Raw genomic sequence first — 68,645 nt, 5'->3', positions numbered from 1 at the left:
TACAACAAGATCCATCCAGTGGACAAGCTGACCATTCAAGGCCTGAAGGACTTTGCCCCTGGCAAGGTCAGGGGGCTAGGAAGGAGGGCAGGCAGACTGGGGATCTCTTAGGCAGTTGGGGTTGGATAGTCCCTTGCTTCTTGTCCTACTCAGCCATGCCATATTTACGGCTCTTAGAAATCCATGTTCCACCCAGCTGAGACCCATTACCCCTGGCCTGGCACTCAGTGCCCAAATAGATGGCCTGATGCAATGCCTTGGGCCCTCCCAGTGCCCAGTGAGGACTGTGTTCCTAGGAGCACCCTCCACTCCCCACCCACATGCGTCTTTCCTTTGCAGCCTCTGAAATGCATCATCAAGCACCCTAATGGGACCCAGGAAACCATCCTTCTGAACCACACCTTCAACGAGACTCAGATCGAGTGGTTCCGCGCAGGCAGTGCCCTAAACAGGATGAAGGAGCTGCAGCAATAAGGAAGGTCCAGGCGGGCTGTCGTGTCCCTCTAGACCCTGCTGGGTGTCAAAAGTACAGGTCCATGTGCATCATCAGTCAGAGCTGGTCTGTCCAGCATGGCCTCCAGCTCTAAGATGGTGACCGGACCTGCTTCCTGCTCTCCTCATCCTCAGCCCACTGAGCGAGCCACCATGGAGGGCACTAAAGATTCTGTCCCAGCCCCGGCCTTCCTTTTCAGTTTGATTCGTCCTTCAACAGCCCATGCACCTGTATTTATTTTTAATGACAGCACTCCTAGAGAAGTTTATCCTGCCTGATCATTTCACTGGTGGCTGAAGGATTTTAGAGAACCTTCTGTTCTTACAAAAAAAAAAAAAAAATCCAAATCCATTGACTGTTCTGTGTGAGAGTGGTTGGTATCTGTGACTATCAGCTTGTGCTCAGGGAGACTTAAGCCAAGGTCAGCAGAGGCCTCACCAGGCCTGGGTTATTAAAGCAAAGTTGGGATAACTGTAGTCAGCTAGAGCTTCAGGGACCCAGAGCTGCCTCCTCCGGTCCCTGGGGACTGATGCACTAGATCTGGTCTTTAACTACCCTGAGAGGAGTTGCAGCACCTATTTTAAATCTCAGTGCCCAGTACTTGAACTTGGAGAGCCACCTGCCTCTGCCTCCCAAGTCCAGCCTGAACTAGATAAAGCAGCCTGAAAACTAACACCGTTTGCCAACCCTCGCCTCTGCAGAAGGGTGGGGCCTCTTCCTTAGGCAGCATCAGATGGGAAGACCCAGGCAGGCCAAGGAGGTCTGTCACAAAATAGTACTTATTACACAAGTGTCTCAGTGCCATTGGAGAAAAGGACAGCAGGGCTTGGCAGTCATTTGCCGAGGCATGGGGCATCACAAACCCCATACTTGTCCCAGCTGAGGCGGCAGCAGCACCAGGCTTCTTATAAGGTTGCCCTAGGACAGTAATCCCACAGCCTCCATTTCCTAGGCAAGGAGTTGGTTTGGCTCATTGGGGGGTGGGGGGGTGGCGCTACTCGTTCCAAATGCTGGGGGAGGATGGCTGTAGCCTGGTGCCTCTACTTCTACTACAGAGCACCAAACTCAGCAGAGGCAGTCTGCCCTCATAAATGCCCAAGTCCTACAACTGTCGAGCTTGGGAATGCTGTCCCAGGTCGTCAATTTGGTGACCTTACATCATGCCAGCTATTGAAAGGAGGGTTGCTGCTGCTGTCATTATTTATTAAATTTCCTTCTGTCACTGAAAACCAGAAGTTCACAAGAAAGGATAGGACGGGCCTAGCTCATCCTATTGTATCCTAGTAGTACAATAACCTGCCTCACATGGAAGAGGTCCTGGGTTCCATCCTCAGCACTGAAGAAGTAAACGAGTCCTTGTGCTGGGGAAGTTGGTAGAGTGCCTGCCTGGTGTCCACACAGCCCTGGCTCCATCCTACCACATAAACTCAACGTGGGGGTGCACGTGCACTCAAGAGGTAGAGGCTGGAGGATCAGAAACTCAAGGCTACTCTGCTGCACGGCAAGTGAGAAGCCAGCCTGGACCAATGAGACTGTCAGGAAAACAAAAGCAATCCAGTGCAGAGGACCAGAGCTCGGGAAGACAAGTGGGTGGTACTCCTGATTCCACCCAGCCTAGCTCTGGGCAGCACTCCTCAGAATCTGCATCTGCTCCACTTTGTCAGGTCTGGGCAGGGTCTTCAGGCTGGCCAGTCACTGTTAAGCTCCAGGGCTAATTGCTGGTCCACCAGGAGAGAAGGCCCAGGCCTGGCTCACTGATAGATCCCTGTTAGCGAAAAACAGGCACACTTGTCACCATTCAGCTGCACTGCCCAGGACAGGAGGCCCAGTGGGCCCGCCCTGTAGCACCCAGCAGGCCCAGCACAGGCAAAAGGAAGGTCGGGAGTCCTAACAGTCAGGAGGCTGTGGAGAGACTGGGAACCACAGTGTCACTCCTGCCCCAGCTCTCCAGGTTCTTAGGAAAAAGCTAACTTATTGGCCCCATGGCCTCAAGTGGGATCAGGTAATCCTTCCTCTGCCCTAGACCTGTCTTTCTGAGCCCCCCAAAGTCACACCGAGGGAGGAACCCAAGACTCCCCTTTCCCTGGAACCCTGCTCTAGTCTCCACTTTAACCTCTCTAACCGCTCCGTGGTTTTCTTTCCTTCCCTTAAAAGATCTCCATGACATAATCCAGTCTGAGCTGCCCCTCTGGGGGCAAAGGACATACTCCCATCTAGCCTGCCCAACACCCACAGCAACACTGTCACCTCAGCTCCAGTCCAAAAGCAGGCTAAGAAGTAACAGGTGACACTCATAAGACATCTGACCTGCTAAGGAGGGGGTTCTAGAAGTGGAACTCCAAGAAAGCAGCCTCCTTGCCAGGTGTGGTGGTGTGCATCTTTAATCCCAGCACTTGGAGGCAGGCAGATCTGAGTTTGAGGCCAGCCTGGTCTACAAGAGCTAGTTCCAGACATACACCCTGTCCCAACCCCCCCCCCCCAAAAAAAAGAAAGCAACCCCCCATCAGCTTACCACAAGCGTGTACGGCGCTTCCTTCTTTGGCACCTCCTCGCTGGAAGAGGCAGCCTCAGCTGAGCTGGGTCCTGTGGGGGACGTGTCCACAAAGCTCTCATCCACTACCCTGAAGCGGATCTCCTCACCAGTGTCCATGTACAGGTCATGAGCTCCTTCCTCAGTCTCATACTCCCACACCCAGACTTGTTCCGCCTCATCACTGGAGACCAAGGTCAAGGCCACAACCACACTCTGCAGGTTCAGGAGGCAGAGGGTCCTCGGAAGTACTTACCCGAGTTAGAGCCAACTCCAGGCTGGGAATCCCAGGAAAAGCTGCTGCTGTTCCTTGGAGAGGAGCTAGTTGTACCAGGACCCAAGTCTGGAGATGAGAATGACCCAGGGCCCCACACGCTTCATTCAAGCCTTAACTAGTTTGACAGGAAGGTCATGGCTCCCCTGGTCTCCAGAAAATGAGGTAGGTTTAAAAGGTACCTGCCTGAGGAAAACCAGGCTAGGCTAGATTTGCTGACAATTCAGTCCCTACCCCTGCCCTGCAGAGGCCTGGGAGTGAGCAGAGGCTGATCTGTGCTTCCCCCACAGCCTACAGAGCCACACTGCCCTCTAGTGGCACACTGCAACCTCCATGTCAGGCGACTGCTGGGAGCTCTGAATACAGTTGTGACAAGCCAGCTGAGCCTCTCCCAAGACCACTGACTGTCCCATTAAAAACAGCCCAGATGTAGGAAGAGCACAGGGGCTCTGCACTCCAGCTCCTAGGGGGAGGATCTCTGAAATGACTCCTGCAGGTCAGAGTGGAGCAGGGGACCCGGTGCTTCACACCAGCAGTGGCAGATCACAGAGCCCGGGGCCACCACAGGAGCAGGGATGTCAGCTGCCCCATTAACCTTGAGAGGATACAATTTGGCAGGCTGCTGCAGTGACTCGGGGGGGATGAGAATGTCATCGAAGAACCCCAAAGAGACTGAAAGAAATAAACATGATGGCACGGGATGAGAACTTCAAAGGGACTGCAAGTCCCTTTCCTAGTGCAGCCCAGGTGTCCCCAGGGCAATCCATCCCTCCTTCCTCAAAGCCCCAGATCTGTAACCAGACCGCCAACAAGTGCTGAGCAGCCCTGGGCAAAGCTCCAAGGATCTAGTTCTCCACCCTGAGTGCTCACTGAGAGCTATATCGACTGTGCGCCCGTCACCTCTGCCTGCTCAGTAGCCACCCTAAGATCCTAAGCTGTAGCCTTAGAGTGAAACCTGACAGTTGGATGAGGGGGCAGGGCACCCTCGCTTGGTCCGCAGACACACCCACCCCGCTGTGCCCCACTCCAGCAGTCACCCTCCCTTACCGTGCACACCCTCTGGGCTGCAGCCTTTGATCTTTCCAATGAGGATTTCGTCCAGGAACGGGTGGAACACCACATATCGGAAATGGACTGGAAAAGAAGGGGTACTGTTGTCAGTTACACTAGACCCTCCATGGTGGCCATGGAGCCTGGGGCTGATCACGTTCGCCTATGTCCACCTCTCTGCCCAATGGTCCATGCCAAGTCCTCCTGCAGGTCTACACCTGTCTGCTAAGCCAGAGAACCGACCCTCCCTCTCTTCTGCAAGGTAACAGCTTGGTCTCCAAAGGGACCAGCAGCTCCTGCTGCCCTGGACTAAGGCTGGTTTCCAAGTCCATCTCAAGTCACACCTGAACCTTGATTCTGGACCACTAGAGACTCCAAAGTCAATTCCAAACTCCCCGTCCCCCAGCAAGCTCACCTTCAGCACAGCCAATCTGCGACAGGATGCTAAAAACGCCAGACACAGCTGGGGAGTCTTCAGGGGTCCTCAGGCCTTGTCCTGTGTGCTCCCCACTCACCTGAATCCAAGGGAAAGGCTGGCTGCTGGCCTCAGCAGAAGCCACACCTCTCAAACAGGAAGATGCTCTCTGCCATTAGCCAAGCGCAGCTATGAACTGCCTGGGCCAGCCACGTTTCCAACACATGAGGAAGAGGCAGCTCAGAGGCTGGGGTGCCACTCTAACTACACAGCTCCCCTGCCTATTCGGTCACGGGAAGCCTCTAGGTCAGCGCTTCTCAACCTTCCTAATACTGCAACCTTTTCATACACGGACCCCAACTATAAAATTATTTTTGCGGCTACTTCCTAACTGTAATTTTACAACTTATGAATCGTAATTAACTATCAGATGTACAGGATATCTGCTATGCAACCCAAAGGGGTCACGACCCACAGGTTAACAGCCACCCTAGATGTCTCTCCCCCGACAAGGCCACCAGGTTGAAGGCGCCTTCCTCAGACTCGCTCCTAGCACAGGCTTCTTCTACCAGGGCTCCTTCAGTGGCCTACCTTGCCCAGCTCTGTCCACCTGCCTTCCTGCACACTACCCCGTGAGGTGACAAGCATCCTAAAGGTGACTGAGCCTTCTACTAACTTTCCAGAATGCAGCCAGGAGCAGACATGGGCCGCTTACCCACAGGACGAAAACACATTGCCCCCCCACAGCACCTAGCATTCAGCTCAAAGCCTCCGCCAGGTTAGTTTGGCGCAGGCCTACGAGGAGAGGACAGCATGTAAAGCAGGGCCGGGGCCTAAGCAGTGAGCAGCCCATGATGTGCGCTGACAATGAACACACACCTTTACTGTACGGTGTACACATATATACACACACACACACACACACGGCACAGTAATCAGCCTCCAAAAGGAAGGCTGAGCCGGGCGATGGTGGCGCACGACTTTAATCCCAGCACTCAGAAGGCAGAGGCAGGCGGATCTCTGTGAGTTCGAGACCAGCCTGGTTTAGAAGAGCTAGTTCCGGGACAGGAACCAAAAAGCTACGGAGAAACCCTGTCTCGAAAATCCAAAAAAAAAAGAAAAAAGAAAAAAGAAAAAGAAAAGGAAGGCTGAAGCTGGGCATGGTGGCACACACCTTTAACCCAGCACCCTGGAAGCAGATCTCTGTGAGTTTGAGGCTAGCCTGGTCTACATGATGAATCGTTACAGGACAGCCAGGGCTACAGAGAGAGACCCCGTCTTAAAAGACAACAGCCAAGGGCTAGAAGATGTGGCCCAGTTGTGGAACACTCAATGACATGAGGCCCTGGGTTTCCACCCCAGGACTGTACTCCATTCCCACCCAGCAGTGGGCAGCGGAGGGAGGGCAGAACTACTTGAATCATTTGCTCTTAGCAGGCATAAGCAGATGTATTCTATTATACGAACTCTACATCCTGGGGACGTGTACTCCACTCTTGGGAGTTTCTGGGAAAAGAACAAATTCCTGAATTCACTCACACGAGGCACTGAAGCGGCCACGACTCCAAAGAAGGGCCAGCAAAATGGTTCAGTGGAAAAAGAGGCTGTGACCAAGTCTGACCACCGGAGTTTGATCACCAGGACCCAAATGGTGAAAGGAGAGGAAAGACTCTTAACAAGCTGACCTTCTGAGGAGGAAGCGGGGCTTGGCCCGATGCTCTCGCAGTGCTCATGGCCCTCAAGAGCTTCCCACTGTGTGACAGGTAAATGTAGCTGCCCAGCCCTCATCCCAGGAACCAGAGCCAGAAGCACAGGTCTGTGGGACGTACTTACTCCAAGGGTCAAACTTTACACAGCTCCCTCGGTGAAACAAGAGACCCAGGGTGAGCAGGGTCTAGGGGACAATACAAACCAATACTGGAGACTAAGTGTCAGATATCACCAAGGGAAAACAGGCAGCATTTCCTTAAAGCTAATTTGTTTCTGGTATTCCTCAAGTTATTAGCACTTGCCTCTTGGACAACAGGCTCTTGTCCAAGAACAGAGCCTGCCCAGCTCAGCAGTGTTCCCTGAGAACAGAGGCCTTGCCCTTGTCCAAGCGCAGAGCCAAGCTCAGCTTGGCACTCCTCTCTGGGAAGAGGGCTACTCATAGCTGTTTCCATGCTCTGGGCTTGCTCATGAAAATTTCTAGGCCAAACAAAGACAGCCTGCTTGCTGGGGCTCTCTGCAGAGCTCAACGCCATGTCAACTAACTAGTCTCAGGATGCCCGCACAGACCCCGGGCTGCCTCTGCCCACTCCAGAATGCTCAACCACCCGTCCCTGGGCTGAGAGGCTGACCAACATGGACAAAGATAAGGTTCCCCACTGTGCCTTGTGTGTCTGTCACAGGACTCTTTGCCTCTTCCGCATTTCCGGGCTGACACTGCAAGCCCTGGGCAAGCTGAGGATACACATTCTACCCAGGGCCTGAAGACAGGGTGCAGAGTTCCTCCAGTCCTGCTGATGGCACCATGCAAGCAGGACTAGGAGTCCCTACATCCTAAGCTGACCAGCCCCTCCCACCACCCTTTCACCCCCACATGCACATCCCTTTCAGTTTTACTACACTTTCCCTCACAAGGGGAAAGTCTGTCTCTCCATTCCTCAGTCTTAGCCATGTGACAGCTCTTGGTCAGTTGCCTCTAGGCAAGGCTGAAGACATACTTAGGCACTGAACTTCAGACCTTTGAAACCACCACACCAGACACTCCAGCCCTGGCCAAGACCTGCCCAGAATAGCACCACCCAAGGAACCCCCAGAACCAACAGAAACAAGCAATGTCAAACTTCCTCGGTGCCCAGGCCCCATCTTGAGCTCTATTATATATATATATATTTTATTTTTTTATTTTTTTTTTTATTTTTTTATTTTTTTTCAAGACAGGGTTTCTCCGTAGCTTTTGGTTCCTGTCCTGGAACTAGCTCTTCTAGACCAGGCTGGCCTCGAACTCACAGAGATCCGCCTACCTCTGCCTCCCGAATGCTGGGATTAAAGGCATGCGCCACCACCGCCCGGCGAGCTCTACTATATTAATGTCTTAGTCCTCCTGGCAGTCCTAAGGTATAGAAGCTACTATCGCTGTTAGCCCAGGCTGGCCTGCAACTCCTGGTCCTACTGCTTCCACCTCCCAAGTGTTGGGATTACAGGTACGTATCACATCCCTGCTCAGAGGACGGATACACACACACACCCCATGTGGAGATCAGAGGAAAACTGTGTGCAGTCAGGTCTCTCCTTCCATCTTCTAGTGAGTTCTGGGTATCAAACTCAGGTCTCTAGATTTGTACAGCAAACACTTTACCCCTGAGCCACTCGCTGAGCCCAGTTTTAATTGCTGTGGCCTACCTGCCCCTCCAGGTCCCCAGACCTCACTAGGCCACTCTACCCTCACCTTCTGCTCTCCGCTCAGGGTCCTTGCCTAGCATGCCTTCTCACCACACTCATGAAGCAATGAGTGGCCTGAGGGCTGGGCAAGGATTGGGGGCACTGGATGGAACCCAAGGGACCCGAAGGTTGAACCACAATCCCAATCTCAAAACCATAGCAGCCACTCCCCATCCACACTGCTATCTGACAGGAAAGGAAACTGAGGCCCAGAGGGGACAAGAGTACCCATGGTCACAGAAGTAAATTCCTAGCAGAATTAGGCTGGGGTCCAGGTCTCCTGCCACCCCAAGAGGCATGACAACTTGATCTTTTGCTACAGAAAAATGAGCCCCAAGAAATATGGCACCCTAGGAAGAGAAGGCACCCACCTTTGGTGTGTGAGGCTCCGTCCCCTGGGAATACATAGGCATCTTCCAGCTTGGTGATATCAAACAGACAGATGCAGAGTCCCACGTTGTACACGACCTGTGCACACACGTGCATACATACAGTGACCCCGGGGTCCAGCGTCTCCAAAACCCTCCTCCTTATAAGCGAGCTTCGAGTTCCCCTTGTTCTAGAGGGGTGTGAGCTAAGACTCTGCAGGAGCTGACTGTTAGGGACCTCACGACGCAGAACTCTGGAAAGAGCAGGGCTGGAACGACCAGCCACTCCACCTCACTGTGGGACCACCAAGGACACTGCTTTGCCTTTCTGAGCCTCAGTTTTCCCATGTTCAAAAATGAGTCACCAGAAGCCGGGCGGTAGTGGCGCACGCCTTTAATCCCAGCACTCGGGAGGCAGAGGCAGGCAGATCTCTGTGAGTTCGAGACCAGCCTGGTCTACAAGAGCTAGTTCCAGGACAGGCTCCAAAACCACAGAGAAACCCTGTCTCGAAAAACCAAAAAAAAAAAAAGACGAGTCACCAGACTGGGCATCGTGGCATGTCACGCCCACCTCGACCAGCAAGGAAGATGCAACACGAGAGCTCTCCTTGCTAGGCAGTTTATTCAGGACCTTGTTCTCTTTCTCTCTCTCTCTGGACAAACCTCTCCCAGCCCTTAAAAAGGCACGGGCCGCCAACCCCGGATTGCCAGGTGGGCACTGCCCATAGGTCCACGCATATGCAAGCAGCTGACAACCATTGCATGATCAGGCCTTAGCCATAACAGGAGTCAGGTGCGGCTCCACGCAGCTCTCTACAGTGGCACATGCCTTAATTCCAGCACTCTCGAGGTGGAGGCAGGCAGTCTGAGGCCAGTCTGGTCTACAGAGCGAGTTTCAGGACAGCCAGGGCTAGAGAGAAACCCTGTCTCAAACCGACCCCTCCCTAAAGAAAAGAGACCCCAGCTGAAGCGTTATTAAGTGAGTAGGGTGGACATGAAGTCTCCCGGTGGTTCAGAGACCACAAATGACCAAATTGTCACCACTGTGAGGACTGGCAGTGGGAAGCCTTGCTCAAGTCTCTATTTTCCAGTACCTTAAAGGCTATGCTTCAAATCAGACAATAAACAAGAACCCTGCCACACTCAGACCACCTCACACACACAGAGTCTGGGCTCTCACAGGGGTATGTGGTCAAGCCCTTCAAGAGAGAGAGCCCCACACCCCCCAAACCCACACTCTGGTATTCTGGTCTCGGTGTGTGCACATCCGCCACCCTCTAAATCACACACCTCACCAGAGCTGGCAGGACTCAGAGGCAGCAGAGCACTTCAGAGCTGGGGCAGAGCTCCCCAGTGAGCTCTTCTGTGGGGGCGCCTCTCACAGGGGTCAGTGACCTGGCCTCAGCCAGGTATAGCGACTTGAGAGGTGGGGGCAGAGCCATCCTGGTTCAGGTCCCATGAGACCCTGCCTCAAAAATAAGTGGGGAGGTGGAATTGGCCAAAGGGTCCAGCAATCAAGGTGCTTGCCACCAATCCGGACGACTTAAGCTGCAGCCCAGGACCACATAGGAGACTCACCATCTCCTCACAGCTGTCCTCACCTACACATACGTGCTGTGATATGTACACCCACATGCAAAATACATGGAATTAAAAAAAATCAATGAAGACTACACTTTCAGGGATTTCTTTTCCTTTTTTAGTTCTTCGAGACAGGGTTTCTCTGTGTAACAGCCCTAGCTGTCCTGGAACTCACTCTGTAGAACAGGTTGGCCTCAAACTCACAGAGATCCTCTTGCCTCTGCCTCCTGAGTGCTGGGATTAAAGGCGGGCACCATCAGGGAACATCTCTATAGTCTGTTACTGGAGAGGCTTCTCTGTGTGGGGCACCCGCGACCACGACGACGAGATGTGGTTCCCTCCTGAGGGTGAGGCAGCTCGGGCTGCCGCCTTTCTGCAGCTGCCTCTCACGGCTGATGATCTGCTCTCTCCCTCTGGAGAGGGAGAGGGAGGGAGGGCAGTCTGCATGGATTTCAGGAAAAAAAAATTAACAAAAGAATCCCTGGGGGCTGGAGAGATGGCTCAGCGGTTAAGAACATTGCCTGCTCTTCCAAAGGTCCTGAGTTCAATTCCCAGCAACCACATGGTGGCTCACAACCATCTGTAATGAGGTCTGGTGCCCTCTTCTGGCCTGTAGGAATACACGCAGACAGAATATTGTATACATAATAAATAAATAAATATTAAAAAAAAAAGAATCCCTGGATGTGGTGGCTGTGGGGGGTTGGATAAGAATGGCCTCCACAGGCCCATGGATTTGAATGCTGAGGCATCAGGGAGAGGCACTATTTCAGAAGGATCAGAAGGATCAGGAGGTGTGGCCTTGCTGAAGGAAGTGGGCCACTGGGGTGGGCTTTGAAACTGCTGTTCTCTTGGTCTGTGGATCTAAAGGTAGGCTCAGCTGATGCTCCAGCACCTTGTGTGCCCCGCCTTGATAACAGACTAAACCTCCAGAAGCTGCCTTAGTCATGGCAACTGAACTGTGACTGAGACAACGGCACACACCTTTAATACCAGCACCTGCGCAGCAGAGGCAGGCAGGCCTCTCTGATTGCAAGGCCAAACCAAAATAAGTCAGAGTCCGTGAATTTGCTCCCCCAGCGGCCAGGCCTCAGGTTTGTATGTGTGCCTCCTCCCCACCTCAGACCCCGTAGAGGGATCACCTGTTTCCTATAGAAAGCCAGCCAGTCTTGCTCTTTCTGCCCCCACCTCTCCAAATACTGTCTCCTACAGTGTCCTCCCTCACTGTTGCAGCCACGCCAGCTTCCTTGGTGCCCCGTGAGAGGCCACCAACCCCTCCTTCCTCAGGGCCTCTGCACGTGCTCATGACTCTGCCTGCACAGATCCTCATACCCAGCCTGCTCCAACCCTCACCACAGAGCCTCCACTTGGCTTCTCCTGTTCCCCAGGTGTGTAAATGCCTGCCCTTCCTGGCATTTACCCTCAACTGTGAGACCCTGCCGGTCAAGACTTTTCTTCCCTTCACTGTACACCACAGGGCCAGAGCCTCTGTATCTCCCGCCACACCCTGGCTAAGTGTTGGAGATAGTTAAAGGAATAAGTCTGAGAAGAACCCTGTATCCATGGAAAGAGAAACACAGTAACCAAATAAATCCGAGGGCCAGTGAGAAGACTCAGCTGGGAAAGCCACCGACCTCCAAACCTGACAGCTGATTTCAATCCCAGTGACCCACATGGTGGAAGGATCCATAAACTGTCCTCTGACCTTCTGTGGGCTGTGGCACACACAGGTATACACAAAGATAAAAAATGTAAAATCTGGCTGGGTGGTGGTGGCGCACGCCTTTAATCCCAGACTTGGGTGGCAGAGGCAGGAGGATCTCTGTGAGTTCCAGGCCAGCCTCCAAAGCTACAGAGAAACCCCGTCTCAAAAAAAAAAAAATTCAAATAAACAAGAAAATAACTGTGGTAAGTGTGAAGAGAGACGACATGAAGAAGAGTGGCTAAGCAGTCACCACAGGAGAGCAGAAAGGCCTCTCCACTGGCAGGCCCACAGCAGGTGTGAAAAACACCGATTTGAGAATGAATAGACAAACCTCAGACAACGTTGGACTACTACAGCCACCCAATGCACGGTTGAGAGAAAAGCAATTATCCCCGTTTTAATAAAAACTGAGGCCCAGAGACGGTGACTTGGTCGAGGCAGCACAGTAACTGGATGTGGAATCTCGCTTTTACAAACTTATTTTGAGCGTGGTATCTCCGTTGTTTCTTTTCTGGCCATACTAAGGCTGGAACCAACAGTCCCGCAAAGGCCAAGCAAATTTAATCACTGTTCGACATTCCGACGCTTTTTAATTTGTTTGGGACAGGGGCTTACAGAGTTGCTCACGTTGGCCCTGAACTCACGATCTCGCAAGCCTCAACGACCCAAGAAGCTGGGACCACGGGTGTGCACTACCTCGCCCGGTCCATTTACTACTTGGGGTACCTCTAACATCCAAGCCTGGCTCAGAGGAAAGAAGAGGAAAAGAGACCCCGACATGAAGTTACTTAAGTGTCCAAGGCTAGGCTAAAGCTGAACCAGGCGTCAGCCAGGCTAGCAGGGGGCGGGCTCTGACCCCGCATGCCAGCCCGAGGGCCCAGTACCTTATTAGCCAATTTCTTGTTCAGCTCCTCGGCAACGGAGTCGTTGAGCTTCCGCTCAAACTGCCACGGCGGTATGCGCACGGTGTCCACCATCTCCACCAGGACGAACATCCTGCGCCGGGGCTCTGGGAACCCGAGAGCCTGTCAAGCACCGGGGCCTGCGAGCGGTGGAGGTCCCCCAAGCCGCCTCGGTCCCCTCTTAGCCTGACAAACCAAGCCGGCAGCCGGGCCGCGCGGAAGAGCCTGCGGTGCCTCTTGCGGATGCTACTCTCCGGCCCCGGAGGAAGCTGAAGCCCGCCACCCACCACCAAATCCTGAGCCTCCCCGCACTGCTCCGCGTACCCCACGCGCGGCAGCGGCAACCATGCACTATTCACGCACAACTAGCTTTCCGAAGTCCCTCAGCTTCCGGAGAACTGACCAATAAGAAGCCTGTGCCCGCCCCGGAGGGGTATGGAGCTACACGAGGCTCCGGAGAGGGGCGTGGTCATGAGGTGGGCGGGGCCTCCTGCTGTCTCCAGCCAGTGAGGGGAGAGGAGCGGAGTAGAGCTTTGAGGGGGCGGAACCTCCTTCTTAAGCAAGCCAACCGCAGGCCCCTCAGGGAGTTCTGGTTGCTAGGAGACGTCTGCACTTCAGGCCTGGTTATCTTTTTCTCAAACGGAGAGATGCTTTAAAAATAGCCGGGCGGTGGTGGCGCACGCCTGTAATCCCAGCACTCGGGAGGCAGAGGCAGGCGGATCTCTGTGAGTTCGAGACCAGCCTGGTCTACAGAGCTAGTTCCAGGACAGGCTCCAAAACCACAGAGAAACCTTGTCTCGAAAAAACCAAAAAAAAAAAAAAAAAAAAAAAATACAAATCTAATAAAACCAATCCGTATAGCCGCGCTTGTTGGCGCACACCCTGAACCCCAGCACTCGAGAGGCAGAGGCAGGTGGAGTTCTGAGTTTGAGGCCAGTCTAGTCTACATGGAGAAACCCTGCCTCAAACAACAAAAACCAGTCCTTGCTCCAGACCAGTACCCAAGACGCTGGGCAGGAAAGGGTCACCAGAACCTTTCTGGATGACAGAAAGTGGTGCCACATTGACATACTCAACAAAAAGCACGCGAGTACATACTAATGTTCTCAGGTGTATGATACCAGCAGCCCTAGAAAAGATCATTACTGAAGGTTCAAGGCCAGCCTGAGTTACAAAATGAGATCCTGTGTTTTAGCATCGAACCCCCCGCCAATAAATAAAAATAACTTTGGAGAGCCGGTCACAATGGCAAACACACCTATAACCCCAGAATGTGAGAAGTAAAGATCGGAGAATTGGGAGTTCAGTTCAGCTCTACAGTGAATTCAAGGCCAGCCTGGGCACAAGAAACCCTTCCTTGGAAAAGAAGAAGTGGGGCAGGGGGAAGAAGGCAGGGGAGGAGGAAGAAGGAAAAGGAAACAGGGAAAAGAAAATAAGGTATTTGGGGGCTGGAGCTGAGGAGTGGAAGTTTAGCTCAGTGATAGAAGGGTCCTTGCCCCCTGTAAGACACTAGTGTCCCTCCCCACCGCTTAGAAACAAAGTATTTCAGATAACTGACATGGGAGGTAAGAACTGGTTAGCTATGACCTTTATGATATCCATAGGTAACTTCCTTTTTGTTTTGCTTTTGTTTGTTTGTTTTGGGGTTGGTTGGTTTTTTGTTTTGTTTTGGTTTGGTTTTTCTTTCTTTTTTTTTTTTTTTTGGTTTTTTGAGACAGGGTTTCTCTGTGGTTTTGGAGCCTGTCCTGGAACTAGCTCTTGTAGACCAGGCTGGCCTCGAACTCACAGAGATCCGCCTGCCTCTGCCTCCCGAGTGCTGGGATTAAAGTTGTGCGCCACCACCGCCTGGCGTGGGTAGCTTGTTTTAATTGTGTCTGTGTATGAGGTGTTTTTTTTTTGTTTTTTTTATTTTAATTTATTTATTTATTAAAGATTTCTGTCTCTTCCCCGCCACCGCCTCCCATTTCCCTCCCCCTCCCCCAATCAAGTCCCCCTCCCTCATCAGCACAAAGAGCAATCAGGGTTCCCTGCCCTGTGGGAAGCCCAAGGACCACCCACCTCCATCCAGGTCTAGTAAGGTGAGCATCTAAACTGCCTAGGCTCCCCCAAAGCCAGTACGTGCAGTAGGATCAAAAACCCATTGCCATTGTTCTTGAGTTCTCGGTAGTCCTCATTGTCCGCTATGTTCAGCAAGTCCGGTTTTATCCCAGCTGGCCTTGGTGAGTTCCCAGTAGAACATCCCCATTGTCTCAGTGTGTGGGTGCACCCCTCGCGGTCCTGAGTTCCTTGCTCGTGCTCTATCTTCTTCTGCTCCTGATTTGGACCTTGAGATTTCTGTCCAGTGCTCCAATGTGGGTCTCTGTCTCTGTCTCCTTTCATCACCTGATGAAGGTTAATATTCAGGAGGATGCCTATATGTTTTTCTTTGGGTTCTCCTTATTTAGCTTCCTAGGATCACTAATTATAGGCTCAATGTCCTTTATTTATGGCTAGAAACCAAATATGAGTGAGTACATCCCATGTTCCTCTTTTTGGGTCTGGCTTACCTCACTCAGGATAGTGTTTTCTATTTCCATCCATTCGCATGCAAAATTCAAGAAGTCCTTGTTTTTTTTACTACTGAGTAGTACTCTAATATGTATATATTCCATACTTTCTTCATCCATTCTTCCATTGAAGGGCATCTAGGTTGTTTCCAGGTTCTGGCTATTACAAACAATGCTGCTATGAACATCGTAGAACATATACTTTTGTTGTATGATAAGGCCTCTCTTGGGTATATTCCCAAGAGTAGTATTGCTGGGTCCAGGGGTAGGTTGATCCCGAATTTCCTGAGAAACCACCACACTGCTTTCCAAAGTGGTTGCACAAGTTTGCATTCCCACCAGCAATGGATGAGTGTACCCCTTCCTCCACAGCCTCTCCAGCAAAGGCTATCCTTGGTGTTTTTTATTTTAGCCATTCTGACAGGTGTAAGTTGTCTTGATTTGCATTTCCTGTATGAGGTGTTTTGCCTGCATATATGTAAGTGTGTAAGTGCAGAAGAGGACCTCGAATGACCTGGAACTGGAGTGACAGCTAATTGGGAGCCGCCGTGTGGGTGTTGGGAAGTAAACCCTGGTTCTCTGCTAGAGCAGCCAGGGCTCTTCACTGCTGAGTCATCTCTCCAGCCAAAAGAAAACTTTTCAGGCTCTTGCTGTATGTCAGCCCTTGACTCCGTGCTTTGCAGGTGCAGATGCTCCTAGTCCAGCAGTTCCTGACCTTCCTAGTGCTGGGATCCTTTAGTACAGTTCCTTATATTATGGGGCCCCCAACCATAAAATTATTTTGTTGCTACTTCATAAATGTAATTTTGTTACTGTTATGCGTCGTGTTGTAAATATCAGATATGCAGGATATCCAATGTGATGATTTGAAAGAAAATAGCCCCCAAAAGGAGTGGCACTATTAGGAGGTGTGGTTTTGTTGGAGTAGGTATGTCCTTGTTGGAGGAAGAGTGTCACTATGGGGATGAGCTTTGATATCTCCTATACTCAGGCTACCCTAGTGCATTAGACCACTCACTGTTGTCTACGCAAAGTGTAGAACTCAGCTCCCTGTCCAGCACCATGTCTGCCTGCACGCCGCGATGTCCCACCATGATGCTAATGGACTTAACCTCTGAAAATGCAAGCCACCGCAATGAAATGTTTTTCCTTCATAAGAGTGCCCTGCTTATGGGGTCTCTTCACAGCAATAGAAACCCTAACTAAGGCATCTGATATGGGACCCTCAAAGAGGTCAAGACCCAGAGATTGAGAATCGTCGTCCTAGGGTGTGATGGGTTATGCCCTGCCACACTCACCCCACATCTAGACATTTAAACCAGCTAATACTACAGGTTAGTTAGTCCAGACTTCCTTACGTGTGCTCAAAGAGCACACCAGCCGCAGCTGGGAAATGATCCAACATAAAGCCTGTTTTATTCATTTTCTTTCTTTTATGTTTAAGATTTGCATATAAAGTTTCATCATGGCCTCTTTATAACTGTCTTAGTCTGGGTTTCTATTGCTGAAATGAATCACGACCAAAAGCAGCTTACGGAAGAAAGGGTTTATTTCGCCCACATATTCTAGGTCACAGTCCCCTGAGGGAAACCAAGGCAAGAACTCAAATATGGGGGGCTGGAGAGATGGCTCAGAGGTTAAGAGCATTGCCTGTTCTTCCAAAGGTCCTGAGTTCAATTCCCAGCAATCACATGGTGGCTCACAACCATCTGTAATGAGATCTGGTGCCCTCTTCTGGCCTGCAGGCATACACGCAGACAGAATATTGTATACATAATAAATAAATTTTTAAAAAAAAAAAAACTCAAATATGGCAGGAATCTGGGGGCAGGAGTGGATGCAGAGATCATGGTGAAATGCTGCTGGCCGGCTTGTTCTCCACGGCTTGCTCGGCCTGCTTTCTTCTAGAACCCAGGACCCACAATGGGCTGGGCCTCCCGTATCAGTTACTAATCAAGATGTCCTCACATACAGCCAAATCTTATGGAGGCTTTTTCTCAATCTGGGCTGTCTCCTCTCAGATGACTCTAGCTTGTGTCAAGGTGACGTACAGCCAGCAAGTGTGACAGCTGTACGCCCTTAGTCTACTTTCTCGTTCCTTCTCCTCCCCGCTGTCCTTCCAGTGTCCCCTCCCCCTCTTCCTCTCTCTGATTCCCAGTTGTGCAGGCTCCCTTGTCCTCTCTAGTCCCTTACCATCAGCTGGGCATGGTGGCACACACCTTTAACCCATCACTCAGGAAGCAGAGATAGGCAGAGCTCTGTGAGTTCAAAAGCAGCTTGTTCTAGTCTACATATTGAGTTCCAGAAGAGCCAGAGGTATAGTGAGTCTCAATAAATAATATTAATAATAAATTTGTTTATAATGCAAGGATCCACCCTGAGGCCTCGAGCACACCAGGAAGTGCTCCACCATCTACGCTGCATCCTCAACATTGTTTTTGGAAGGTCTTAAATGTTGCCCATGCTGGTCTCCAACTTTGGATTCAAACGACCCTCTAACCCAGCCTTCTGAGTAGCTGGGATCACACACACACATATAACAACACGCTCAAACACTTTTGTAGTATCTCTTTCCTTAACTTTAAAATTGCATTTGTGTGTAATGTGTGTATGCATGCTATGGTACGGACACTGAGGTCAAAGGACAGCTTGCAGGGTAGGTCCTCTCCTTCTATCATGCGAGTCTTGGGTATTGAACTCAGATAGATCCTCAGGCTTGGTGACAAGTTCTTTTTTACCTTCTGAGCCATCTAGCTGACCCCGTATACTTTTTTTTTTTTTTTTTTTTTTTTTTTTTTTTGGTTTTTCGAGACAGGGTTTCTCTGTAGCTTTGGGCCCGTCTACTTTTTAAAGTATTTTAAAGTCGCACTTTTATTTGCCCATTTTGTGTGTGCCCATGTGCCTTTGGTCCAAACAGGAAAACAACACAGTCACACATCAGCTGGGTGGACGGTGGTGGTGAAGGCCTGAAGGGGGTGGGGCAGGAAGACAAGAGAGAAGGGTCATTGCGTGGCCTTGGGAGAGGTGGCCTTGGGAGAGGACGAGAGCAGGCTGGCAGCAGGAGGCAGCAAAGTTGGTCAGAGTGATGTGGTCTTAGGCACTAGGAGAGGAATAGCTCAGTCTCAGGGGCAGAAATGGGCAAAACCAACGCCTGAGGGCTTCAGCTATGGATGGGAAACTAACACGGGTGGGGGAGGGGGCAGGAAAGTGTGGAGGACAGGCTGATCAGCTTCAGAGCCCAGGGTTTCAGAGTCCAGTCCTCTTTTGTGGTATTCAGTTCAAAACTTTTGTTGGCACAAAGTTTTGATTTACGCTTCGGTTAAAAAAAAAAAAGAAAAGAAAAGAAAAAAGGAAAAAGAAAGATCCGGCCATTTGCCATATACTAACTCTCTGCCTCGCTCCACGGATGATTAAGGTGGTTTACCAAATACAAACAACTAGGCTACAAGCTCCCCGACAGCAGAGGACCATTGTAGGACTTCTCTCCACAACATCCGGGCCCAGATGAGGGACTGGCGTCCGGCCAGGGCTTAAAAATGTGGCTCATTTGAATGAACAAAAGGGCAACAGAATGGTGATTGCCAAGAGGGAAAGAGCTGGGAACGCGCCTGTGTGTGAGAGAGTCTAGTGGGGAGGCGCAGGGCATGACGCTCCCACGCCACAGCACAGGAATCAGGCACTTGTGCCAGGAGAGAGTGAAGTCCCTGGACCCCACCCTGCACCAATGACAGCGCTGGTTTCAAAGGAGTCTGTAGCAGAACAAGCTGGAGCACACTTATAATCATGGCCCTGGAGAGAAGGACGGAGGAGGAGGATCAAAAGCTCAAGGCCAACCTGGGTTACGTGAAACTCTATTTTCAAAAAGAAGGACAGACTGTCCTTTGGTAAAAGCAGTACCGGGGAAAAGAAAAGACACGTAGTATTATCTTTTAAGAGAAAAATGTAAAGTCACAGAAAGAATGATGGTATAGGGGGATGGAGAGATGGCTCAGCGGTTAAGAGCATTGCCTGCTCTTCCAAAGGTCCAGAGTTCAATTCCCAGCAACCACATGGTGGCTCACAACCATCTGTAATGAGGTCTGGTGCCCTCTTCTGGCCTTCAGTCATACATGCAGGAAGAATATTGTATACATAATAAATAAATATTAAAAAAAAGAATGATGGTATATTGCTGTGGAATCACATTCGAGATTTATTGTTAAATCTGACAACACAGGACTCATAGTGAGGCATGCCTGCAATCTCTGTCACTCTGGGGCCTGATTCAGGAGGATCACTTCTGACTAGGAGTTCAAGGCCAGCTGAGGCAATATAGCCAGGCATGACTGTACCCAAAGAAAAGAAAAAGCACTGGGCAGTGATGCACACCTTTAATCCCAGCAATCAGGAGGCAGAGACAGGTGGATCTATGAGTGTGGGACCAGCTTGGTCTACATAGTGAGTTCCAGGAGAAGTAGGACTACATAGAAAGATCCTGCCTTGCCCGGCGGTGGTGGTGCACACCTTTAATCCCAGCACTTGGGAGGCAGAGGCAGGCGGATCTCTGTGAGTTCGAGGTCAACCTGGTCTCCAAGAGCTAGTTCCAGTTCAGGCTCTAAAACGACAGCGAAACCCTGTCTCGAAAAACCAAAAAAAAGAAAGAAAGATCCTGCCTCAAAAAACCAAAAGAGCCAGGGCTGGAGAGCTGGCTCAGCAGTTAAAAGCTCTGGCTGCTCTCCCAGAGGTCCTGAGTTCAATTCCCAGCAACCACAAGATGGCTCACGACCATCTGTATTGGGATTTGATGCCATCTTCTGACATAAAATCTTATGTGCAGATAGAGCACTCATACCCAAAATAAATAAATAAATCTTAAAAAAAGAAAAAAAAGGAGCCGGGCGGTGGTGGCGCATGCCTTTAATCCCAGCACTCGGGAGGCAGAGGCAGGAGTTCGAGGCCAGCCTGGTCTACAAGAGCTAGTTCCAGGTCAGGAACCAAAAGCTACGGAGAAACCCTGTCTCGAAAATCAAAAATAAATAAATAAATAAATAAATAAATACAATTTCCACTCTTGTGCTGGAATGAGGCTCTCGGTTAGGCCCATACTGGATGTGTTTGAGGTCCTGGGTCTGATCCCAGCGTTAATCTCAAAGAGGCAAGGAGAAAGACTGACCCAACTTGTAGTAATAAGGGTGGCGGGGCTACATTCCCAGCACCCCGGCCGCCTGCACGGCTAGCTTATGCCCCGAAATAACAACACACAAACTGTATTCATTTAATCACTGCTTGGCCCATTCTCTTCTAGGCTAATTCTCACATATTAATTTAGCCCATTTCTAATCATCTGTGTGTAGCACCCCAAGGTGCGCTTACCGGGGAGATTCTAGCCTAGTCCATCCTGGGTTGGAGCTTCATCCCGGGAGCTGGGCATGACGTCTCTCTCTGAGGCGTCTGCTCCTGAGAGAGCTGTGGAGTCTCTGAGCTCACTTCCTCTTCCTCCCAGCATTCTGTTCTGTTTACTCCACCTACCTATGTCCTAACCAATAAAATGGGCCAAGGCAGTTAGTTCCTTTATTAGCCAATGACCTTCCTCCATCACCCAACTCATCATGGTCAGTTTAATTAAAACAAGCAATAAATTAAAGTAAGCTTAGCCGGGTGGTGTTGGCACGTGTCGTTAGTCCCAGCACCTGGGATGCAGAGGCAGGTGAATCTCTGTAAGTTTGGGTTCAGCCCAGTCTACAGAGCGAGTTCCAGGACAGCCAGGGCTACACAGAGGAACCTCGTCTCAAGAAACTAAATAAATAAATAAATAAATAAATAAATAAATAAAATAAACATTTTAAATTCAGGTACATGGGCTGCCTTCCCTAAGATGGGGTTCAAGAGATCAGCATTTGTTATGGGGAAGATGAGGCTTTTATAGCCCAGAGATGGGGGTTTCCAAATGGGGAATTTAGCAGGCAAATGGGGGGGCTAAAGGAGCAGAACAAAACAAGGTGGTCATAACAAGGTGGTTAGAACAACAGGTGGTCATAACAACCTTTAGAAACTACGGCATGAGCCGGGCGGTGGTGGCACACGCCTTTAATCCCAGCACTCGGGAGGCAGAGGCAGGCGGATCTCTGTGAGTTCGAGACCAGCCTGGTCTACAAGAGCTAGTTCCAGGACAGGCTCCAAAACTACAGAGAAACCCTGTCTCGAAAAACCAAAAAAAAAAAAGAAACTACGGCATGACTACTGTTTCCTGCAGCAGGCAGTACAGACCCATTTGTAGTTGAGGTTACAGTTGGGGCGCAGCCCAGTCCTTGAGAAACAGATTTAATCACAAACAGGAACGAGCCTAGTTTGTCTGTACATTAAGATGGCTTTCAAGCCTAAAACGAAGGCAGGCTGGTGATGACCAGCACAAGCAATAAAATAAACTCTGTCTTCTTGTCTGGACCCCATAGTGCTTTGTCACCCTTGGGGAGGAGCCGGGCTGGGGTTTACCTGACCTCCCATTTTCAGTCACAAGCCATCCACTACCAGCCACTCCCTATCCTACTTCCTGCTTCTAGTCCTCAGGAACATTTATTGCCTTCTAACATGACTGCACGTGGTTATTAAGTGGTTTTATTGCCTTCTCCCTACTCGACTGTCAGCTCCATGAAGACAGAGTTCCTGCTTCATTGGCTGGATTCCCCAGCACCTAGAAAAGAGCCCGGCTGGGGTTGTTTGCCACTTCCTGAGGACCTACATTTGATCCCAAGGCCCACATCTGAGAGTAGGGAACCAACTCTCCCAGACTGTCCTCTGACCTCCTCGAACGTGCCACGGTGAGCACGCATGCACATACATGTAAATACATGCAGAACTTGTTCTTTAAGTGCTGAAAGATGAGCCCCATGGCAGAGGAGATGGGTGCCTGGGGGATAAGAAGCCCCTTCAAATGTACTGTGGCATAGCAGAAAGAACAAGAACGTAAAGGAGCCAGAGCCTGGGCTTTTTCCCCTCCAAGACAAAGTATGGCAAGGTCGTTGGGGCTGTGCTGAAGCTCCCAGACCTCCTACTATTTCCCAGGTGCTGGGAAGGCAGGCATGCACCATCATGCCTTTATGTTTTGTTTTGTTTTGTTTGTTTTTCGAGACAAGGTTTCTCTGTAGCTTTGGAGCCTGTCCTGGAACTCACTTTGTAGACCAGGCTGGCCTCGAACTCACAGGATCCACCTGCCTCTGCCTCCCGAGTGCTGGGATTAAAGGCGTGCGCCACCACCACTTGGCTCATCATGCCTTTTTGAACCTTGTCATTTTTTTAAAATGTATGTTTCCTTTTTGTTTATGATTTATTTAACTTTGTTTTATGTGCATTGGTGTGAAGGTGTCAGATCCCCCGGAACTGGATTTACAGACAGTTGTGAGCTGTCATGTGGGTGCTGGGAATTGAACCCAGGTCCTCTGGAAAAATAGTCAGTGCTCTTAACCACCAAGCCATCTTTCCAGCCCCAAACCTTGCATTTTTTAAAAAGATTGTTTATTTTATGTATATGGGTATTTTGTTTTCAAGTACATATATACACCAGAAGAGGGCATTGGATCTTTTTGTTTGTTTTGTTTCTTGAGAAAGGATTTCTTTGTTCAGTCTTGGTTGTCCTGGAACTAGCTCTGTAGACCAGGCTGTCCTTGAACTCAGAGCTCCATCTGCCTACATCTGCCTCCCCAGGACTGGGATTAAAGGCAAGTGCCACCATCGCCCAGCTGGCATTGGATCTTATAGAACTACAGTTACACAGACAGTTGTGAGCCACCATGCAGAATTGAACTCAGGTCCTCTGGAAGAGCAGCCAGTGCTCTTAACCACTGAACCATCTCTCCAGTCCCGGAATCCTACATTTTAATACCAGCTATGTGATACTGGACAAGTTTCTTGTTTTGTTTTCATTTGAGGCAGAGTCTCCCTTCGTAGTCCAGACAGGCCTGGAACTCACTGTGTGGACCATTCTGACCCCAACCTCTAGGCGATTCTCCTGCCTCACCCTCCTGAGTGCTGGGATTACAGGTATGAGCCACTATACCTGGGTGGATAAGGTTCTTAACCTCTCATCGCCTGAACTTCCTATCATCTGCCCTGTGTATGGACACCATAAGGGGGTCTGTGTGCATTGAAGGGTTAAGTCAGTGGATGCCATGCAGGTACAGGGCTGGCCCCATCGGTCTTAGAGCTCCAGTGAGGTGTAATTGAGATGACTGAGACCTGAGAGGCTGTTTGGCTCCGCCCACCTCCCCCTTGGCTCCTCCACGTTGAGGAAGGCTTTCGAGGAGAAGAGCTTTTAAATGCTCAGCTGTTCACAAAAATAGCCTTCCCGTAGAGCCCCTGGAAGCAAGCAGACGATTTCTTTGTTACTCAGCGGCTTGTGGGTGGGTGGGTGTGTCTCTGCTGCTCACTTCCTGAATGAACAGCTGTGCCCTCTCCGTGCGCGGGGGAGATAATCACCACACTACTTCGAACCAGGGCCAGCCTCCTTCATTCACTGTGCCCTGCTGCCTGGCAGCCCCAGCCTGTGTTTACCAGTGGCAGGGAGAGAAAGGAAACTGGATGCAAAGGGAGGGATCAAGACCTTGGCCCTACCTTCACCCTGGCCTTAGCCTGGTCCACAAGGGACCAAATCCCAGAGACACTTGGACTGGTCTTTGACTTGGGGCTCCCACCTTGCGTGTCAGCTCCTCACACTGCCTCCCTTCGCTTTTTCTGCCATATCAGCCCCTTCCCATTGCCCACCTGAGCAGAGAGCCTTTTACCCACCCCCCCCACCACCCCACCCCCCACCACCCCCGTCCTCCCTCGTTCTGACCCGTCCTCCAGTCAGTCCGTCCCCCCCCCCACGTCTGCCCACGTATCTAGTGATCTCTTCTGGCCTGCAGGCATATGTGCAATGAAGAAAATAATCCGGGGGTGGTGATGGTGCACGCCTTTAATCCCAGTACTTGGGAGGCAGAGACAGGCAGATCTCTGTGAGTTTAAGATCGTTTAAGGCCAGCCTGGTCTACAAGAGCTAGTCTCAGGACAGCCAGGGCTGTTGCACAGAGAAACCCTGTCTTTAAAAACCAACCAAACAAACAAACCAGAAATTCATTTAAGATTTAATTACTTAGATATTTTATGTAAGTGTTCTATTTTCACATTTGCATAGAGATGGTTGTGAGCCACCATGTGTTTATCTGCTTGATCTTTTTTAAAAATTAATTTTATTTGTGCGTATGTAGATAAGTGGGTCTGTGTGACTATATGCCGTATGTGTGCAGGTGAGTTGGATCCCTCTCCAGAGCTGGAGTTGCAGGCAGCTGTGACCTGCCCTGCACGGGTACTGGGAATCACACAGGTCCCCTGGAAAAGCGGCTTACCTACCAAGCCCTGGTTTGTTTGTTTTTGCTTTGTTTTTATGGTTCTTATCATAGAATCTTGGCTGGCCTTAAACTAATGACAGTCCTCAGCCTCTTAGTGCAGGGATCACAGGTAAGCACCAGCACCACCATGTCTATTTTGATTTGGTTTTTGTTTTGTTTTTCATTTGTTTGTTTGTGACAGGATCTCTCTAGGTAGCCCAGAGTAGACTCAAACTTATAATCTTTCAGCCTTACCCTCCCGAGTGCTGGGACTTATCAGTTTGTGCCAGCTCACAGGGCCCCTTTGTCATCCCTGTGTGACTCAGTAGTTCTAAATTGATACCAGAGAAGACTTTTTTAAAGGATTTATTCATTTATTAAGTATATAGTAGTCTGTCTGTATGTATGCCTACAGGCCAGAAGAGGGCACCAGCTCTTACTACAGATGGTTGTGAGCCACTGTGTGGTTGCTGGGAATTGAACTCAGAACCTCTGGAAGAGCAGGCAGTGCTCTTAACAGCTGAGCCATCTCTCCAGCCTGAAAAGACTTCTTTGTAAGCTGAAGGTGAGGAGAAGCGACAGGAAGGAGGCAGAGAAGCCCCTTTATGGCGGCCTTCTGAGCTCACAGACAGTGGAACCTTAGTCGTCCCCTTGGGGAGGACTAGAATCCTGAAGGATTTGCCTATGGTCTTGAGAGTCAAATACAGGACTGTCTGACCAGAGACCCCAGACCTAAACTGCTTGGACTGAATCTGCTGAGCCTGGCCTCTCTTCTAGAAGCCTACCTGATCGTGTGTGTACGTACGTGGGGGGGGGGGGGGGTGCGCGCATGTGCGCGTGTGTACGCATATGTGTGGGTGTGTCTGTGTGCACACTCATTACTCTTTTAGACTTCTCTTCCACTGGATTCAGTAGCCCCTCCCAAGAACCTAATGTACACCAAAAAGATTTGAGCACATTCGTCCGGAGATCTCAGATCCTCTGAGGGGGCAGAGCTCAGCACCAGCTGCTGGGTTCCATATGAGACTGGGAGGTGGGGGAGGAAGATGGAATGCCTGGGAGTCCCTAGGAACCTGGCTTATTCCCAGAGGATCTCTCATTCCTCTGGGCTCCTCCCTTCTCCAGGACACGTCCTCCAGTCCTGTTGGACCTCCCAGTATGAACGTATGCACACAAACACTCCTCTGCACCCCATTTGTTCCCAGTCCCCAGGAGTGCCTGCCATCTCCAGCTCTTCCTCCCCTGCATTCATTCCCCAGGAGCTACCCTGACCTGATAGGGAAAATTATACCTTGGTCCAGCAATAAAAGCCACTTTCCAAAACAGGAAGCATTAAAGCCCGGAGCGACGCAGCTTAGCCACTCACCCAGCACTCAGGAGGTGGCTGGCTCAGGAGGTGGCGTCTGGGCCAGAGAGGACAGAGCCTAGTTAGTGTCCCTTTAAGCTGGGAGTACAAATTCCCAGCCCAGTCCCTCCCTCCTGCACATCCTGACGTCAGCAGGAAGGCGTGTGTGAGTGAGGGGCCGAGGTGCCTCCTGCACGCACACACACACACACACACACACACACACACACACACACACACACGCCACGGAGTACATCATCCAGACGTGACCCCTGCCAGCCAGTGCCGCGGTTCAGAGATAAGGTGCTGCCCACTACAGGAGGCAGTGCCTGGCCCCAGCTGCCAGGGCGAGGTAAGGGGCAGCATGGGGGACCTGGAGGAAGCTTGGGATGGAAACTGTGGCAGAGGCAGGGGCAAGGGCGGTTGGTATCAAGAAACGATGTGTGGAGTGAGGCTGGAAAGGTTGGAGCTGGACCATCCTCAGCTCCGCTTAGAGGATGCTCGGGATGCTGAGGAGCCCACAGCCCTTCCCTTCTCTCCCCTTGACCCTCGAGCCGAGGTGGAGTGTGGCTCCCGCGTCTGAATGCATGTGAATGTCTGTGTCTGGGACTCATGTCTGGGTTGAGAGACAGATAACAACAGCTTCCTGCCAAGCCGCAGCCTCCAGTCTGGGAACTGGGTGAGAGAAAGCCGTGGCTCCTTCCAGACCCTAAAAGGCCAGTCAGGAGCACTGCTGAATCTTGCCCCTGAAATCTGCATTGAGGCCAGGGCGGAGGAGAGGGACCGCCTGAGGCAGGCAGGGGTCCCAGAGCAGCTGTCTTCTCCTCACTCTGTTTTCCCCTGGTGTGGCAGAGATAATTGTGTCAACTGGCTGGAGAGATGGCCTATGTTATTTTTGCCTTTATGCCACCCCACTGAGTTCCTGCATTCTCCTGCATGCTTGCTGGGCTAGCTGTGACCTCCCCCCTTGCCTGGGTGCAGTCCACTGTAGGGCAGGGGTGACGGGCCTGCTGGGCCACCCATGCTGTGGGATGCAAGGACTCAGGGTGGCCTTGGCTGGCATCAAGCCCCTGAGTGGTCTGACCCTGGCACAAGGAGACTGAGTGGAGATAAGGGGCGATGTTGGCACCCACAAGGAGACAGCAGGTTCCTGCCAGGCTGCCAGGCTGCAGGCTCTTCCCAGGAGGGAGGGGGACAGGAGCGAGAACAATAATAAATCCAGAGTGTGAACTGCTGCATCCGCTGGGGCTGGGGGAGGGGAGAAGGAAGTGTGCCTGGGGGGGGGTACCCTCTCTGACAGCCTGGCACTGGGTTGTCTGGATGCCATCCAGTCAGGGCCTTTCCCTGGAAGGGAAGATTTCCAGGCCTCGTTGGTGGGGAAGAAGGGGAGTTCTTTCCCAAACCTGACTGCATCCTAGAGGTCTCTGGGTGTGTGTGTTCGGATTCAGAGTGTCTCCTCCCATTCTTGCCCCACATTGCGTTGAAGTCTTTCCCCAAAACATCTCTTGTCCATCCTTGTCTGGCCCCGCCTTCAAAAAGCACAACTAGTGCAAACAGAAGCTAGAGGCAGAGGGTCCCAGGAGGACACACCAGTTTTTCCCGGGCCTGGGGACCGATGGCTGCTGAGCAAGCTTTGAAGATGCTTATCAGCTAGGGAGGGGGCTCCCCAGTGGCCCTCAGGATCCAGAGGGATGGAAAGAGGGTTTGCCAACCCACCCAAAGGCAGAGTATCCCTCCACCCTGAGCTCACCCACCCTTTACAGGTGGTACCCAGCAGAGGGTGCTCTGGACCCAACAGCTGCTCCCAAGCTTAGTGTCCAGGACCCAGAGCTCTGGAAGCAGGCAGTTTAAGGGAGATAGATCTATAGCAAGGTGAGGGAGTAAATTCAGGGGTGAGGCCCACACACATCCCTCCCCCGGAAATGATAAAATGATAGTCACCTGGAAGGGGGTGACTTAACACCCTGGGATGCCCAGGGACTTTGAGGCCTCTCTGCCACTATATGTGACTTTGGCCAGTATGCCAGGGGACCCAGAATGGGAAGGTGACTCCCTTGGTTCACACGGGTAGAGGTGGAGCTTGTCTGTGAACTTGGCTCTGGATGATATTGTGGTTTTCCCTTCTCCCACTAAAGCCGGAGAAGCCCAAAACCTTAGGAACAACAGCCCAGAGCTGCCTGGACATGTGACCAGACGAAGAGTAAAGGGTCACCTAAATAATTAATCTTTAGTATTGGCTGGGACAGCCCCTTACACACACGCACGCACACACACACACGCATACACACACACACACGCACGCGCACACACGCACGCACACACACACGCACGCACACACACACGCACGCACACACACACGCACGCACACATGCACGCGCGCACACACACACACACACACACGCACACACACACACACACACACGCACGCACCATGGAGGGAACGGAATCAGGTTTAATTAGGTCACCTCCAGATGCAAGGGCAGCTTTTGGCACTGGTGGGCTTTAAGGAGTGTCTGAGCAGCTGGGGGAGGGCGGAGCCAGGCAGGTGGTCCCCAGGTTGTTCTTTCACCTCCCCAGGACCCAGCACGGACAAGCCTAAGACACTGAGCCAGCTCTCCCCCCCACCGTCCTTGTGTTCCCTGCCTTTCTATTTTTAAACAGATGTACCCAGTCCTCCCTAGTGGCACCCCCATAATGGGGACTTGGGGCTGGAACACTTTTATTGGGGGAGTTGTTTTTAAGCTTAGCAGAGTTGGTGAATGATTCACCCAAGGTCATGGGCTGACTCAGCAAACACCAGAAATAGAACCCCAAATCCTGGCTCCCTACTTCTTCTTTGGCCCTGAACATCCTTCTCGGGGGAGACTGGAGGTGGGAGGTTTTGTCCAGGGAATGGAGGGTTTTCTCGCCTTGCCTTGGCTGCACACCCCCCTTCCACACCTCTCCAGGGCTCAAGAGAGCTACTGGGTTAGCTGGGTGACTTCAGTGAGTCTCTTCGCCCCTCTGGGCCTCGGTGTTCTCTTCTGAAGAATGGGTACATTGGTGGTAATTACTATTTAGGCTTCTTATGAGACACAAACGGAACAAGAGTCTGACAGGTGTCTAAACTGAGAGAGGGTGGCAGAGACTTGCCAGATGAAGGCCAGCCAGCCAGTCTCATCTTCCACAGTAGATGGATACCCTCTGCGGTCAAGGCTTCCAGCCAGCCAGTCTCATCTTCCACAGTAGATGGATACCCTCTGCGGTCAAGGCTTCCTCCCTATGTGTATTGCCCTAGTGTTTCTCGCTGAGTTTTAGTGTGTGTGTGTGTGTAAATATTGTAGGACATGGGTTGGGAACTCTCTCCTTGGGTAGGCCCAAATGGGCATTTAACCTGAGAAGAGAGATAGACTGGCCTTCGTTAGTCACCTGGATGAGCAACGATTCATGTGTCTAGGGATAAAGGTGAAGCCTGGAGAATGACTGACAGCTGCTTGTTCCAGGTCACCCAGTGCCAGTGGTGGGGGCCTCTTGCTTTCACTGGGGTCCCCACACTGAAAGGCGAGTCTCATTGTCAAGAGAGCCGCTTGTATTTGATGGTGGTGGCACACAACTTTAATCCCAGCACTCGGGAGGCAGAGGCAGGTGAATCTCTGTGAGTTTGAGGCGAGCTGAGAATTGGAGCAAAGTTCCCGCTGGCTCTGGTCACCTGTTGTCAGGGCTGCCTTGCTGTCCTGGGTGCTCTGGTCCCACGACACCTTAGGTCATCTCCCCAAGCAGTCCTGATGTTTTGGCTTTGCCGCTCCTGGTCCTACCCCTGCAGAGGTGGTCCGTTGGTTGGATTTTCAGGCAGGAAATGAAGAGCAAGCTGGTGGGCCAGAGCCACTGGGCATGGTCAAGGACACGCCTGTTCATGGTGGATCACATTCTGGGTCTCACATTGTCCTGCCTGTATGAGGGCCTGGGTTTTAGCCCCTGGACCACACAGGCTAGGTGTGATGGTGATACCTATAATAACTCAGGGGCTAGGCGGTGGAGACAGGAGGGTTAGGAGTTCAAGGCTCCGCTTGACTACTTGAGACCTACCTCAGTCTCCTGTACCCCAAGAAACAAACAAATGTAAACCAAAACCAAAACAAACAAACAAAAAACCCAACCCAATAGGCTGGAGAGATGGCTCAGTGGTTAAGAGCACTGGCTGTTCTTCCTAAGCTGAGTTCAATTCCCTGCAAGCACATGGTGGTTCACAACCATCTGTAATGAGGTCTGGTGCCCTCTTCTGGTCTGCAGGTGTACATGCAGGTGGAACATTGTATCCATAGTAAAGAAGTCTTTTGTTTGTTTGTTTTTTTCGAGACAGGGTTTCTCTGTAGCTTTAGAGCCTGTCCTGAAACTAGCTCTTGTAGACCAGGCTGGCCTCAAACTCACAGAGATCCACCTGCCTCTGCCTCCCGAGTGCTGGGATTAAAGGCGCCCGGCCCAAATAAACACATCTTTGAAAAAGCAAAAACAGAAAACCAACCCGAAAGGCTTTCTGCCCAGCGTACTGGCATCCAAACAATGAAAGCCTTGATGCCACTTGCCCTTCCCTGCATCAATATTCTGAAGACAGAGTCAGAGCTGGGGGCTCTGTGCTTTCCTATTCTTGTCTCCCTAGGTGTCACATTGCTTTTTTTCTTTTCTTTTTTCTCTCTTTTTTTTTTTTTTTTTTTTTTTTTTTTTGAGACAGGGTTTCTCTGTGTAGCTATGGAGTCTGTCCTGGAACTAGCTCTTGTAGACCAGGCTGGCCTTGAGCTCACGGAGACCCACCTGCCTCTGCCTCCTGAGTTTTTCCTTTTCTTCCTTCCTCCTCCCTCTCTCCCTCCCTCACTCCTTTCCTTCCTTCCTTTCTAGTTTTTGAGATGGTTTCTCTGTGTAGCTATGGAGCCTGTCCTGGAACTAGCTCTGTAGACCAGGCTGGCCTCGAACTCAGAGATCCGCCTGTCTCTGCCTCCCAAGTGGCCTGTGCCACCACTGCCTAGCCTAGCTCAAAGAAAAAATAAATAAAGATCTTTAAATACATATATACATACATACATACATGACTACAAACCTAGTTCAAGGCCAGCATGGACTACATAAAAAGGGGGGTGGGGCACTGGAGAGAGAATGTTCAGCAGTTGAGAATGGTTTCCTGCTCTTCCAGAGGAAGATTTAACCTGAGCCTCAGTTTCCTTGTCTGTAAAGTGGGGTAATAACACTAACCCTTAAGGGATGCTGTGGGAACTGAACCAAGAAAGGGAGCTGTGGGGCAATGAAGCCAGACAGGAGCAGAGGAACAGTCCTTGAGGGAGGGAGGGAGGGGAGCAGAGGGGACCCAGTCAGGAACCAGCCCCATCTACAGAACTGATACCCCATGGTTCAGCACCTGCCTGACACTCCCACATGTACCTCAGAGCCCCTGAGGAGGGAGGGCTGGTTCTCATTCAGCTCCCTAGTCCATGAGGCCAGGCCTGGGAGAAGTAAGTTTCCTGAAGTAGGAACTGCCTCTAGCCAGCTCCAGCCCTCTTAGCTAGGGCGAAGAGCCCTGGGAAGGAAGGCCTGCTCTTTTTGTTGCTCGTGAGGCCTGCCCTGCCCCCAGCTGCTGCCTCTGAGTCATTTCCAGAGCTCACCCAGGTGGCAGTGTGACCTTTCCTTCTCCCTGGCAGCTCAGTCTGTTGCCCATGCCACCGAGGCACCACCACCTGGCTGGTGGAGCAGCCCCTCTCAATCCCTTCCTCTCCTTGGTAACCACCGTGTCTCCTTCAGTCTCTTCCCATATGGACCTCCTGGTGCTAGCTGCCACCGCCCAGCACACCACCAGGTCTTGGGAAACTATAGTGGGGAAGCCCAGTGGCCCTGGTTCCCACCAAGAAAGCAAGGCTGTCTCCATGGCTGTCTCCCTCACCAAGAGGGGACTAAGGGCCTGGGACCAGGGCTTCTCCAGCAGGGTGATCCTGGGGACTTTGGTGCCTGCCTTATCTTTGGCAACAGCTTTATTGAGATGCAATTCACACTTGAGATGCAGTTTATTTGTTTGGAAGCGGGGTGGAGCTCAGGGAGAGAGCTTGCCTAGGTGGCAACCATGCCCAGCTCCAGATCAAAACATCACAAAGCCCAGTGGATTCACCACCTGTCAGCACAGTGCTTACTAAATAAACATTTTTAGTCGCCAGCACCCTAAAAGAGATGACCTACCACTAATCACCCCACTCCTGACCCCGTGACAGCAGATCCAGCCCTTCCTGTGCTATTGGAACGGCTTTTTCTGAGGAGCTCTCAAGGCTCATTTGTGTTGGGACAGGAAGCAGTACTTCACCCCTGCTTAGGGCCCACTTCTGCTCCACGGCTGGTAGATTGCAGGCTGTTAGCTCCCCCTTTCTTTATCTGCCCTTGGGTTATTGGTGGTAGAACTTTGTGGCTATTTGTATGTGAGTTCCATTTTTTGTGTGTATTTACATCTGTGTGTGTGTGTGTGTGTGTGTGTGTGTGTGTATGTGTGTGGTGTGTGCAGGTGCATGAAGTACCTTTGAAAACCAGAAGAGGGCTGAGTGGTGGTGGTACATGCCTTTAATCCCCGTACTCGGGAGGCAGAGGCAGGCGGATCTCTGTGAGTTTGAGGCCATCCTGGTCTAGTTCCAGGACAGGCTCCAAAGCCACAGAGAAACCCTGTCTTGAAAAACCAAAAAAAAGAAAAGAAACCAGAAGAGGGCATCAGATCCCCTGGAACTGGAGAAACAGGTTTGAGCCACCCTATAAGTGCTGAGTATGCAATCTGGGGTCCTCTGCAAGAGCCCTTAAGTGCCTGACTTTTGAGTCTGTTATCTCCATGCCCCTCCCTTCTTCTTTTCTTTCCTTTTCTTTTTTTAAGTTTTGTTTGAGACAGGGATCCTCCTCTGTATCCTTTGTAGCCCAGACCGTCCTTGAACTTGCAGCCTCTCGGAACTCCTGTCTCGGTCTCGGGCGTGCTAGGATTATAGGTGTGAGTCTCTACGCTCACCTGAAGCTTCTGGTTTGGGGTGGGGCAGTTGTTCCTTTGTGTTTGCTTTCCTCTAAAGCACACTCGATAGTTGAGGAGCAGGGAGTACTCAGTATTCACGAGCAGCCATGAGGACTTGGTTTGATGAGAGCATTGAGAAGAGGGTGATGAGGTCCTTGGAGACTTAAATCGGTGGTTGAGCCCTTGCCTTGCATGGGTGAGGCCCTAAACTCAATGTCAAGTACTCGGGAGGCAGAGGGGGAAAGTAAAATTTTAGTGGGGCAGGGGTGGCACACACCTTTAATCCCAGCAGTCAGGAGTCAGAGTCTGTGCTCAAGGCCAGCCTGGGCTACAAAGCAATTCCAGGACAGCCAGGGCTACACACTACATACCGAGCCCTTCAACCTCATTTTGAGAGGCAGAAACTGGGTTAATGAAAAATAGATCACATTCCCAAGAGCTCACCATGTGCTCACCGCTCCTGTTTGGGGGCATATTGGATGGCGTTTGGGCCTCGGGGTAACCTCCCTAAAAAATACTAGCCATAGTGTGCAGCAGGAAATGCTATCAAACATCAAGAGTATTGACTGGGGGCAGTCAGCCAGTGGAGCCCATATGACTTGTCAAGTGGGCACTGTTGGGAGGTCACCAAATCATAGGTAAGAAATCTGAACCTAGAGCTGTGTGTGAATTTGAGGCCACTAACATTTGTGCCAAATCTTGGCCACCACATGTCCTCCCTCCCTAGCCCTGAGTTGTAGAATTAGGAATTAAACTGCAAATTGTAAGAATTTAGGAATTCTTTTCTATTGCTGTAGACCAGGTGGCCTCGAACTCAGAGATCCACTTGCCTCTGCCTCTGCCCTCCAAAAGCAAGGATTAAAGGTGTGTGCCACAACCGTGTCCATCTGAATTTAGGGATTCTATTTTGTTTTGTGACACAGGGTCCCTTATAGACCAGGCTGGGTTCAAGCTTACTTTGGAATCCAGGACAGTCTTGGACTTTCGGGTCCTTCTGCTTCTACCTCTGGTGTGTCAGGATTATTGCACAGATACAACATCATACCTGTCGTGTGTGTGTGTGTGTGTGTGTGTGTGTGTGTGTGTGTGTGTGAAACAGGATCTCTCTTCGTAGCCCTAGCTGTTCTGCAACTAGTTATGTGGAATAGGCTGGCCTAAAACTCTCAGAGAGAGATCCACCTGTCTCTGCCTCCAGAGTGGTGGGATTAAAGGCGTGCACCACCATGCCAGGTCCACACCTGGTTTTATGTGGTATTGGCCATGCAAACACTCAACCAGCCGAGCTACCTCCCCAACCCCTTGTTTTGTTTTAGTGTTGGACTTAAGGCCAAAGCCTCACTCGTGCTGAGCTATGTGACTGTTTTGTCTTCCTGGTGAGGATGCTCCTGCAGGGTGGGGCTGTGAGTGCCTTCGGGAGTGGCTGACCTCAACAGCCCTCTCAGCTTGTGTCCAGTTTCCAGAGCTGTTCCCTGGCTGCATCTACCTGTGTTTCTCTCTTCTCTTGTAGACGGAGTCCATAGCTGGTGAGGCCACTGAGCAGGGCAAGGCCGGGCCCTGCCTGAAAGGACACCAGAGTCCTTCACCGGCCCCCGTGCCTCAGAGCCCACCGGGCTCTCCTGCTGGCCCCACCATGACATCAGAGCCTACATCACCTCCAGTGGTGCCACCTCTCCACTCCCCCAAGTCCCCTGTCTGGCCCACTTTCCCCTTCCACAGGGAGGGCAGTAGGATCTGGGAACGTGGTGGTGGTATCGCTCCTCGGGACCTGCCCAGCCCTCTGCCTACCAAACGGACCAGGACATACTCAGCGTGAGTACATTGCCCTCCCCCAGGTCCCATGAACTTTCTCTAGGCCGGGGCCAAGCCTGCCTGTCCTCCCAGGAAGCTGTGCAACCTTCCAGTGACCTCTGTGTCACCTCCCTCATGCCTTCATCCCAGTTACCAGTTACGGTGACTGGAGTGTAGGGGTGAATGAGCCATGTCCGCAATCCGGAGAGGTTCTGAAGACTGGGTAAGGACTTAGCCTGGGGTGCAGTGAATTAGGACACCTAGATGAGTCCGAAGATGTGTCAGATGAAGAAGGAAGGGACTTGAGTAACATAGCTTAGGGATACATAGTGAGACCGGCTCAAAAATAAAATAAAACAAAAGGGCTTGAGTGTTATAGGTGGGAACTTTAGAGTGAATCTATAGGGGAGGGTCGTGGACTGCCAGGGACTAGCCTTGGGCCTCTGGGGGGGTGCTGGGTGAGGCCAGATGGGGAGGGTCTGTGGGAACCAAGGAGTTTTCCACTTATTGGTGGTGGTGGTATGTGTGTGCGCGCGTACCACAGCCTGTGTATGTGTGTGTTTACCTACCACAGCCTGTTTACATGTATTTTTGATTATGATTGTGTGTGGTTGTGTATGCACGTGTGTGTGTGTAGGTGTGTGTGTGTGTGTGGAGGCCGGAGGACAACTTCTCAGGAGTGGGTTCTCTCCTTCTACCATGTGGGTTCTGGGGCTCAAACTCAGGTGGTCAATCTTAACAAGGGCATTGTTACCCACTGAGCCATCTCCTTGTCTGTTTTCTGTTTTGGTTTTTTGAGCTAGGGCTTTGGTTGGTTGTCTTATTCCAGATTTCTGAGTGCACTTGTGTGCCTGGCTGCGAGGCGTTTATTATCATTACTACTCTGGATAGCAAGCGTGCATTGTCCTGTGTCTGACCCAGGGACAGAGCAGATGCTCAATCTCTAGCACATGAAAATTAGTGGCCAGCAGTGGCTCAGCTGCCATGAGAGATGGCAAGGTGCCTCTTAGCTTCAGTTCTTCTTTTTTTCTTTTTTTAGTTAATTTAATTATTGGTTCTGAGATGGAGCCTGAGCCTTACATGTGGCAGGCAAACCACCTACTACTTAGCTCCACTCCGACATCTCCCAAGCGGAAGCCATTAAAGTCTAAACTCGGGATGGAAGGTGCTATCCAGAGAGGCACTGATAAGGAGCCAGGAGGTGCCCTTGTACAAAACCGAGACACACTGGGCAGGCCATTGCCCCACTCTGGACCCCACTCTTTGTTACCTGCTGAATGGCAGTATTGTTGGGGGTCCAAGAACAGGCTCTCCAGGTCAAGCTCCAATCCCTTACCCTCTCCCCAGGACAGCTCGCGCCTCGGCTGGCCCCGTGTTCAAGGGCGTCTGTAAACAGTTCTCCCGCTCACAAGGCCATGGCTTCATCACCCCTGAGAATGGCTCCGAGGATATCTTCGTGCATGTTTCTGAGTGAGTCCCCTCTATTTCTGTTTCTGATTGGGCCTTGTCTAAGTGTCCAGTGTCACCTGATCCTCCCCTAGCTGCTGAGGTGGGGGTTCCTGCTGGCTATCCCTGCTCTGAGGAGTCCTGGGATGGGGTGGGCTGGGGCCATTTAGGGATCAGTAGGCAGTCCCCAGAACCATGGTAATCACTGCTGAGACCCTGGGGTCCTATGCTAAGATTACGGGAGTCCTGAGAGGAGACCTTCTTCTCTGTCCCCAGAGAGGGAGGGACTTTCCAGATTGCCCTTTCACAGCCCAGAACACTTGGGCTCTGAGAAGTTGGCAGAGGGTCCCTGGTCTAGCAAGGCTAGGGGCAAGGCCAGGGGCCACAATGCTGTCTGTGGACGGGTTTGTTCTTGTGTTGATCCTTCCCCTTCTGTCCACCAGCATCGAGGGGGAGTATGTCCCCGTGGAAGGCGATGAGGTGACCTACAAGATGTGTCCCATCCCACCCAAGAACCAGAAGTTTCAGGCCGTAGAGGTGGTGCTCACCCAGTTGGCCCCCCACACTCCCCACGAGACATGGTCTGGCCAGGTTGTGGGATCCTAGGCAGGTGGGGGGGCATGCCCACGAGGAGGCAGGCAGCAGCCCATTCTGTACTCCCACTGTGCTGCTGACCAGCCCTTGGGTGTGCTCGTTTGTCCGTCTGTCTGTGCTTTGTGGCTGTGAATGTGTGCTTCTGCCCACCTGTGACCCATGACTTGTGTGATCTGGCCTAGGGTTGGATGGAGTGCAGCCATCAGCCCGGCCTTGGCCCGTCTCTCCTTCCTCCAACCCTGCCACGGAAACACACGACCTTCTTGCCCTCTTACCTATATACCGTGGGCCTGCGTCGTGTTCTTGAGAACCTAGGGAGACCCCTCTCCCATGAGCCTGTTCCTCACTGCTGTCCTCAGACCCACTCAGTCTGGTTCCTAGCCCTGTCTGCTTGTGTTCCTGTCTCCTATGCTGGACCTGGGTGCTTCCTCTCAGAAGCCAGGCCTCTGAGTACTTTGTAGGGGCCTCCCACTTTAGGGAGGAAGCAGACAAAACATGGTTCATGGCCAGCCCGTGCCATAACTTAGCTCATCTTCCTGACGCCATCCTTACGGTGCCCTGGAGGGAACATGGCATAGCCAGTCCTCTCTCCTCAGCCGGCAGAGGCCACTTTGAACCCCAAAAAGCTAGGTTCCTTCCTGAGCTGGGAGAGCCAAGCTTATTCTGTCCCCAAGGTGAGGAGGGGACATAGTTTCCTCCAGTTTGGACAGAACCATCTCTTCTGCGTGATGCACAAGCTCTGTGGATGCCCTGCCCAGTGCTGGCCATGACAGCGGCTGAGGATGCAGCAATGGACTGACGCACCACCTCAGGCAAGGCCAGATCCAGGCACCCAAAGGAATGGTCCTCAGTCAGGGAGACCACTGGCCTTGCCCACCCCCACCCCTCAAATTAGACCCTCTTCCCAAAGCTATACAGTGGTTCCTATAGATCCCTGACAGGTCGGTGGCTGAAATGGCACTTATCTCGTCCATCCCTCAAGTGTGACTGTCCCTCTTATCTGGAGTCCGTCTGGGCTAAGATGTATCCCTTCTAGAGAGCCCATCACCTAACAGGAGGATAAGTGGGATCACAGGCTCAGGAAGGACCTGCCTCAACAGTGACCCTTATGAGACCTAGTCTGCAAGTAAAGCATGGGCCCAGGTGCCCAGATGAAGGGGTCAGTGATTATCTAGGTGGCCTTTTAGGTGTCCACAGGGTAGAGTCATTTGGGGTGTTTGTACCTCACCTTGTCCTAGAATAGAACCCTTTGCACAGAGGCTGGCAGTCTAGGACTGTTAAGTGTTGGCTCATCCCTCTTATTGGAAAAGACCTACCTATCTGACATCCCACTGTGAACTAGGCTTTTCCAGCAAGGTCTGTCCCTGAAGCACTGTCCTCTGTAACCATTAGGACCCGAGTTCAAATCCCCAACATGCCTGTCACCCACCACTGCGTGACAGAGACAGGCAGATCCTTGACAGGGAACATGTTGGTACTGGTGGACCCCAGGGCCACCCAGGCCTCCCTCCTCCGAGCGTGTCCTCTTCGGGCATCAGTTCGAGGCTGCCTGAGTGGCGGGGGGCATCAGGCCTCCTCTCTCCTCTCGGGTTCTGCGATGCTGAGTCAGAAACCTCCCCACCCAGACCCCAGCCACGGACTACCCATCCCCCCTAACACTGGCAATAAACTCAACTGTGACCCAGCCTGCTCCTGAGCTGCCTGTCTGTGAGGGTCCTTGGGGAAGGGGCTGAGGAAGTACAAAGCATGTTGGCCATGTCTGGGGCTTCAGTGGATCAAAGACATCCTGGGACAAGCTTCTGTCCCTGTATTTTCTCATCGGCAGAGTGTGGCCCTACGCGCATGTGACAGGAACCATCATATCTTCAGACACACCTAACACACCTTGTCTTAGGAACTTTAATATCGCAACAGTCTTTTTAGTAGTGCCCCTTCCCTGCCTCTCTGCCCCTTGTCAGTCTGTGGCCAGCAGGCTCCACAGAACTCGCATGCCTCCCTTCGGAGTGAATCCTAGTCTGTCCCGAAGACCAGCAGCATCAGAAGCCAGGGCCATCAGTGGAGTGCAGGAATAAGCCTTATCAGGAGGCACCTGGCTGGAGACAGTTGCCACACAGATCTTGGTTCTATGTGGGTGGACCTTGTGCCCATGTGATGCTGCATGCCGGACCAAAGTGGGAACCTTGGCACCCCATGGTTCTCTCTTCAGGCCCGGACAGAGTTCTTTGAAGGTCCCAGTGCTCAGCGGTGGTCACCGTCAGGCCTCGTGGGCTGTCTCTGGGAAGAAAAGTTCTCGGCATCGTTGGACAGTATCCTGAGGAGAGACCACGCTATGGCCGACAGTCCGGGGGTCTGCATAGATCTCAAAGTCATTGCCACCCTGCAATCAGAAGGAGGACATGGAAGATGTGATCTTAGGTGATGCCCACAGGGTAGGAGGAGCCCAGGACTGAGGTCCAAGAGACACCTTTCCCATCCAGGCTCCTGCTGACCTGCCTCTCCTTGGAACTGCCAGGAATCCCACCATCCTGGCTTCTCAGATCTACCCCAACCTGCTGTGTACCATGGAACAAGTGTCCAGCCCTCTTTGGCTCCTCGTCTTCTGAACTGCGGAGTGGGAGCACTGATTATCTCCTGGGAGGCCCTGACAGGTCTCTGTTCTATCGCCCGTGTCCCTAGCCTTGACCTCAGGTGCTTTGGGTTGAGGGGACCTGGGCAGGGCCACACTCACAGGACTGGTCTCATTCCCAAAGAAGTGGATGATGTCGAAGCTGTCCTCATCCAGGCTGTCGAGGCAGTAGCGCTTATCCCAGCCCTCGGGGAAGACATCGAAGCTTATCATGCCTCCTGTGGATGATGTGGGGGTCATGACAAAAGCCTGAGAGGGACAGGCAAGGCTGGCAGCTTGTCAGGGAAGCTCACGAGGCTAAGTTGGGCAAAACATGCTTTGTTTTTGAGACAGAATCGTGTACCCAGTTTGGCTTTGTACTATGCAGCCAAGAAAGGCCTTGAAGCCCCATCTTCCTGCTTCTACTTAAGTGCCAGGATTAGAGACACGTGGCAACGCGCCTGGCTCTAAGGCGCTTTGTTCATTCAACAACCCTGAAAGCCACCAAGAGCAGACTTGGGATCTGTAGGGTCTCATCCAGGCCAGCAGCAAGCAGGAGCAAAGGTGGGCTCACTCAGTCAGCATGGCCAGGGAGAGCCAAGGCGACACTAAGCTGGGACACAAACCACAGTGGGAGTACCCAGGGGGCTCCAGGCAGCAGACACATGGTAGGTTCTAAGTGACCATGGCATCTGCTCTCCCCTCTGGCTACTGGGGAACAAGCCGAGATGGCGATGGCGGACGACCCAGGAGTCTCGGGGAGCAGCTAGTGGCAGGAGTTGAGTTGCCAGCTTCGGAAAGATCTGTGGAGCCCTCGACTACTAGCCAGTTGGACTGGGCACGGGAAGGGTGAGGACCAACGTCAGGCGGTCATTGGACAAGGCGGGCAAAACTGGCATAGGTAAATAGCGTCCCCTGCTGGGCCCGAGCCCACCGCAGGAAAGGCATACCTCGGGAGAACCTCAGCCCCTTGCCAGCAAACTCCGTCTTCAGGGCTTCCACGAATTTCTCTCGGATCTTCTCCTTCTGTATAGGGAAGGGTATGAATTGGCTCAGAGGGCCTTCTGTAAGCCACGCCTGTAACCCCCACCAGCTCCCTGATTATCTGGATGAGTGTGGCCCCCAACACAAATGGGGCAACAAACCCCCTCGCCTTGGTGTCAGTGCTGGGGCCTAGCCCCAGAAATGGGGGTATGGAGGCACAAGAAGAAAGGCGGAGGGTATGGGAGCAGAGTCAGGTCTGATCCACCCTGAGATCTATAGGCTAACTGGGTTCTAGGCCTGCTGGCTATGCTGCTTAGCTGTGTGGCCCTAGGCAAGTGACCTGACCTCTCTGGGCCCATTCCCAGAACTAAACGATAGAGAAGAAATTAGTGGCTACTGTCTGCTTCTCAAGGAAAATCAGAACTGAGAGATGTGAGCCCCCTCTTGGCCTTGATTTTGCCTTCCTAGCAGGTGGTACGCCCCAGAGATAGGACTGTGGGTGCTCGCACTCTGAGGAAATGTAGCTCAGAGCTCAGGGCTGGGGGCTGCGCTTCCCTCCTAGCCGATCGGCTAATGATTGGACGGCGTCATGTGCTAAGCCCAGCCCTAACATGTCCAGTGCCATGACCCTAAGCTGCTCAAGGCAGGGTCCTTATCTAAGCACAGCATCCTGCCACCCCTCCCTGGAGTCTACAGGAGATTTAGGAAAGCATGTGCCATCAGGACTGCATACAAGCACACAGCTCTCAGAAACAGCCACACGTCCCAGTCCCAGCAGAGCTGAGTAAGAACAGAGATGAGGGAAGGGGTTGGGGGTGCCAGCCCTCCCCCAGCCTTCCCTGCTGCTCCAGGCCAGGCCCATCAGCTGTCCTCCATCCCCATCCCGTCAGTAAAGCTGCCCTCCCAACCTGGGCAAACAGGAGGCGGAGCTGGGACTGGAAACCTAGAGAACAAGGGAAGGGGCCGCCTGGCTCGGAGGTTGTCAGTGATCAACCTTCCCTGTCCCTTAGCCCTGTGTCCACTGCCTACCGGAGGCCTCTGTGCATTGTGGGAATTGTACTTTAAGACCCACCCACTCTCAGGGAAACACCGGGGACCACTGAGCCACATCAAAGACATACTCAGCAACCAACTCCCTAAGTGACCCGCGATGACAGTCACTTCTCTGAGCCTTGGTTTCCACATCAATACAATGGGAATACACCTGTTTATTTATTCAAAAGCATCCGTGGCAGGCAGGCACAGCGGGACACACCTATAATACCAGCCAACAGGAAGCCGCCTGTTGGATGCCAGCACTGTGACTGAGGCCAGTCTGGGCCCACACTAAGAAGACACTGCTTCAAAAAGAAAATGTTTCAAGCGGGGTGGTGGTGACGTACGCCTTTAATCCCAGCACTCGGGAGGCAGAGGCAGGCGGAACTCTGTGAGTTCGAGACCAGCCTGGTCTACAAGAGCTAGTTCCAGGATGGGCCGCAAAGCTACAGAGTAACCCTGTCTCGAAAAACCAAAAATAGAAAAAAAGGAAAAGAGAATGTTTCTTGGGGCGGGGTTGTTGTGGGTCAGTGTCAGGGCACTGTCTAGCATGTACGAGGCCCTGAGATCCATCCCCAGGACCACTGACCTCTGTACAGGACATGGAAGGGTTGTGGGCTGAATATGATTGGGGCAGTAAGGGTGGAGAAGAGTTGAGCCTGGTCTGGGTGGTGCGCTCCCGGCAGAAGGCCCAGTGTGAAGGAGGAAACTGCTGTCTCTAGAATGAGCAGAAGCCACGGCTGCAATGCAGGCAAAGGAAGAGTGGCTGGCTGAGTCAGGGTGAGAACGCGAGAGCAGGGGCGGATGAACTCACACCACCCCTGACGTGTCTGCAGAAATGATCCCCCGAAAGGGGTGATGAACAGGGAGGCGAGCAACACACCCGGTGATGTTTAGGGAGGTGGTTGGTGTATAAACTGAATAAGGGGGCGTGTACTTGTAACCCCAGCATTTGAGAAACTAAGGGAGATCACAAGTTCAAAGCCAACCTGGGTGAATACCAACAAAAAGAAACAAAATCTGGCATTTGAGAGGATTTGGTGTGTTCTGAATGTGAGTGAGAACATGGCAGCTGCAGACAGAAGCGGGGAAGGCTGAGCCGGAGGAGGGCAGAGAGATGCCTCGGGGCTCTGAGGGGGCATGAGACGCTGCCCAGCCAGCCCTGGGGAGCCACGGAAGGCTTGTTACTGGGGAGATACAGTCAGATGTGTTCTAAAGGTTCTCAAAGGCGGGCTGGAAGCAGAGGGGACAGAGGACAAGGGAAGGGGCTCAGGTAACAGGACAAGCAGGTGGGAGCCTAGAGTTGGTTCTGGTGTGGGTAGGAATGTGGCAGCGGTACTGAGGTGATAACATAGGTCACTTAGTGGCCGCAGGTCACCAGGAAAGGAGACCAGCAATGACAAAAAGAGGCTGGTGTGCCACAGAAATGACACACAGGTGCCCTAGTGTGAACCCAAAACTCCTCCTCAAAACCCATTTTAATGATGAGAAAGCAAAGCTCAGAGTGCTGAGTGACAGGGCCTATGGGCCTACGGCTGCCCAGCAAACAGCACCTTGTCCAGTTCAGAGAATTCGATCCTCTCCTCCAGAGTGCAGCTGCGGCCGATGGGCGAGATGTTCAGCATGCCGTTCCGGAACTCAATGAAGGTTCCACTGGGGCGATGAAGAAAAGGGGGTGAGAAAGCCAGAAGCCATGGGAAAGGAGGGGAGAACAGCTCTGAATTCAAATCCTGTCCCCACTAGAACCACAGCCTCCCTGGACTTCACAGGGTAAAAGAATCAACCCATGCATAAGTTAGGGTCCTGGACCTGTGGGTATGTAGCTCATTGGGAGAACACTTGCCTAGCATGCGCAAGGTCCCCAGGTTCTAACCCTAGCTGCAGAAAAAAAATATCAAGGGGGTCCATGTGAGGGACTCCCACTCTCTTCCCCCAAGCCCAGCTCAGTGGGGCCTCACCGCTTCTTGGGTAGTCTGAGCAGAGCCATGTAGCTGAGACAGAAGTTGATCAAGTCCTGCAGGAGCTCCTCCCCCAGGTGGTTCTGGATCGTCTGTGGAAGGAACACAAGGCTCGCACTGTGGCACACACAGGACAGAGGGAACCAGCTTGGAAAAGTGGGGTGCCCCAGCTAAGGCCTGGGGACACTGACCTGCTTGGAGAGGAGCCGTCCATGTTTGTACTGCACTGTCCCGTTCTCGGCAAACACATAATCAAACTTCTCAATGACTTGGGACGCATGGATAAGCGGAGAGAAAGAAAGCATTAGACAAGGACCCACTGTGCTTGGGGACAAAGCAAGCCCTAGGGACAAAGCCCGTGCTGTTTGGCTTGGCGGTCTGCACCCACTTTTCCATCCTAAACCGGCTTTTCCAGCACTTCCTCAACCTCTGCTTTCTTCTACACCAGCCAGCCACTCCTCTAGCCAATGCTCCCGTAGGACTTTCTGCTGGGGCAGCCCCTGGCTCCGCATCCTTCAAATCCAGCTCCCTCTTCTGGAAGGCTTCCCAGGAATGACCAAGAGAGGATGCCATTTCCACTCTGCCCTCCCATAGCCCTCAGCCCTCCCCAGTGAAGACTCTATTCTCCTTTCTCAGTCTCTCTGCAGAGAAGTTTGCAGCTCTGAGGGTTACAAGAAGCGGTTGGGAGTCAGGAGGCCCAGAGAGTGTGGCTGGGATGCCCTGCGGCATCTGGGTGGTAGATAACCACGTGGGAAGGAGGCGTGGACAGATGACATAGAGAGTCTGGACTTGCCAGAGAATAAATGAGGAGATAAGGAAAAGGGATAAAGGGGAAAAGATCTTTTTTATTCCAAAAAGGAAGCTTCTGGCTTGAGGGGGCTCTTCCTGACAATAAGATGGAACTAAGTATTTCCAAGTTACTTCAGTTTCCCTATTAAAAACAAGATAATCAGCTGGACGTGGTGGCTCTCGCCTTTGATCCCAGCACTCAGGGCAGAGGCAGGCGGAGCTCTGTGAGTTCCAGGCCAGCCAAGGCCTCACAGAGAAAACAAAAAAGATTAAGAAGTAATAAACAAACAAACAGAAACCCAGAGTCGGCCCAGAACACGCACGGCCTAAGGGCAGGAGGCTGCCTGCTCTGCTCTAGCCTTTGTTCCAGAAGTTAGCACAGTGAGGACTACCAGGTACTCACTAAATGTCTGTTTACTGGGGCACCTGGGGCTTCTCCTTCTGCCCCACAGAAGCAGGAGAGGTGCCCACATATGTCCCAGCTCCACACTCCTACCTGCCCTACCCCAACGCCCGCTGGAAGAGGCCACCGTGCCTACCTTCATCCCCATCGCCCAGCTGCTCAGCAATCTTGGAGTAGTCAGAGCCTCCCACCACACCAATCTGCACCCTGCTGCGAAGCTTCTGCAGGAAGGCTGATACCTCAGGGTCAATTTTCTGTGGGGGATGGGAAGGACAAAAAGACCCGGGTTATCAAAAAATCTGGGCCCTCAAGCTGGGCAGAGGTGGTAAGCCCAGCGCTCAGGAGGCAGAGGAAGGAGAATCTCCGAGTTTGAGGCTAGCCTGGTCTACATAGAGAGTTCCAAGAGAGGTTCCAAAGCTACACAGAGAAACCCTGTCTCAAAATAACAACAATAAAAATGTCTGGGACCTCTACTTGGCTCCTAGTGCTCAGAGTCAGGGAACCCTCCACCTGAATCTGAGCACCCCCAATTAAAAAGTCAGAATTGTAAAGTGCAAAACGGCTTGAGCACTGACACGATGCCCAAAGTGGCGAATTCCACAGATGACACCTCAAGTCAGGTGTCACAACCAAGACAGAAATACACTAAAAACAGTGCACAGATGGGGGGGGGGTGTATTCTCATGCCAGAGTGCTTGTCTGAAACGCCTGTGGTCTTGGGCTTGAAAAGTAAGGTATGGATACAAAAAGCACAGCTGGGCGGTAGTGGCGCACGCCTTTAATCCCAGAACTCAGGAGGCAGAGGCATGCGGATTTCAGTGAGTTCCAGAACAGGTTCCAAGGCTGCACGGAGAAACCTCGCCTTGAAAAAAAACAAAACAAAACAAAAAACGAAAACAAAAGCCACAAGTAAGGTCCAAGGAGTGGGTTTGGTGAGTGGAGGAGCCTATCTTGAGGTCTAACAACCCGAGTTCAGTCCCAGGGAGGCCCGTGATAAGAGAGAGGTCCTCTGACCTTCACACGCTCAATGAGGTACATGCGTGTCCTGTCACACACATGCATATAAAATGTAAAACAAACAAAATAAACTGTTTTCAGAGTAGAACACGGTAAAGCTGGATGCGGTGGCGCATGCTTATAATTCCAACACGGAAGAGCAGTTCAAAGGCACTGCGAGCTCTGTCTTTGAGAGTGAAACTGTCTAAAAGAATAACTTTTTGAGAGCATCAGGAGTTGTTGTTAGGCTAATCTATCAGTTATACATAAAATACAAATGAATTTTGTGTTTACATGTGGGTCCCATTGCCGTCATAACTTATTATGTTTATGCTCAGAATCTGAAGAATATCTAAAACCTCAAACATTTCTGGTTGCAAACGTTCCAAATCAAAGACTCTTCACTTGCACAAGGCAGAGACCTCAGAAGCTCCACCTGCTAAGCGCGGCTCCGGTGACTGAGCAAAGCGCTTTGCCTTTCTTTGCTTGGTTTCCTCTTTTATAACGGTCTCCACGACAGGAGCCACTTAAAGGAGATCACAGCTACCCTGGGATGAGAGAAGTGTTCAAAGTGTATACAGATTCTCCACCAAGGAAACCTGAACAGGTGAGTCAGAACTCAAACTTCCACATACTCAGATATCCAAGATCAGAGCTAGAGAGCATGGTAGGAGGGGAACAGGAGCTCCCAAGTGCTATCCACGAAAGTATACGTTGGTGCAATTGTTTTGCAATTTGGCAAGAGCCAGTGAAACTTAAAAATGCCCAGACCCCAAACAGCATTTCAATTTCTCTTGCCTAAGGCACATACAGCAGTTCCTTGGGGTATGGTTTAGAACAGTGAAAACGGCAAGCAACTCCCAAGCTTATCGGCCAGACAATGACACAGGCTTCCTCGGAACTAGTACCAGGCAAGGGTACAGATAAGGCCAGATCTCTGCTTTCAACAAAGCTAGGTCCTAAAACGTGCAGTTAACTGTCTGAGGCTAGTTGTAGGAAGCCACAGGCAGGATAATGCCGAGTCAGTAACAGCCGTGCAATACAATTTATATTTCCTATGGGCACCTAAAAGCACCAAAGTCATACTACACAGACAATAGTAAACCTTGGGGAGAGGGCTGGCCCTGGGACACTGGTAAGGTCGAAGTGGTCTTTAGCCTTTAATGGTTGCACAAGAATGCGCTTGTGAATACATGTATAATTAAAAATTAATGGCCTAGCAGTAAACAAATTGGCAGGCAGTTACTGTCCAGGCCTTGCCAAGTCAGTGCAGCACAGGGTCGGGAGAGGCATGCCTAGGCGGGACCGCGCTCTCTCCCATCCAGGCATCTTCAGTTCTCATCCACCCCTGCTGGAAAGAGAGGTGGCTGATCCCTTCTAGGGAAGGGCTATCGGGAGGCTAAGACTTGGATTCCCACCAGCTTCTGCTTTGGAAGAATTCTCAGATCATCCCTGTTGTCCCTGCAAGGGAAAGTGGACCACTGGAAGGATGGGCCGGAACGACCATGGATGAGACAGAGGGAGGAGCAAAGATCGGAACCATAAAGTGCGATAGAAAGAAAGCATACTCCCACTTACACTGACTCAGTGACCCTCTTGCGACCAGACTAGCCCTGGGGCCTCTCAGGACACATGGGTGGAGCCAAAACGACACCACCAACAAAAAAACAAAACTCGTCAGAAAAGCAGCTCTCTCCCTCCGACCTGAGGTGGAAGGTAAAACCCCTAAGAGGCTTAAGAAACTAAACCCAGGCTTAGGCCTGGGGACGCCAGGGTGGAATGGCTTGAAGACCTTTCTTGCCCTCACTAGAGGGCGACTGAGGGCTTGGGAGCGAGCCGAGCTCTGCCTGAACACCGCGTTCTGTAGCTTGAGGACTGGCTAGTTGTGCATCCTAGGGCTGAAATAAGGGTGGGAGCATCCCAGAGCCCCAGGCTGGGTCTGTGGAAGCCATGGGACCGGAACACCTGGCCTCCCACCCGTGGGCGCTCCTCCCAGGACTGGATCCAGACTGCGCGCTCAGGAAAAAACCTGGGCGCCCATGCGCGGAGCGCTGCGGCCTGGAAGGCCCTGGGTCCCATCTCCCTGGGGACAGGGACCGATACCATTGCGCTCCACATTCCCCACCGGGTGGTGTGGGTGTCCGCGATCACATGGCTGCGCACCCCACGCTGGATCACGGATGTCCGCGTGACACTCGGCAGGAGCTGCCAAACCTCGGAGCCCTTACCTGGCGAGCGGGCGTGAGGGTCCCGTCCACGTCAAACAGGCAGAGGATGCGCTCTTTCCTGCGGGCGCCCTCGACGGCGACAGCCATGGCTGCAGCACCGCGCGCCAAGCGCTGTCGCCGCAGCAGCAGCAGCCGGGGTCGGGCGCGACAGAGGTCGGGCGGGGCCGGGGCGGGGCCAGTGTGCGGCACGGGGCGGAGCAGCGGCCATCGGTCCTCCCTCGAGGGAGCGGGGCCCGAGCCACCGAAAGCGGACTCTACTGGCACCTAGGATGGAGGGGCGTGGTAATGGGCGGGATCAGAGCTCTGGATCGACAGAGACAGGAACCGGCGGGGAAAGGGGTGGAACTGGAAAGCAGTGTCGGGCCAGGATTGGACTTTAGTTGGTTGCGAGTGATTGCAGGGCACGCCCTATGGGGGTGGAGGTGGGGCGAGGACGGGGCTGAGACCGGCTGCTCGTGCGTGGTTGCTAAGGTTTGTAGGGCGAAGGGGGAAGAAATCTCCGGAAAAACCTGGTGCATTGGCTTACCTGTAATCCAGCACTTGGGAGGCTGCTTGCGCCTCCATTGCCCAGCTATTATTCTTAGTTATATTTTTTGTTTATTTGTGTGTGGGCAAATGCATGAAACAGCACGTGTGGAAGTCAGAGGGCAATTCGCAAGAGCCGCTTCTCTTCCTCCACCATTGTAGATCCCGTAAATCTCCGGGCATTAGGTTTGCACAGGTACCTTTACCCATTGAGCCACACTAATGTGAAAACAAAATAAGAAACTCCCATTGAGCCACACTAAATGCATTTAATGTAGGTTTGAGCATGAGGGTTAAGAAAAACAGCAGCCATTTGTTAGAAGGCCCAGAACTCATCTCTCTTTTTTCCTGACTGCCCAGCCTAACCACAGGCCTCTGGCCAGGAGGAGAACACGGCCTACATAGCTCCATGTGGAAGACTGTTGGGGGAGAGGTTGACCCACCAAGAAACAAAGGGTGAATAAAGGAAAAAGACCACCATGTGATAAGAACCTGACCCAATCTATGGGCTTCAGGGACTGACAGTTGTTGACAGTTTTTCAGCATTCTCAGGTCAGATCCAAAAAGTGCCCAGGTTCTCAGTCTGGCCTTCCTGATTATTTTGTTAACTTCAAACTTGTCCACAAGACTCCATGGGCTAAGCCAGGTAGTGGTGGCTCACGCCTTTAATCCCAGCACTCGGGAGGCAGAGGCAGGAAGATCTCTGTGAGTTTGAGGCCAGCCTGGTCTACAAGAGCTAGTTCCAGGACAGGCTCCAAAACTACAGAGAAACTCTGTCTTGAAAAAGAAAGCAAAACAAACAAACAAAAAACCCAAGTGTCCAGGCTGGGGTATGAGTCTTTCCTGATCGCAGGTGTCTTGAGTAAAGGCCATGAAGCCGTGAAGTTCTCCAAAGAAGCCAGAGAAGCAGTGAGGCCGTCATGGGACTTCTGGCTGGAGATGGTCTGTGGTCTGTGGCCATATTCATAGTCAGTTTGGTAATGCTGGCGGATCTGATGCACCGGCACCCGCGCTGGACTGCCCGCTACCCGCCAGGCCCTGTGCCATTGCCTGTGTGGTGCAGCCTGCTGCAAGCGGACCTCGAGAATATGCCGCACAGCTTGTACGAGGTGAGGGGATATGATGGTGGAGGGCAGCCGAGGCATGGTGCGCCTAGCTGCCCACAGTGCTGAAGCCACAGACATTCAAGAGGAACCATTAAGGTTGCTGTGCTTCCTGAGGGAGGGCCCTGCAGGCCTGAGGACACTCAGCCTTCCAAGGGCAGAAACATGGCAACACAATGGCAGGAAGCTGGTGCAGGATTAGTTGGATAGAGCAGAAGTCATGGAGGCCCCAAGTCCCTTCTGATCCCCTCAGTGAATGAAGCGTCAGGGCTGTGGGAGAGGGATGAGGATATAGAGCAGCATGGTGGTCAAGAAACCAGGAGGAGAGAGGTGCTGTGGTTGATGTGTGGTCTCAAGATCACTGCTGACCTCAGGAACCAGAGATTCCTCATGTATGTTGGGATGCTGAGGGACCCCGTGGCAGTTCCCTGGCTCTAGAAAAGACTACAGCTGGGTGATCTCTAATCTATTATGAATCCTTTGCTGAACATAGAAAACAAGACACCCAAGTCACAAAACGCCAGATCTCAGACTGGGATGGAGCTCAGTGGTAGAGCATTTGCCCAACATATGTGAGGTCAGTAACAAGACACACAAATGCGTGTACTCATGCAGGCATGCACAATACATTAAGACTTGTATGGTGAGTCTGGGTCTGGCATCGGCTGGGGGCTTCCACTTTATGATTGCTCTGTCCCTCCTCCTCATCTTTAGCTTCAGTATTGCTTCAGTCACGTGTTCAGCCTGCAGGTGGCCTGGAAGCCCACGGTCGTGATCAATGGACTGAAGGCCACGCATGAGATGCTAGTGACCCGTGGAGAGGACACTGCTGCCCATCCCCGAATGCCAGTCTGTGAACACCTGGGCTTTGGGCCTAAATCCAGAGGCAAAAGGCTGCAGCAGGGGACTGGGGTGGGCAGGAGCTGGGTCACAGAGAGGCTTGTGGGCAGCAACGAGAGGAAGGACAGGGCCTAATGGAGGTGGTGATGTAGTCAAGCAATGCAACGAAAAGGTGTTGAGAGCAGAGGACAACACAGTCAAGGTGTCCTTAGTAACACACAGATGTCCCTGTGGCGTTAGCACCTTACAGGCCTGAGTGGTGAGAGCAGCGGCGATTCTCTGTGTCTACCCTGCGCAACTTCGGCCTGGGCAAGAAATCCCTGGAGCAGTGGGTGACGGACGAGGCAGGCCACCTCTGTGACGCCTTCGCAGACCAGGCTGGTGGGTGATGGGTGAGGGGTGCAGAGGGGCACAGGGAGACACAAGCAGCACAGTGACTTGCTTACCTCTCTACTCCCAGGACGACCCTTCAATCCCCACAGTCTCCTGAACAAAGCTGCATGCAATGTGATCTCGTCCCCCACTTTTTTGCTTATCGCTTTGAGTATGAAGGCCCTTACCACACCAGAATTTTAAAATAGCAGAAGAACATTTGGAATAACTCTTTGTCTTTATTCCTGAGGTAGAAGATTCAAGGCAGTCTGCAGAGCCATGTCTATGCTGTCCATCCTCCCAGGGGCAGTTGTGTGCCAAGGCCATGGGAAGGTTTTCTGGGAGTCAACTATGGGTGGAAAGACCTGAAGCTTGACAAACCTCTGAAAGTAGGAGGGGAAAAGTGGATCAAAATCAGGGTTTCTAGAAAGGGAGACAACCTGTACCCTCTGTCTACATGGAAGCCACACAAGCCTGTGGTTTCCAGGATAGAGTATTTGTTCTGTTAACCCAGGCTGCAAGAGCCTGAAGGATGGCACTGAGGAGGAGGCAGGTGATGGGTGGGGACAAACAGGCTCTGGATCCTTGTAAGGGAGCCTGGGAACTGAGACTGAGTAGAGGAGGCACTCAGGGGCCAGCCAAGTGGTGCGTGGGTAAGGAGCTTGCCAAACAAGCCTGGAGATCTGAGTTTGATGTCTGGGATCCACAGAGGGTACAGAATGATGGGCCCTATCCATTGTCCTATTCCTTGCTAACACACACCATGGTACATGAGCCCCATATACAATAATTATTAATTAATACTTTAAAAAGAAGAAGCACTGGGATTTCTTCTTTGGTTGTCACGGGTCCTTAATTCCTTCCCAATGCTCCTGCTCATCCCAGGGCTGGTTGACGAGGTACCTCCCATGGCAGAAGGTGTTCGTGGCCATGCTGGAGAAGCTGTTGACTGAGCCAAGATGACCTGGGACCCTGACTAGTCACTCGAGATGTGACTGACGCCTTCCTGGCTGAGGTGGAAAAAGTGAGGGTCAGCCGGGCAGTGGTGGCAAACAGCTTTAATCCCAGCACTTGGGAGGCAGATACAGGTGGGTCTCTGTGAGTTCAAGGTCAGCCTGGTCAACAGAGTGAGTTCCCGGATAGGCTCCAAAGCTACAGAGAAACCCTGTCTCAAAAAACAAAACAGAAAACAAAAGAAAGAAGAAAAGAAAAAGTGAGGAACAGCTGTAAGAGATGAAACCAGAGTCACTGATTAAAGTGGCCCCTGGATTCTGAGGCCGGGCAGTGGCTCAGCACCTAGGCTACCTGGAGAGAATAGGAGGGTATTGTGGGGTTTCCTCTGTTCTCCTCTGAGCCCACCCTCTCTGCTGGCTCAGGCCAAGGGGAATCCTAAGAGCAGCTTCAGTGATGACAACCTGCATCTGGTGATAGCTGGCACATTCCCTGCAGGGATGGTGATGACCTCAACCACACTGTCCTGGGCCCTGCTGCTCATGATCCTGTACCCAGCCCTGCAGAGTGAGCCTGGGTGGGGCTGGGAGGGAAAAAAGAGAGGCACACTCTCTGATCTTACTTGAAACACTCATGGCTGCCAACACTGGTTTGACTCAGACTCCTGCGTGAGTTTCAGTGTCTTTCTCACACGGGCCTAGACCCTAACACGGAGGAGAGGTCAAGGTGCGGCCTTTGGCTCTTTAACTGCGGGGATGCTGTCCCTCCAGACTTCCAACAGGAGGTCAATGATGTCATAGGCTGTGGATGCCCAAAAATGTGAGCCTGTGTCCACGTTGACCAAAGGTCAGAGAGTTGGACTTTACCTCTATCCTTCAAGGTTACTGTGCTCCTACCGCAAAGGCCCCACCTAGATTTAGGTCAGAGAGTTCGGCTCTCTCTCCAGGTTATTGCCAACAGGTGTTACTAACGTTGCTAAGATCCAGACCTTGTCTTTCAGGAATAGAGAAGTAATTGTTTCTACCTCAAACAAAAGTCCAAGGATCCAACTAAGATTCCAGTTCTTTCAAGGAGGTAGCATCGGTTTTCACCTAGGGAGTGGTTGGCTTAAGGAATGTTTTAGTCTAGGGTGTGAGCAGGACTTGTTTTGTTCTAGCAACAGAATGTTTAACTAGGCGGTGGCCCGTGACCTTCATCTGGTCTGTTCACTTCCTTGTATCCGGTTAATGCAGTTTTTTGTCTCACTCCTACCTTTTGGGGTCAGGGGTATTTTAAGCAATTGGAAAATTAAATGCGGGCAATTTTAGTATTCACTGGAACTCCCTCCCAGTACTATTCTATGTTTTTCTGTCTTACTATTTTCGTGTCTTCGAATTCTTTATTAATAGTGAATTCTTTACTAATATTTCTAAATCCTAACACCCTATCTTGGCGAGTGGTATTTTTGTTGAGGCTGGTCCCCGACAATAGGTCAGGCAAGGAGTCCAGAGATGGCGGACCAGGCCTGCACACCCTTCACCCATGCTGCCGTTCATGAGGTGAAGAGATTTAGGGGCATTGTTCCGCTGAATTTTCCAGATATGACATTTGTGACACTGAAGTACAGGAATTCCTCATCCCCAACGTATGCATTGAAGCTACCTGGAGCGAGTGAGAAGGAAGCATCAAACACTCAACAAACCGCTTAGGAGTTTATTAGAGGAGACGTGTACAGGCCTGGTGAGGTCCGTGGGCAGAGAGAGAGGGCTGACAATGGCGCGTCCAGCTTTTAAAGGCTGCCAGCGCACTTGTACAGGCAGATGATGTAGCTACGCCATACACAGATGACGGAGCTCACGCATGTGCGCTAGGGCTTACGTAGCTGCATCACATGTAGGTGACATAACCATGCCGCACGTGAGCCACACAGGGCCTTTTGAGGTTCCGGGGCGACTAGGTATTTTTGCCTGAGGGCTTCTCTGCACATACATGGCTCTGGAACCTGGAAATGTCAGCCATGCTGGTTTGGCTAAATCATAATATTCCATCCTTTTGTTAACTATAAAAATTTGGGGAGTTTGGGGTCTTTAATGGATGGGAATGGGGTGTCGTCAGGTCTCTCGTGACTACTTCCTGCTAATTTTGTGGGCATCGTCAGGTCTCTCGAGACTGCTTTTTGTTGATTTTGTGGATGTCAGAGTTGAGGTGCTTGACCATGTCCTGAGGTGACTGATTACTTTCGTGTTTTGGGGGCTCTGTGGAACTGGCTGACTGGCAGCGTGGACCTCTTGCAAGATGCTGAAAAGGCAGAAAATTATGTCTGGAAAAATTTCAGATCCTGGTGATTGAGGGAGGTGTAGCACCCGCCTGTACTACTTGACAGTATGGTACTACTCCTGTATTGCGGTGCCTGCACTACAGGATCATTCGTGAGCGGGGCAAGGGCATGGAGATTTAAACACACAAAGACACACAGACAGAGACACTGGTCATCCTTGAAAGAGGAATGTCCCCTTTATTGTATCCATGGGCAGCTTCTATAGGGATCCTTAACTGATAGCCACGCCCCAGCCAAACCCACCAGAAACCACTCTCCTGCCATCAGGAACTCCTGAGTAGCTCGTGCTCAGAGCAGCTGCAAGCATAACACATTGTTTACAAGAAATTCAGGATCTGGGGGTTCACAGCTCCCAACAGTTTGGGGTAATAGTTAATCCCAAGTAAATGATCCGAGAGGTAGACAGTTGAACCTTAGAAGGTGAGACTCTATAGCCCTTTTTGGACAGGAAATTTAAAAGACTGGAGGTATTAGTTTTGCTAATCTCCAAGGATGGATTGCAAAGTAAGACATCATTTACAGACTGTATGAGTTTAGACTTAGGGAGAGACAGTGAGGGTAGATCAGAAGCCAAAGCCTGACCAGACAGGTGTGGGCTGTCCCGGAATCCCTGGGGAAGGACAGTCTAGGTGAGCTGTGTGGAGAGGTAGGTGTCAGGGCCAGTCCAAGTGAAGGCAAAGATTTTTTGAGATTGAGAGCTGAGAGGAACAGAGAAAAAAGCATCCCTGAGATCTAGAACTGAGGAGTGGGAGGTTCCTGGAGGGACAGTGGAAAGAAGTGTGTAAGGGTTAGGCACTACAGGGTGAAGAGGGACCACTGCAGAGCTAATAAGCCAGAGGTCTTGAACCAGGCAATAGGTTCCATTAGGTTTTTAAACAGTAAGTATAGGGATGTTAAAGGGAGAAGAGGTGGGTCGAAGTAGCTTTTTTCTTAGAAGGTGAGAGATAAAAGGCTTAAGTCCCCTAAGGCTGTGGAGAGAGAGGGGTACTGAGCTTGGGTAATAATCTTAGTAGGATCTTGTAATTGGATAAGAATGGGGAAATGGTGTTTAGCAACAGAGGGGTTTAGGGTGTCCCAGACTTGGGATCCACCTGAGAGGCTGGTAGAGGAAAAGACACATTGGAGCTGGGAGGTTGGGGGGCTAGAAGAAGGAGAAGGGGAGCTGCTGGCAAGTCTGGGGTAAGGTGAATGGAAGGAGCAAACGAAATGGAAGCTCCTACTTTTGTTAAAAACAATCTCTTCCCATAAGAGGTACTTACTGGGGGCTGGAGAGATGGCTCAGCTGTTAAGAGCATTGCCTGCTCTTCCAAAGGTCCTGAGTTCAATTCCCAGCAACTACATGGTGGCTCACAACCATCTGTAATGAGGTCCAGTGCCCTCTTCTGGCCTGCAAGCATACACACAGAAAGAATATTGTATAAATAATAAATAAATAAATTAATTAATTAAAAAAAAGAGGTACTTACTGGGCAGGTTGGCATGACTAAAAGTGAATGAGTGAGATAAATACCCCTAAACACACAGTTCAGTGGTGGGGTCTGCTGAGGTAGATAAGGCTGTCCCCCTACCCAGACAACAGGGAAACTAGAAGGAGAGGTAGGTCCCCAGAACTCCCTCAGTACTGAGTATGCACTCCGGTGTCTCAGAGAAAGGAGATGGGTGGACCGTCCTGATACTGTGATGTTTACCTGTGGCTCCCTGATACAGATGACAGTTGTGGTTGGGTCAAAGGAGCTCGGGAAGCCTCACTCGTCCATGGCCAGACCTAGGGTCAACTTGGGAATTTTCTGGGTTTGCTGTCTTTATGCCATGATGTGAACAAAGACAATCGACTGCCCAATGTCCTTCCCTATGCCATCTCGGATCAGGTCTCGTGGGACCAAGATGAGGATTAGGGCATGCTCGGGCCCCGTGGTCATTTCTACCACATTTGAAACACGGGCCTGGTGGTTCTTGAGCCCCGGGGGGTGGGGTGGGAGGCAAGGGCGCAGCGTGGACAGGACAGCACGGATCAGGTGGTTTGTCACCTCGGCTCGTCTGAGGGCCTTGGCCGGCTAGCACGTGACAGTGATGATTACAGGTTTTGTCCCTCCTCACATGGTACACCTTAAAAGCCAACTCTAAGACTTCTGCCGTGGGGAAAAGGGGCCTTTCTCCAAACGTCTAAGTTTAGCTTTAAGGCCAGGGTAGCACTGAGAAAACAAAATGAGCCATGAGTAGCTGTCTGCCTTCCATGGTTTCGGGATCTAAGTTAGTATATTATAATAGAGCTTTAGTGAGGCGTTCCAAAAATTCAGGATTTTCCTTCTTGTCGTGAATGACCTCTGAGAGCTTAGTATAGTTTACTGGCTTGAGGGCAGCCTTGAGGAGACCTGCCAGAAGGCAAAACTTGTCCCTACATACAATTTAACCTGGGGTGTTAGAATTTCAATGTGGTTCCTGCTTGGGGACCGCCTCTGCCCCCAGAGGGTGTATTGCATGAGTTTGGTGACTCTCTTCTTCAAGGAGTCTGGCCTGCTCCCAAACTCACCTGCGCTCTTCAGGAAGTAGGTTATTAGATAGGATCATATAGATGTCACGATTATAAGGCTGGGTAACGTATCGGAATTGCTTTATGAAAGAGGTAGAATTACATGTATAGGACCCCAGTTTTTGTTCTATATGGGAGAGTATTGAGAGGGAGAAGGGGACACGTACCCTGACCAATCCGTCTATGCTGGCCACCTCTCTCAACTGGAGAACTGCAGCCGGCTTGGCTTGGTCAGGGTTGGGTTCTGCAGCACGTGAGCGTGTGAGAGGAGGGGTAAAGGTGGGTACTGGAGCCAGGTGACCGCTGTGGCCTGGCACTGGAGAATGATCCAGTGGCGAGGCAGGTGGTGGGTGAGCTGGCAGGAGCTGGAGAAGTGGAAGTGTCTGTCTGCTGAGGTCCGAAAGGTGTGGGTTCCTTAGCGGGGTCCAGAGTGGAAACTGGAGAAGCAGAAGTAGCTGCTCACTGAGGTCAGGAAGGTGGGGGTTCATTAGCTGGGTTCAGAGTGGAAGTGGAGGGTTCTTCCAGCTCAGATGGCAGAGCCAGGAACATGTGAGCAGGTGAACAATTTGCAAGAACAGAGGGCTTAAGCTTAGAGCTTAGATGGTAAAAGGCTTGGATATAAGGAAACCCTTTCCATTTGCCTGTGCGCTAACAGTATTTAGAAAGCTCCTGTAGAGTATTGGGATCAAAGGTGCCGTTAGATGACCTCTTTAAATTGTTATCTAAATAGTAATGAGGCCATTTTTTTTTTTTGAGCAAAGATGGATAAATGTGGGAATCTGTAAGTAGGGCATTAAGGCCTGAGGTTTCAGGGCCTCTAAAAGGCATCCCAGTGGGGAAGATGGACTGACGGTCTTGGAGAGCTTGTTTCTCATAGCTGAAACTGAAAACCCACGATATGGTGATACCACAAGGCTTCTAGAAGGATGTCTTTTCTCTACAGGCGGATGTTGAAGCCTGACTGGCTCCAGTCTGGGCAACTTGGAAGCCAGAGAGGCTGGAGGCCGCTCTGAGCGGTCTCTCATGGCAGGGACCACTGACGAGTGGTCCCAAAGAAAAGAAAAGAAAAATCCGAAGGACCCTGGGTCCCAAGGCGAATGCACTGCTCAGTGTTGTAGTGCTAGCGTGGGTGGACTACCCTGGGGCGTCCAAACACGTTTTTAGCTATGGGAAGCAACCAGAGATGAAATTATTCGTCAGCGAAGGGCTCAACTGTAGCTATGAAGGCCATGGTCGGGGGGGGGGGGGGGGTACTCCCCCAGTTTCTAGGAGCACCAGAAGATTTCCGGGAGCACAACGGTCCATTCCTTGGGTTCGGAGAAACGGCTAAGCTGACCAGAACGGGGGAACTCACCAATTAAAACCGGTGGTGTGTGAGAGGTCACGCTCAGGCAGATGGAACACATGGCTGTTGTGGAAAAAAAAAATACGCGGGAGGGCCCGACCCTGGGAGAGGGGCAGGAGGGCCTGCTGAGTCTCACGGCACCCATGAAATTACCTGGTGCGAGTGAGAAGGAAGCATGAAACACGCAGCAAACACACTTAGGAGTTTATTAGAGCAGACGTGTACAGGCCTGGTGAAGTCAGTGTGCAGAGAGAGAGGCAGAGGGCTGAAGATGGCGCCTCCAGCTTTTAAAGGCTGCCTAGCGCATGTGCACAGGGGGATGACATAGCTACGCCATACACAGATGATGGAGCTCACGCATGCGTGCAAGGGTATACATAGCTGCGTCATATGTAGGTGATGCAACCATACCGTATGTGGGTCACGCAGGGCCTTTTTTTTTTCTTCTTTTTTTTGATTTTTCGAGACAGGGTTTCTCCGTAGCTTTTGGTTCCTGTCCTGGAACTAGTTCTTGTAGACCAGGCTGGCCTCGAACTCACAGAGATCCGCCTGCCTCTGCCTCCGGAGTGCTGGGATTAAAGGCGTGCGCCACCACCGCCCGGCTCTTTTTTTTTTTAATAATTATTTATTATGTATACAATATTCTGTCCGTGTGTATGCCTGCAGGCCAGAAGAAGGAACCAGACCTCATTACAGATGGTTGTGAACCACCATGTGGTTGCTGGGAATTGAACTCAGGACCTTTGGAAGAGCAGGCAATGCTCTTAACCTCTGAGCCATCTCTCCAGTCCACGCAGGGCCTTTTGAGGTTCCCGGGGAGACTAGATATTTTTGCCTGAGGGCTTCTCCACACATGTGTGGCCCTGGAACCTGGAAGTGTCAGCCATGATGGTTTCTCTAAAATTATAACATGTATGGGCCCTGCTACCATAGCATGGGCGTAAGAAGGGCAGACAAGATCATATCATCCTGCTTCCACATGGTGATGGGACCAACCTGGGTGCGAGCACATGGCAGCCTATCCTGGATTCTCCATGTCCAGTGAAATAAGACACAGGGAGTTTAGAAAACACTGTGCACAGGGGCACCCATGGGAGATTCCTTCGGGGCATCCCATGGCCTTCAAGAGGGGCTGAGGGTGAATGAAAGAATCCAGTGTGTGCAGGAAGAGGTTGGGCATGTGACCATGGTAACCAGGGTATTGACAGCCCTACCCCAGTCCATGTTCACACCATGTGTCTCCTGGCAGGGGACGACCCTCCTCACCAACCTGTCCTCAGTGCTGAAGGATGAGACTATCTGGGAGAAGCCCCTCCGCTTCCATCCTGAGCACTTCCTGGATGCCCAGGGCCGCTTTGTGAAACATGAGGCCTTCATGCCATTCTCAGCAGGTCCTGTGGGGTACCTGTCTCCATGTCTCTTCAGGGAGCCTTGGAGGGTGGAGCATCTATCAGGCCCCAGACTGACTGAGCCCCTTTCCCACCTACAGGCCGCCGAGCTTGCTTGGGAGAGCCCCTGGCCCGCATGGAGCTCTTCACCTGCCTCCTGCAGCACTTTAGCTTCTCGGTGCCCAGTGGACAGCCCCAGCCCAGCGACCATGGCAATTTCCCAGTTCCAGTTGCCCCCTCCCCCTACCAGCTCTGTGCTGTGGTGCGCCAGCAGGGACACTAATTCCAGTCCTGTTCTGTAACTAGGGCTGAGCCATGCACAATAAACCAGTCTGGTGCAGTCTTGTTTCTTGCTCCAACCTTAATCCCTGCCTCTGCTGGGTCCTCAGACAACAGTTTAAAACCAAACTTTACCACCTGCCTTACCCCTCCCCAGAGGACATCTAGACATTGGCAGGGGCCTGCAGGTTCAACATTCAGGAACCCGAGGTAAGAGGATTACAAGCCCGAAGCTATTCAGCCCTATATAGTAAGGTCAATCTGGACTACACAGTGAGGACTTGTAACATGAAAACAAAAGAAAGGGGGGAGAGAATTGTGCTGACCCTATATCACCCACAAAGACCTATCTATAGAGACTAGTTTTATGACAAACTACAAGTTAGATGTCAAGACTTCGGGTGTCTCAGATGACAGATGTTAATGGATTTCTGCTGAGAGACAGCACTGCTCCTGTCTGGGTGACAGAGGTGGCAGGGGTCCTCAAGATCATGAGGTACCATGAGATGCTAGAAAGGCTGCTGTCCTCACAGCTCTGGCTGGTCACAGAGAGAAAGCACAGAGAGAAGGCAGAAGCAGTGAGTGGTGATGGACCGAGCCTGAGGTGTCAGACACACTCCCGGCTGTCAGCTAACGCCCAGTCACCAAGTGTGACTGAGACAGAGGAGGACGTTGTTCGCAGAGAAGCTCATCGAACCTCACTGTCCAGAGGTTTGGGGATCCCATAGACTTGAGCAGGGTTTGGGGGAGCACCCATATGGCTGACCTCAGTCTCCACACCTTCCAAGGTTAGACTCAGACAATGTGAGGCCACTTTCCTAAATCCTGTTGCTGGTATAAAAGGTGCCACATATCCTTCAACCCCAGCTGTGTGGAGACACTGCTATCAACATGTTCCAGGGTCTCAGGCAACATCTCCCCACAGGCTGATGGGACTCAAGCACTTGTCCTGGAATGTTCAGGGCAGAACTGCCCAAGCTGAGGTCAAGCTACTGCCCTGGGTGTGCTCCTTGGCATGCAAGGCAAATTGAAGCATTTGTCTGTGTGTCTTTCTGGTTTTATTTTGGTTAGACATCACTAATATTTACCAGCCTTACCACTCTAGTTCTTGTGGTGTTGGGAATTGATCCCAAGGCCTTATGCATGCTCAGCCTGCAGCTCCGGTGAGCCACACCACAGCTCATCCTCCGCATTTGCAGAGCACAGCTCAGGGGCATCAGTCAGTCCCAGTGTGCAGCCACCACCACGATTCCTCCCGAGATCGCTTCATCTGCTAAAACTGGAGCTCTGCACCCCAAGACAGTAGCTCCCCATTCTCTCCTCTGTCCAACCCTAGCACCCAGCATCCCGCCGTCTGTTTCTGTGATGTGACAGAGTGCAGCCTTGCACTGGCTGTCCGTGACTGACCTAAGTCTTCAAGGCGCCTTGGTGTTCAGCAGGCGTCACTCTCGCTCTTTAAAGCTGAACGAGCGTCCACTGTGCGAGTGAACGGTGCTCACCCGGAACTCGTCCTTCTCTGGTTTCAATTACAGCAGACAACCATGGTCCAAAAGCGTTACCTGGAAAGTTCCAGAAGTGAGCAGTTCTCCGCATTGGAATTGTGTAGCCTTTGATGTCTCAGTAAATCTATTGTACTCTGCCCTTGCCTCACTCGTCTTTGTCCCACACATCATGTTATTAGGGATGTTAGAGGGGTCTGTATTGTCAGCCTCTGTGTTTAAGTAGGAAGTAAGAAGGCGGTGATGTCCTAACACTATGTAATATCGCAATCCTGTGTTTAGGGAGGAAGGTGATGGTGTCCTAATGCTACGTGACAACACCCACGCTCTTCCCCTCAGTCCAGCTCACCCTTAGGCCTTGTGTCATCCGTGGCGTTGCGTGTAGTATTGTGTGCAGTATGGTGGGATAGATACCTGTGACGAGGAAGCCACATGCAAAGATATTTTATTGTAGCATTTTTTTAATTATTGCTATATTATTAAGCTCTTGCTAGGCTTGATTTTGTAAAATATACACCATATGTATGTATGCATAGGAAGAAAGACTACATTTTATGGTTGGATTCCATTGGCTACTCTGCTGTACTACTGAGGGTCTTGCAATGAAATCCTTCTTTTTTTTTTTTTTTTTTTTTAGTTTTTCAGGGTTTCTCTGTGTAGCTTTGGAGCCAGGCCTGGAAATTGGTTTGTAGACCAGGCTGACCTTGAGCTCACAGAAACTGCCTGCCTCTGATGAACCCAGAATTCTTCATTCCAACTAGTCTGGCAGAGTTCCTATGAAACACAAGGCTCTGCCCACTCACTAGTCCAGGGGTTACAGATGCAGCCCTAGCTCTTACACAGGTGCTAAGATTCTGTAAGAATGGGTAAGTGGTTCGTTTCCACTTAAAACTGCCTCCAGTGGGTTTAGGTTCATCAGATCACGAGCAGGCAGGAGGTACTAGTCCCCTGCTGCAATTGGTGCCCGCTTGCCTAGGCACTTTTATCTGGGGTGGGAAATTATAGTCATGCTGCTATGTGACTGAGCCCATGAGCAATGGAGGGTGAAGGGGCTCTTGGGCTCCAGGGTCGGTGTCCTTGAAATTCAGGACCAAAACTAAGTACAAACCTAACAAATAAAAAGAGGGGACTTGGGGTGGAGATTTTACCAGACAGTGTGGAAGACAGTACACCCCACGTACCCAGCTAGTGGGGCGAGACAGAGACTGGTGGTTAGGGTTATAAAAGCAGCCTTTGTTTGGAGCCTAATGGGCATGCCCACCATTTTGTCTAAGCTAGTGCCTAACCCTGCAGGACCCGTAAATAAACTGTGTTGCTATTAGAACTCGGAGTCTCTAGTGTTCATTATTAAAAAGTGTGAGGTCAGCAGAAAAAAATGAAGACAGCTTGAATTTTGCAGGAAAACAGATGGAACTAGAAAACATTATTTTGAGTGAAGTAACCCAGACACAGAAAGAGAACTATCACATGTACTCACTCGTAGGTGGTTTTTAAATATAAAGCAAAGAAAGCCAGCCTACAAACCACAATCCCAGAGAACTTAGACAACAATGAGGACACTAAGAGAGACTTACATAGATATAATCTACATGGGAAGTAGAAAACAGAAAAAGACAAGATCTCCTGAGTAATTGGGAATATGGGGACCTTGGGGGAGGCTTGAGGGGGGAGGAGAGGCAGGGAAGGGAGCAGAGAAAAATGTAGAGCTGAATAAATATCATGGGAACAAAAAAACCAAGAAACAAGAAACAAGCCAAACTAAGGCTGGGCATTAAAAAAAAAAAAGAAAAGTTGGAAGAAATCTTTCTCACCATCCCAACAGAGGCAGCGCATCACTGAGTCAGCCTGGTCTGCAGAGAAACTCTGTCTCAAAAGAGGGAGCGAGCAAACAGCAAGTAATTGTAACTGTGGATATTAGGGCCTTTTGGGATACTGCAGGCCATCTACCTGAAATATTTATGTTAGTACCTCCTCTTGCTGTTTGGCTACCCTTCCTCTCTTACAATACTGTCTTTTCAGTGGTTCTCAGTTCTAAGACACAGAGAAATTAAGTGGCTGTGAGTGCCATTGACCCATGAACCTGGAGCAACAAAAGAGAATCTAAGTCTCCTGGCCCTGGAAAAAAAAAAAAAAGAAAGAAAGTGTGTGTGTGTGTGTGTGTGTTCTAGTCCCCATATTACCTTTTTTTTTTTTTTTTTTTTGTCCCTAAACTGAGTCTTCTGCCCTCTGGGAACTGTGGAACCAGTAAGACCTGACATCAATTGAGCAGGAAAGGAAACTCAACCTTAACTAAGAAAGAGAATTCATTCGGACATGGACGTAAACTCCAAGAGTTAGGACATAAACGGGATGAAGCGGAAGGACAAAATGATAAAGGGGAAGGACAGAAAGACTACATCGCACTGATGTAGTCTCTGAGAGTGGAGGTTCGCTGGGAATTCAGGTGGTGGAGATGGATCCCAGGGAGAGCCTTTCAAATGCCAGCCGTACCTTCTACCCTAGCCATCTTTCACCGTTTTCAGTTACTGCCATGACATCGTTGACTGTCAGGGCATTAGAAGGTGTGTCATCTAATGCCCAGTTAGAACTGCTAACCGGAGTCTTGGAGGATGTCAGTGCCCGGTTGATACGCCCATCATATCCGTGCCCCGCCCCCCGCAAGGAATGGGCTCTGCCTCTGGCGGTAGAGAAGGGCACCGGTCCGTCCGTTATTTTCTCCCTCGTTCCCACGCACCCCACCCCACCTCTGCAGCTATCATGGCGGCCTCGAGGTTAAGTTTGTGTGCCCGCAGCCTTTTGGCTATTCGAGGGCTCCAGGCTGCCCACGTTTGCTGGAAACCGAGCTCCTCCTCTAGGGCTGTGGTCGCCCGGTCCGCTGTGGCTCGAAAGAAGAAGCAGCAGAGAGAACCTACCCAGCAATGGATGGAGGACCCAGAGCCCGAGGACGAAAACGTTTACTCGAAGAACCCATACTTCCATGGTTATGACGAGGACCCCGTGGTGGACGAATGGAATATGCACGCCGTCTTCTTCTTTGGTTTTTCCATCGTCCTGGTCTTCGGCACCACCTTTGTGGCTTATGTGCCCAACTACGGGATGGTCGAATGGGCCCGCCGGGAAGCTGAGATGCTCGTGAAACACCGAGAAGCCAGCGGCCTCCCTCTCATAGAATCCAACCGGTTTGACCCCAGCAAGATCCAACTACCAGGGGATGACTGATGGACTACCGAGTGGGATGTAAGAAGCACTGCGTTGCCCCCACCCCTGCCTGTTTTTCTCTCACACCCCAGAGCACAGAAAAAAAAAAAAACTGCGTTACTCCAGCTAAGACTCAATTATTTGGTCAAGGGACCGCAGCTCAGGAAGCCTGACTCACCTAAAACTAAGCTAAAGAGAAGGGAGGAGTAACTATCCCCTTAATGAGATCATGAACTTTCCTTCCCAGGAACCCTGGGGCCTCCACTTTGTGCTCTGCCCATTGAGTCCTGGCTCACAAAAGCAAGCTGGCTCTTTCTCCCTTTTCTTTCTTTTGAATACTTGCCAATACCTGGGCATTTTTTTCTTGATGTTCTGGGCTCTCTTGTTCTTCCTTTGCATCTCCACTGCCCTGCTTCTGTCACGGGGGCTGCTTGGTCAACCTCCGTGGCTAACCTTCACACCTAACCCAGAAGCGGCATGGCCTTTGTCTTCTCCGACTTGTAGCATCTGCCAGGATTTTCAGTTTGCCTGGCCCACTGTTTGTCTTTTAAACTCTGATAAACTTCTTCTTAAGGTTCCCTTTGAGTCCATTTTTAAATGATTGTTGTAAGGTTTACTTTATGTGTGTACACGTGTCTGTGCGGGGATATATGTGAGTGCAGACATGGGGACCGGGGGCCTCAGAGCCTCTGGGGCTGGAGCTGGGGACTGAACTTTGGTTTTCCACAAGAGCTGTATGCAGCAGTTCCATTCGTTGAACCGTCTCTCCAGCCCTGTCCTTTTTTTTTTTTATTACTGTTTTATTTTTTATTTATTTATTGGGCTGGAGAGGTGGCTCACAGGTTAAGAGCACTGGCTGTTTTCCCCGGAGATCCTGAGTTCAATTCCTAGCAATACCATGGTGACTCACAACCTTCTGTAATGAGATCTGGTGCCCTCTTCTGGCCTGCAGGGATACATGCAGGTAGAACATTTATCAGGACATACATATATTTCTCCGAGATGATACTAAGACAATAAATGGTAAATGTGCTGGACTAAGAGCCCAGAATGGAGTCCGGCAAAAGGAAGATTCAGTTTTATTTCCGAGCCCTGTGGCAGTTCTTTATTCAACCAACATATGTCAGTCACTATTACACTTACTGGGAATGATACAGGGAAGAAAATTATGGTCCCATCCTGTAACACCCACAGGGCCTCCGTGCGCATGCTCAGCTAATGAAGCCGTTCTCCTACCCCAGAGACAACCAGCGCGTGTGCAGAGTCATCTCAGCTGAAGGCACGTTCTAAGTTCCTCCGTACTTCCTGCTGGGCCCGGACAGAGCCCTTAGGTTTGGTACCACAGAGCTCAAGGACCCAATCTCTCTCTCTCTCTCTCTCTCTCTCTCTCTCTCTCTCTCTCCCTTTCTTTCTTTTGTTTTATTTATTTTTTTATTTTATTTTATTTTTTGAGATAGGGTTTCTCTGTGTAGCTTTGGTGCCTGTTCTGGAACTCACTCTGTAGATCAGGCTGGCCTTGAACTCACAGAGATCCTCCTGCCTCTGCCTCCCTAGTGCCAGGATTAAAGCCGTGGGCCGTTGTGGCCTGGCAGGACCCATTTTCTTTAGTGCTTGTGGGGACAAGAGGTTGAAATGTGAGGGCTAAAGTTATGTTTTAAGTTTTTGGTTCTTGTATGTTTGTTTTTTGAGACAGCATTTCTCTGTGTACCCCTGGCTATCCTGAAACTAGTCCTGTAGACCAGGCTGGCCTCAAATGCACAGAGATTGGCCTGCCTCTGCCTCCCTCTGTACTTGGATTAAAGATGTGTGTTAGGCTGGAGGTTCTTGAACAAAAAGATCCCGGCCCACCCCCACTCTGGTCAGAAGTCAGGGCTTGCAGAAATCGGCCAATGCAACAAAGAGATCCCTGCCAGAAGTTGTGCTTACAAAAGGCTGCGCAAGATACAAGACAAAGTGGGCACTTAGTTCCGGATTCCAAAGTGACCACTGGACTCAGGACACACCTACTGGACCCAAACCCAGGCAATACTCTGATACCTTATCAAGCACACCAGTGCCTCACACCTTTCTCCTACAAAATGCCCCTGACCCCGTCTAGCTGCCCAGTTTCACGGACCTCCTTCTGCAGGACTGTGAACTGTCCGGAAGTGACTCGTCCCTAAATAAACCCGCCTTTTACCTTTTAATTTGGCACAACTGGGTCCATTGCAGGGGCCAAGGAGAAGCCATTTAGCACGCACCACCACTGCCAGGCTGTGTGTTAAGTTTAAATTGCTGCGTTTAAGAGATGTGTAAAACAGAAATGCCTTTAACCTGTAACCCCTCCTTCAAGGACAGATAACTAACTGCACAGGACGTGTTTGAGCACACGTAGGTGGGAGGTATGCAGGCAGGAAGCACTTCCGGAAGTACATCCCGATTGGATGGAAGCAGAATCCCGGCGAGAATGACACTTTTTCAACAGATAAGAAATCTGCACGCCTTTAATCCCAGCACTCGGGAGGCAGAGGCAGGCGGATCTCTGTGAGTTCGAGACCAGCCTGGTCTACAGAGCTAGTTCCAGGACAGGCTCCAAAGCCACAGAGAAACCCTGTCTCGAAAAAAAAAAAAAGAAAGAAAAAAAAGAAATCTGAACAATCAGACAACTATTAAAAAGAAACCTAGCCAAGCTTATAACCAGTGACAAAACAAGTTCCGAAACTAAACACCTAGTTAGAATGTTCTATCAATTTGCGCGCAGGAAGCAAGAGTGATCGTCATATGTAATTGTTTATTTATTTTATGTGTTTGGATGTTTGTCTGCATGTATGTCCACATACTAGCGCATCGGATCCTGTGGGACTATAGTTACAGACAGTTGTGCGCTGTCATGTGGATGCTGGGAATTGAACCCCTGACCTCTGGAAGAGCAGTCAGTGCTCTTAACCACTGAGCCATCTCTCCAGGCCCTTGTTTTTTTTTTTAATATTTATTTATTATGTATACAATATTCTGTCTGTGTGTATGTCTGCAGGCCAGAAGAGGGCACCAGACCTCATTACAGATGGTTGTGAGTCATCATGTGGTTGCCTGGAATTGAACTCAGGACCTTTGGAAGAACAGACAATGCTCTTAACCGCTGAGCCATCTCTCCAGCCCCCTCCAGTCCCTTGTTTTTGTTTTTAGGCAGAATCTTGCTACATATCCCTGGCTGGCCTAAACTCCAGTCTCTGCTTTTGCGGCAATGGGAATTTTGGTGTGTACCATCACGGCTAACAATAAGGTAGTTCTATTAAGGTTTTTCCTATACCAGTCCCACCACAATCCTTCAAGGGTGAAGCCACTGAAACCCAAAGGTGGAATAATTTGCACTGAGGCACAGACCCATGTTGGAGCAGTCGCTGTGACCTCCAGTGTGTCCCTTTAAGAGGAAAGTTTGCCCTGGCAACTGGTGCTGAGAGAGGGCCCTGGGGAAGCCCTGGGGAAGGAAAGGAACAAGACTGGGGGAGGGGAAGACTAGCCTGTGGGTGAGTTTGAGAAGCAGAGCAAGGAAGGACTGTGGCAGAGGACCTGTAATTTCAGTCTGGCGAGACGACGGGCTCTTCTGGGTCAAGACGGAGGGTCTGTGGTAAGTGCCTTCCACGTTTGATTTGCATGGTGTGGCTTCTACCTGGAGTATTTCCCCACTCACTTCTGTCCTTCTGCATGCCCAGCTTTCTCTTGGCTGCCTGTCGTTATTAGAAGGCGGCACAATAACAAGTCCAAAGAATTCAGAACCTGGGCATGATGGAATATTTCTAAGGGTCCAGCGCTCAGGAGACAGAGGCAGGTGGATCTCTGAATTCAAAGCCAGCCTGGTCCACAAAGTAAGTTCCAGAACAACCAACGATTATGTAGTGAGACCTTGGCTCAAAAAAAAAAAACCCTCAAAAATATTATTTTTATATATACAAATGCTTTGCCTGATTGAAGCATGCTTAGTGCCTGTGGAGGTCGGAAAGTGTTCGGATCCCCTGAAACTGGAGGTGGCTGTGAGCCACCATGTGGATGCTTGATCCCGGTCCTCTGCAAAAGCAACAAGTCCTCTTAACCACTGAGCTGTCTCTCCAGCCCCCAAAATATTTTTTTTTAAGTAATAAATAATTTAGGAGCCACCAGTAGTTTTCTTTTTCTCCACCTGGAGCGTGTTCTTTTGAGGGTGGACATTTAGGCGGAGAGGGCTTCTGGAGATTGACAGTTGACCTTGCCCCGGTGACTCTTTTAAGTCAGTTCCTCTTCTTAGAAGCTGTCCACAGGCTAGCTAGCATAGGAAGGAGGGGTAGTAGGGAAGCCATGGCTTACAGAGGCTCCTGGCAGAGTCCCAGTGGAGTGGGACTATTGGGTTATTTTTCCTTTCATTGTCTCCCAAAAGGGAAGTCCACTGAATTTAACAAGGCCAAGGGCGCATGCTCAGTTGCTGAGTGGAGGCTGTTGCTATATTGTCTCTGGTCCATCTGGGACTTCTTCAGCCAGCAGGGACA

The 68,645-nt window shown here is 51.3% G+C and overlaps 5 protein-coding genes and 2 pseudogenes across 5 annotated transcripts in view; 5 read left to right on the top strand and 2 right to left on the bottom strand.

The window, feature by feature from the left end:
• Aco2 (aconitase 2) overlaps positions 1-849 on the top strand; it is a 40,927-nt gene extending 40,078 nt beyond the window's left edge. Inside the window, exons 17-18 of the mRNA XM_041672183.1 lie at positions 1-66; positions 340-849. The exon at positions 1-66 is cut by the window's left edge and continues 56 nt beyond it. Coding sequence (XP_041528117.1) covers positions 1-66; positions 340-474 — 201 coding nt within the window. The 3' untranslated portion in view covers positions 475-849. The remainder of the gene's footprint in view (positions 67-339) is intronic.
• Polr3h (RNA polymerase III subunit H) lies at positions 850-13,123 on the bottom strand. Its single transcript, XM_041672185.1, has 6 exons — positions 12,727-13,123; positions 8,560-8,656; positions 4,345-4,431; positions 3,906-3,969; positions 3,006-3,207; positions 850-2,258 (listed from the first exon to the last, which is right to left on the bottom strand). Exons 1-6 carry the CDS (start codon positions 12,835-12,837, stop codon positions 2,205-2,207), a joined length of 615 nt encoding a protein of 204 aa, XP_041528119.1. The 5' UTR covers positions 12,838-13,123; the 3' UTR covers positions 850-2,204.
• Positions 10,382-10,587, top strand: LOC121461575 (annotated as a pseudogene).
• Positions 13,124-26,149: 13,026 nt separating the features above from the next.
• On the top strand, positions 26,150-37,687 carry Csdc2 (cold shock domain containing C2). The gene is made up of 4 exons (XM_041671872.1): positions 26,150-26,328; positions 34,481-34,782; positions 36,109-36,231; positions 36,651-37,687. Exons 2-4 carry the CDS (start codon positions 34,604-34,606, stop codon positions 36,811-36,813), a joined length of 465 nt encoding a protein of 154 aa, XP_041527806.1. The 5' UTR covers positions 26,150-26,328; positions 34,481-34,603; the 3' UTR covers positions 36,814-37,687.
• A 995-nt stretch (positions 37,688-38,682) lies between these two features.
• Positions 38,683-47,960, bottom strand: Pmm1 (phosphomannomutase 1). Its single transcript, XM_041671871.1, has 8 exons — positions 47,800-47,960; positions 44,712-44,829; positions 43,575-43,651; positions 43,384-43,475; positions 42,979-43,078; positions 40,357-40,432; positions 39,530-39,645; positions 38,683-39,178 (listed from the first exon to the last, which is right to left on the bottom strand). The coding sequence occupies exons 1-8, from the start codon at positions 47,884-47,886 to the stop codon at positions 39,056-39,058; spliced, it is 789 nt and encodes a 262-aa protein (XP_041527805.1). The 5' UTR covers positions 47,887-47,960; the 3' UTR covers positions 38,683-39,055.
• Positions 47,961-49,244: 1,284 nt separating this feature from the next.
• LOC121461097 lies at positions 49,245-59,453 on the top strand (annotated as a pseudogene).
• A 4,162-nt stretch (positions 59,454-63,615) lies between these two features.
• LOC121461536 (NADH dehydrogenase [ubiquinone] 1 beta subcomplex subunit 11, mitochondrial-like) lies at positions 63,616-64,255 on the top strand. The gene has a single exon (XM_041672640.1). It carries the CDS (start codon positions 63,706-63,708, stop codon positions 64,165-64,167), a length of 462 nt encoding a protein of 153 aa, XP_041528574.1. The 5' UTR covers positions 63,616-63,705; the 3' UTR covers positions 64,168-64,255.
• Positions 64,256-68,645: the final 4,390 nt, after the last annotated feature.

Source organism: Microtus oregoni, unplaced genomic scaffold, assembly GCF_018167655.1.
Source record: "Microtus oregoni isolate MIOR12 unplaced genomic scaffold, Mior012 000022F_ref0000154, whole genome shotgun sequence".
Taxonomy (NCBI): domain Eukaryota; kingdom Metazoa; phylum Chordata; class Mammalia; order Rodentia; family Cricetidae; genus Microtus; species Microtus oregoni.
Note: the sequence above shows the minus strand (reverse complement) of the source record. Positions and strands in the feature narration are given on the sequence as shown.

Bases quoted from the DNA above. Each gene is read 5' to 3' on its own strand.
- LOC121461536 (XM_041672640.1), top strand. From the start codon at position 63,706: ATGGCGGCCTCGAGGTTAAGTTTGTGTGCCCGCAGCCTTTTGGCTATT.
- Csdc2 (XM_041671872.1), top strand. From the start codon at position 34,604: ATGACATCAGAGCCTACATCACCTCCAGTGGTGCCACCTCTCCACTCC. The intron at 34,783-36,108 runs GTGAGTACATTG...CCCTCTCCCCAG, and splicing joins CGGACCAGGACATACTCAGC to GACAGCTCGCGCCTCGGCTG. The intron at 36,232-36,650 runs GTGAGTCCCCTC...TCTGTCCACCAG, and splicing joins ATCTTCGTGCATGTTTCTGA to CATCGAGGGGGAGTATGTCC.
- Pmm1 (XM_041671871.1), bottom strand. From the start codon at position 47,886: ATGGCTGTCGCCGTCGAGGGCGCCCGCAGGAAAGAGCGCATCCTCTGC. The intron at 44,830-47,799 runs GTAAGGGCTCCG...CATCCCCCACAG, and splicing joins CCCTCACGCCCGCTCGCCAG to AAAATTGACCCTGAGGTATC. The intron at 43,652-44,711 runs GTAGGCACGGTG...ATGCGTCCCAAG, and splicing joins GCTGGGCGATGGGGATGAAG to TCATTGAGAAGTTTGATTAT.
- Polr3h (XM_041672185.1), bottom strand. From the start codon at position 12,837: ATGTTCGTCCTGGTGGAGATGGTGGACACCGTGCGCATACCGCCGTGG. The intron at 3,208-3,905 runs GTATCCTCTCAA...CTTGGTCTCCAG, and splicing joins CTGCAGCAGCCTGCCAAATT to TGATGAGGCGGAACAAGTCT. The intron at 2,259-3,005 runs GTAAGCTGATGG...TTTCGCTAACAG, and splicing joins AAGCGCCGTACACGCTTGTG to GGATCTATCAGTGAGCCAGG.